Source organism: Durio zibethinus, chromosome 5, assembly GCF_047325235.1.
Source record: "Durio zibethinus cultivar Kanyao isolate XHJ-2024 chromosome 5, ASM4732523v1, whole genome shotgun sequence".
NCBI lineage: Eukaryota > Viridiplantae > Streptophyta > Magnoliopsida > Malvales > Malvaceae > Durio > Durio zibethinus.
In genome coordinates, this window is record NC_143166.1 from 19,691,750 (window position 1) to 19,763,838 (window position 72,089).

Here is a 72,089-nt window from a genome sequence, read left to right on the forward strand (position 1 = left end):
ATATCCTATTTTTTTTAGACTCTTTTGGCAATTCCTTGAATTAATTGGATTTTTTTTGTAGGTTCTAATAACTAGAAAAGAAGAACCAAAGGCACCATTTTCCTTTGCAAATGGATGTTACTATAAAAGTTTTCAAACGTGTCTCTAGACTACCTAACAATGATGGGGATGCTAAAGGAGCTGGAGCTATATTTTGTTCAATTCGATTGTTGGTAGCATTTACACAAGCAATCAAATTAATTAGAAAGCAAGGCTCTTTAATTAAGTCATTATAAGATAGCACAGGTCTTTCTATAAAAATATTGTCATAAGGTATGTTTTGGACATTTGAAAATATTATTTCACTTTATAAGAACTCTTTAAGTTCTTTTCTACTCATCTATGCATTTAGGTTTCATTTGATAAAGAGGACTTTAAGTAGGGTCTAAGATAGAATAAATTAAGATTGATTAATAAATCATCTTTATTTTGTAATTCTAATGCTCTCATCTTTTTTTATGTAACACTATTTATGTGGGATTATACAATCTTTTTAGGTTTTCATAAGGTTGTTTAGTCCTATTCATATAAGATAATTTATCCAACTAATTGATTTATCATTTTTTTCACTGATAAATATAGCATTAAATAAGAAATTATCTTATCCATTCCTACCTGAGGCATGAAATTAACCTTAAATCAATAAAGTCATGGCTAAATTCTGGATGCCTCAGTGCATTACATGGATAAAATATTGAAATTCAATGATTCTTTATTCATTATATCATGTGTGCACACCTAAGTCCATGTATGTGCATACTTCATTTTTCTATGTCTAAGGAATTTATGTGCTTTAGGTATGTGTTTGTTTTGGCTAGAGAATTTTGTTGGAAAGATTATTGTCCAAATCAACAAATGTGTCACTTTCTAAATATTAATAAAAATTTAGGGAACAAGCTATTTTTCTAATTACATGTCTTCTTCTACCTGTCTTGCATTGGCTGAGTTGTAGTTTTCCCTTTTCAATTACAAAAAAAGGCTACATAATTATTAATTTGAAAGATCATTTTTCTCCAACAAGTCATTTTGGAATATTATGCTTAATAATGAGGATGTTCCATCATCTTCTTAAACCTTTACAAGACCAGGGACTCTTAGTGCTCTATTCTTTGAGGGTTTTAGAAAAGATCAAAGAGATGGAATCAGTAAAAAATCCCTTCTCGAGAGCTGTAGTTACTTCAATGTGAAAGAATAGTCCATAGAAAAAGGGAGATTGCCTCTTGTCTTTTGCTTATTGTCACTTCTTCAAGTCTTACTCACAAGAAAGGTATAAAGAAAGACACCAATAATAACAAGATATCTTTTAATCTAAAATTAGTTGTATGAAAATTCTCAATGACTTGATAAAAAAAGGACATGTTTTAAGTTGTTGAGTTATTTTTTATGGCTTAGTCCAACATATAAGTTGAAAATTCAACTAAGGGATTTTTAATGCTTTCCTAATTTTCCATTTTTACTTTAAAATCAAGTGGGAGCTGAGTTCATAAGTACTTGCATACTAATTTTTTATGAGACAGCCACAGCCACTTGCATACTAATTTTTTATGAGACAACTGCAGCCATTGTGAACCAAAAGACATAAGGTTTTGAAACTCTTATTAGCCTGGCTGCCTTTACTAGCCTTGTTGTCATGATTATCAGGCTCCATTGTTCACCTTTCAGGGGCATATCTCAATCCAGTAGTCACCATTGCCTTTGTTACACTCAAACACTTTGAAACATTTACAACTAAATTTCTAGCTTTTCCTTTTTTTTTTTTAGGTTCTTATAAAAACTTATATTATTTCTTTTAAATAACATTTTTACGTTTTAATTTTGGGCAAGTACTAGTATACATTAAAGCACAAGTAATGCGATCATTATGTGCTAGATTTACACTAAAAAGAGTATTTCATCTAATGATGAAAGGATGAGTGATAATTCTTTACGGGATTTGGTCAAGCTTTTGCTTTAAAATTTATTATTAGCTTTAAGCTCATGTTTGTGGTTACTACTGTTGCCATCGACACCAGAGTTGTAAGTTCCTTTTCCATCTATTTTTTTCAATTGTGAAATCAGCCAATCAAATAGAACAGAAAAAAACTATAAACAATTGAAAAACCTTTTAATGCACTAGCAGCTTCAACATGTAACTCCACATAAGAACCATATTGGAAAAGATATTTCAATCAATAATTTTCATTTAAAAACTATATGATTCAATCTTTTATATACATATATTATATGTTCATCAATTGATACATCTAACTTTCACAATGCATAAGATAAAATTATATCATAATTTTAATCATGATCATTGGAAGTTTAGCACTATACCAATAGACCAAGCTACTATTGGTATTTTTACTTTTAAACTTGAAGAGACAAGAGTCAATGAAAATGGTTAGCACCCTAAAAAGCTATACAATGAAAAAAATAAAACTAGAAGATAATAACAAAAACAAAGTTTTTCACATCCCTAGAATCATAGGTCAAGGTAGAGAAATCTAAGATATTACACTGATCTTCACTTTCATTTTTCACATTATTCAATTTTATATCATTTCAAAGGTGGTTATTATTCTTTCATTGGCTGAGTTATGGTTTTTCCTTTTTAATTACAAAAAAAAAGCTAGATAGTTATTAATTTAGAAGTCTGTTTCTTTTTCAACAAGTGATTTTGGAATTGTGCTAAATACTTAAATGATGTCTCTTACCTTGACTTTCACCATGTGAAGAATGAAAATAAACTTTTCTTAGTGCCTACTGCCATCATTGTTAGATTAAGGCTCTACCTTGATGGTGCACAAAGTTTTATGGATCTACAACTTTTCTTTATATCAAAAACTTTATGTTCATGACTTAAACAAACCTACAGCATGGCTATCTTCACTACTATCTTTCATTTCAATAGCTCGCAGCATAGCATAAGCTTGCATACTAGTTTTAGTTAAAATTTATCATTTAATTTCATTAAGGCTGAAGTTTACTTTGTGATAAAGAGTTTTGAAGTTTAAATTTCATATTCTATAAAAAATTGATGGGTTTAAGAAAAATCTTGTTATTTAAACATATTTTGATTAATTTAAGTCTTAATTATTTTAGATGGATTTGCTTCTTAAGTCCATTATGGAATTGTTTTTTGAGCCTTAGAGTTCAAATCTTGGGGCTTGAGTGAAACCTCAAAAGTCAATCCGAATCAAATTCGAGTCAAACTGCACTAATCTCGATCAAATCCTAAAAAGTTAAACTCAGTCCACCCTAGTCAGATCCAAAATCCTCGTACTCTAATTAAACCCTTAAATTTTCAAACCCTAAATTAATAAAATCTTAAACCTTACATTTTGAATCCTATTTAAACCTCCATTTTCAAACCTTATTTCTAAACCTAAAATATATTTTTAAAAAATCATAATTTAAAAAAAAAAAGAATGAAAAGAACCAAAAAATTAGAAAAAAGAAAGATGAATTTTGAAATTCATTACATAAATTAACAAATAAATTCTCTTTAAGGAATAAAAAAATAAAAAAAATAAAAAAAATGATTGTGGGGAGCTACAATTTGGTAGCATTCTACCTCAAATACTCACCATCCAATACACCCAAAATCCTTTGATCCTATCCTTTAAAAATCTCTAGTAGTATAAATTCTAACTACAATATAACCCTAGCCACATGTAACAATAGTAAAAGCATATATGTGTGTGTGTGTGTGATGAAATGGATAATGATGAAAAAAAAAGAGATTAGACTAAAAAAGAACAAAGTATGAGACCAGAAAAAAAAAAAAAGTTGAAAGAGAATTCAGTGATAATTTTCATTCATGACCTTGAAATGCTTATTTTAAATATTTATAGTTCAACCCTTAAATTACTTATACGACTATGCATAACTAATCGACAACTTTCTTATATCTAAATGACTCAGCATAACTAATTGACAACTTTCTTGTCTTTAAATTACTTGACAATGTTCTTATACTTCATGTGATAGCTCCTTTAACCTCACTTACCATTCTGTTGTGAACTTCCTTCATGGTCCAAGCCTTTTTACTAGTCAGCCTAACTTTATCAATTCTATAACTAGATGATAACATCACAATATATTGAAAAAAAAAAAAGAAAAAGAAGTTTTTTCTCTTAGGATTTTAATTTAAGAGGGTTTTAAAAAGTCCTGATATTCTAAAATCAATGGAAATAAAGGTCATGGAAGGGGATAAACATAGTAAGAGGTCAAGACATTTGATCTAAAGAGGAAATAAGGTTTTGAGGTTGAAACTATCATTTTTTTTAGATGAAATTATCATCTTTAAGAAAAAGTTGATGAAAAATAGAAAATAAGAGGCTAAGAAGAGCTTGAGTGTAAATTTTGGGGTAAAAATGATATCACCAACAATGGTGAATGGTGAATTTAGGTTTTTTAAGTTCATTATTTAAAACTAGCTAAGTGTAAAAATATTATTCTATAAAAATTGTTCATGAACTGGATGATTTTAAACATTTTTAGGATTTTTTTTGTCATTGAAATGTCAAATTATAAAGCTACCCACATTTGGGGAAACCGATGCAAACAACATAAATAAAACTTCGTGCTTTCATCCTTTAAAACTTTAACTATACTTATTGTAGTTTCTTTAATTTTGTAATTCATTAGTTTTTTCTTTTACTTTTTTTTTATTTTTATTATTCCTAATATTAATCAATTAGTTTAGTTTAGTTTCAAATCTACATTAACTAGATTGTAGCCCCTTGCTACATCGAAGGATTATTTTTACAAAGATACTCATTTTTTTATTGTGTTAATTTTATATTCTTTCTTTAATTTTTTTCACTTATGCTTCTTTGTTTTGTCTTTTTATATTCTTTTTCACTTTTTCTCATCTTTAATTCTTTCCTATTGCTTTATTTCTTTTACATGATTTCTTTTTCTAGCCATTTTTTTTTTCAAGATTTTATCTCTCTTTCTGTCTTAATATTTTCCAACTCAATAAATTCGCTTTCTTTTTTATAGATGATTCTTCTCTAATTTTTTTTTATTTTAACTTAGGTTTCTAGACTATTCTTCTTTTTCTTTTTAATTTTTAATTTAATGGCAAATGATGTTTGTGCATCAAACTTTAGATAAAGAAAACAACCAACCATTAACAAACATTTAAATGAAAATAATTAATAAAATATTATAAAAGTATTAAAATTAATATATATATATATATAGTATTTCGTATATCATGATTATAGTTTTTGTTAAATTTTTATATTATATTTTGAGTGTTGTATTTTTATTAATAATTTGATAAAGTGTATAATTTTCAATTTAGTGTAGTTTATAAACATTTTTGTAAAAATACTTAAAACAAAATAAAAATAATTTAATTTTTTGTTATATATTTTTATATTTATCAAATTATATTTTTTAAAATTTAATTCTATTATAGTAATTTAATATGTAATTAAGTTTTATGTAATTAATTTAATATGTAATTTAATAGAGGTATTGTAGTAATTTTCATAAAATGCCACATGTCAAATTTCCATAAAGCAATGGCAAGGGTACTTTAGTAATTTAATAGGTAGTTAATTTTATATTATGTTAAAATTTAATATGTAATTTAATAGAAATATTTTAGTAAATTTAAAACATAATGTCACATGTCAAATTTTTATGAAGTAATGGCAAAGGTATTTAGTAATTTAGTATATAGTAAATGTTATATTATATTAAAATTTAATACGCAATTTAATATGGGTATTATAGTAATTTTAAAACAAAATGTCACATGTCAACTTCCTATAAAGTAATCACTAAAGTATTTTATTAATTATGATATAAGTAGCTTTATAGTAATTTAACCAATTATGGTAGGAGGGGCATATTCACGATTATGGTAGAATGGCATTTTTGTAATTATGATAGAAGTGATATTTGCATAATTATGGTAGAAAGGGAATTATAATAATTTTAGCCAATTATAGTAAGCAAGTATTTTCTTAATTATGATAGAATGGACATTATAATAATTTTACCTAATTATAGGAGGATAGGTATTATAATAATTTTGATTACATTTCAACTCCTTATCAAACAATTAGAAGGCATTATAGTAATTTTCTTAAGGATTTCTTTCAATATATTATTTAATATTTTAAATATATTATTTAATATTTTAAATTTTAATTATTTTCACTTTTATTTTGTATTTGGTATCATTGTTTTGCATTAGAACTACTTAGCTTGCAAATTCTTCAACAAATTTTCAATATTTATACAAAATTTGTAGCATATTTTTACAAAGTTTAGTTTTTTTAATATTTGTACAAATTTTGTAACAATTTTGTAAAATATTAATTTATTTTCTTATCAGTGAAGTAAAGAATTTTGTTTATTTATTTTTATATATTTTGTTATATTTTAAAAGAAAATATAAAAAATGATAATATTTTTATGATCGTATTTTTAAAATGATCACCTAATTATTAAAATTTTCAATTTAACCATTAAAGTTTGAGTAAGTATTTTTTGTCACCTAACTGTTAATCTTTAATGGTGTGTTGATGTGATAATATCACGTCAATTGTTAGGTATCACATGGCATTACCACATCACCTAAATATGTCATGTGGCATTATTGACATGGCATTATAAATTTTGGAGAAAAATAAATTTTGTTAATGTGATAATACCATGTGGCACCTAACATATCACGTCAGTACAAAGTTAATGACTAACGGTTGCGTAAAAAAAAATATTTACTCAAATTTTAGTGACTAAATAAAAAATTTTAATAGTTTAGTGACATTTTAAAAGCATGATCATAATTAAGTGTGTAGACACCGAATTTTATCTGAAACATTTTTAACATGGTAAATTCGAACTCATTTGTAAAAATGAGCCGAAACCATTAAATAAAACAATTACAGAGGACCATTTACAACCCATAAAGAGCCTACAAATTAGCTCATTTGGAGGCCCAAAATCCACTTTGATCAAATCCGGTCAAATGTGATCAATAAAGTTAAAAATAGTCAAATAAAGTCAAAATTACATAAAACTTAGTAAAAATGAATGAAAGTGGGGTCAATCCTCAAAATTCACAACCTAATTGGAATCAACATAGTTTAAAATTAAATTTGGTGGTTTTTAAAACGTTAAAAATTTTTATTGCACTAGGAAAAATACAAAATTACCAAAATACCCTTTAAAGGTTATTTTTGTAATTTAGCCTTCTCGAGCTTGAATTTTTATGAAACTTTTTAGATTTTAATTTTATAATATTTTTATGATTTTTGGTGCATTTGAAATCATAGCAGTACCCCAAAAATGTGAAATTACTAAAATATAAGGGTAGTTTTTGGCCTTTCTGAGCTCTGATTTTTATGAAACTTTTTACATCTTAATTTCATAATATTTCATGATTTTTGGTGCATTTAAAATTATAGCAATACCCCTAAAAGTATGAAATTACCAAAATACCCTATAAGGGTATTTTGTAATTTGACCTTTTCGACTAGGATTTCTATGAAACTTTTCAGATCCCGATTTTATAATATTTCATGATTTTTGATATTTTAAAACCCCAAAAAATGAGCATGGGAACATTGATTTCTAAGAAAATGGCCTAAATACTTAAAACCTTGTACTAAAGGTAAAATAGTCTTTTCATAGGTTTAGAGGCTATAAAAATCTAATTTTTGCAATGAATAATGTGAACCATTAGATCTTTTATTAAATCTTGATCCAATGCATAAAGGTTACTCCTTGAAAAAAATGGAAGAAACTTTGGCCCTTAGATGAGATTAGATCCAAGGGTCTATACTCATCAAGAAAAGAGATATTTTTGAGGGTCTAATTCTTTGAGAAACAAGGGTAAGTCTACCAAGAAAAACAAGAAGGGAGGACAAGGCTTGAAATAGAAGGTATGTTTAAAAAAAAAAGAAGAGAACACATACGAAAAAGATTAGGCAAAAGAAAGGGGTAGCTTGATAAAAAAAAAAGGATGCAACCTTGGAAAACTAGAAAAAGGTAGGCATCTTTACTGCTTTTTGGTAGTTTACATGCATGAAATCTATCATGAAAAGTTTCAAGATTATTTTTTCAAATTTTTAGACCTTTTTTTAGAGAAAAAGAAACCATTTTTTTTTTTATAAAAACTTGCAAGTTTTTCAAAGCAAAGAAGAAAAAAGATAAAGAGGCTATAGGGGTTTACAAAAAACTGATTTTAGAATAAAAAGTCCAATCTTGTTTCGATTCATAGCTAAAGGAGTTTTAAAGCTAGTTTTTTATCCGTGTTTTTCGGTTTAAATGGCTAAAGGAGCTCTTTTTATTTTTAAAAATTAAGAGTTGCTCAAAGTTAAAAAGGGAGAGTTTGCAAATTCAAAAAAGAAAAAAGTCTACTCTTAGACTAGTTTTATGTTTGTTGTGTTGAATGCCCAAAGTTTGATATTTTTTTTATCATTTCATGTTTTTTTTTGTTTTTTTATTTTTTTTGCACTTATGGTTTCTGCATGAAGGTTTAAAACTTTAACTTTTACATGTCTATTATCTCTTTTTTCTTTTAATGCAAATTGTTTTAAGGGGAAAGGAATGAGGATTGCATCAAAAGTCCAATTTTTTTCTTGCTTTGTTTATCATCCTCAAGTAGTAATAATTTTGACTATTGTGTTATCATCTTACCCATTAGTTTTCCTTTAGCTTCCTAAGTTCTATCTCACATCTTGCATCATTTGTTAGCTATCTAGGATTTAACTGGGAGGCTCCACAATGTCATTGGAGCTGAAGAGGCTCAAACCATGTTGCTTTCTCCTCATAGGTAGTCATGGTTCTTTTGTCTATTTTGATAAAGCTTTTAATTCATTTTTTCCTTTTTGATCTTTTTCATTTTGTTGCTTGCCCATTTTTTTTATCTTGGTAAGCTTTCTTGTCTCATGTGTAATAAGGAATTTTTTTTTTTAATTTGAAGGTTGTTTATTATATTTCCCTTATCATTTTCCCTTCCTTAAGTCTCATATTTTTGTAGTTAAACTTTCCCAAAAATTTAAGAGCCAAAAGGCACCTTGTTTATAAATAAAAATGCAACTTTTTTTTATATCAGTTTCTAGATTTTCTTTTTTACTGTTCTTACTTTTTTTCCTTTGCTTTTCAATGTTGTTTGGACTAGATAAGGATGGTATTTGGTTGCCATTAGGTTTAAACATCACCAATAATGCTCCTCATTGCTTGAATCTAATATTTTATATATTTTCTTGCATTTATATTTATCATTTATACTTGTTGCCTTTTAATTCTCTCTTGATGTTCTATTTGGGTTCAAATTCCATGTTCTTTTATTCCTTTTTGGTTGCTATTTTTTATTGTTTTAATTTCATGTTCTTTTAAGTTCAATTGTTCATTTAAAATTTCCTTTAATTCTCAAGTTCATTTGCCTTAAATTTCATGATGTTTAGTTCTTGTGCATACATTAGTTTTTTTCTTTGCTCATGTCCTTTTTAATATAGGTTAAGCTATCTTTACTTGCTTGCTCTTTAATTTTCTTGTAATTTAAATTTTACATGCAATATATGTTTCAAGCACTTTAATTTTTTTATGTCATTTAAATTTGTTTTTTTTTTTTAAAGAAGCAGAAAAAGAAAGGATATTAATAATAATGATAATAATAATATTAATAATAATATTGATGAAAATCCTTGAAGACAAGATTTAAAAAAAATTCGAGTAGCGATTTTCTAAAATATCTATGTGAAAATATTTTCTAAAAATTACTACCATAGTAATGGAGTATTTAGGAAAATATTTAATACAAAAGATTTTCATTCATTTAGTTTATTAAAATTTTGATAGAATAATATAATTACTCTTTTAGGAATAAAAAAAATAATAATACATGAATATTATGATCAACTTTATTTTTCAATAATTTTAATTCACAAAATGATAATAAGAATATAAAAATTAAGATTAGAATGAAGAGTTAAATAAGAAAGGAATTAGTATATGAAATCTCCGATGATGGGATTCTAAAGAAATCTGAGTAAAAATTCCTATGAAATCCTTAGGTACGAAAATTTTTCTAAACTATTGCCAAAGTATCGAGATGTTTAAGAAAATATTTAATAAAAGATTTTGTTTATTTTGTTCCTTTCAAAAATTTTAATGATAATTGTGAAATAAGTAAAGAAGATTAAATATAATTAAAATGAATAATATAATGTATAACATAATAATAAGAAATATATATTTTTCGTGTGCATATTCTACTTTATTGTTTGTATTACATATTAATAAATGAAATAAAAATTTTCAATGGTGGGACTCCGGGAAGTTCAAGTAGTGATTTTTGAGAATTCTCTAGGTGAGAAAAGTCTTCTAAAAATTGTCAAAATATTAAAATATTTAGAAGTTTCTTTTCAATATTAAACCTTTTTATCTTAATTATTTTCTTTGAATAGTTTTACTTAATAAAAAAGAGTGTTTTTAGGAAATAAATATATTTGTAGATAATTATATTGTTATATGACTTTTAATAATTAAAAAAATGAACAAAACATCTCTGAGGATGAGATCCTAAAGAAATTCGAGTAGTGATTCTTTAGAAACTTTTAGGTAAGAAAATTTATCTAAAACCCATTGTATTAGAGCATTTAGATTAATTTTTGATAAAGATTTCTCATTTTTTTAAAGTGGCATAGAAATGAGTTTTACAAAATATTATTTGTTTTTAAAATTATAGATATAATATTTTATGTTTTTTTAACATAAATATTAAAAATAAATATGAACTAACTGAGGATAGGATTTTTTAGAATTTCAAGTAACAATTCTTAAAATTCTTTAAATGAGATGGTTTATTTTAATATTGCCAGAGTATTGAAATATTTTAAGAAATTTTTTAATATAAGGTTCTTATTTATTCAAGCTTACTAAAAATTAAAAATATGTTTTTAAAGAAAATTAAGGAAATTAAATCTTTAAATACCAAAATTAAGACTATTTTAATCAATATTAAAAGATAACACAAAATTAATTGGTATTGTATTGAACGTGAACTGTAAGACTGCTAATCCTTCCTCACACATAACTGATTCTTGAATACAAACTATTTTTTCGTAGACCAAAAAATTATCTTTTTAATAAATTTTAATTAATTTTAAAATTTTTTTAAAAGAATAAATTTTAATAGGTGGCCAATCACACCTAGCCAAAAAAGATTAGTAGCGACTCCATCTTTTGTTTTCAAATTCGTCTAGCGATTCCTAAAACTATTATGACAGCTTGGTGACTCTACGAGGGAAATCATTATTTAGAGAGTCAGGCCAAAAGTTAATAATGTGTTATCTTTAGTTTTGCTTTAGTGGTCTTAATTGGTATTTGATCCTAATTTCCTTAATCTTAATTTTTTTTTTAAATAATAATAATATTAATAATAAAGAAAATAAAAAAATTGCATTTCATTTCAACCATGTCATTTGTTATTTGCTCTTTATTTTATGTCTTGTATGTATCATTATTGTTATTATAAAGCACCTGGAATAAGGATTATAACGCTTTGTTCCCTTATTCACACACGACACATTCACATCATGCATGAACTCTATACTCGGGCTCCAATCCTCTTAGGATGGAGTAAAGTACTTATGCTCTCGTGAGGTGATAACATCTGCAATGAAAAATGAAATACTCTTACTCCTGTTCAAATTGAACCCTTTTTGTTTGTAACCTGTAATGGGTGAGGATCGAGAGGCTGTACTAGTCTTGTGTGGACGTTAATGAGGAATAATTTGAAAACCTTTAGATGTATAAATCCTTAGTCGACATCATGAACCTTACGGGACCAACTTTAGGTAAAACCCTGATAACCTTTTTTCTAAAAATTTCCCTAAATTAGGAAACTCCAATACAATCTACATTTAGGACAATAATGGCGCACGTAAAATTAAAATTTTAAAAATGAAGAAATAAAAAAAAAAGCATTTTTTGAAAGAAAAATGAAATTTTTTTTAACATATAGTTAATTCATTTTGTGGTTATCCGAATTTTGCGTTTTCAAAAATGTTTTAATATAAAATGAAGAAATTTTTTAGCATTATCCAACAAAAAAAAGAAAAAAAAAACCAACAAACAAAACTTTTCAAAAATAAAGGTTTTTCTTAAATTTTTTGTTTATTGGCCAAATAAAAATTAATAAAAAAAATGAAAAATCTTCTAATCCAATTATTCTGTGTGATAAAAAAAATGTATGTTCTTAAATTTTTTCCTTTTAAAAAAAAAAGAATTTTAAATTTGAATGTTGTTTTGTCTTTCACATTTTCATTTTGATCTTTTACATACATTTTTCATCATGTTAAAATAATAATAATAATAATAATTGGATAGTATATATGCCCCATCCTATGTATCCTAATAGATAGTATATGCATCCTATCCGATACACATCATAGTAAGATAATACATGCATTGCATTCCTTCCACATCAATGGATAGTACATGCATCCCATCCACAATAATGAATAGTACATGCATCCCATTTTATGCACATGTTGATAAATGATACCTACCTCCCATGCGCATCTTAATAGGTAATGCACACATTCCATTTTATTACATATTTTAAGGTAGTATCAATTTCATTAAGTTGACATAACACAAATATTCCATGTAGACATATTTCGTGCACTTGATATGTTCATACATTCCATACAAGTATGTTGTATTAATTATAGGTATATATCTCATGACTCATATAATATGTTATAGCATTTCATGCATATGGATTCATGAATGGTGGAGTTTTATAGAACACGCATTGTATTTCATATCCCACCATCACTACAACATAACATTACATTCATTGCATACATATTCATGGATGAGGAAACTTTTACCATTATATATAAAATCCATTCTCTTAAGCATATTTGCATTTCATGACATTGTTTTTAAGCATGCTCTATGTGTCACATAAGTTAGAAATTATTTCTATAGCATTCATTTAATAAAGGCAATAGTATAGAATTTTTGGTCTAAGTCTTGGAATAAAATGACTATCATGGTGGGAATCAGAATGGCAAAAATAGGAGATCAATTGGAAGCAAGAATTAGTACATTGGAGTTGAATCAAGAGAAAATTTAGCTTGAGCTTCGAGAGATGAAACAACAGATAGCTCAATTGATGGAAATGGTTAAAGGTAGTCATGGGATTGAGTTTGTTATTCCTTAAGGATCGTTGTCACTTTCGATTCCATTAAATCAAGACCAACTGGATCCTATTAGTTTCGATACTTTTTTCCAAGCATATTAAGGCATTAGGTGATTCAAACAGTGATCAAAGTTTGGGCGAGCTCAAGAAATGAATGAATGAATTGGCCACACAAATGATTGAACTCAAAAGTTTGATTTTCAAGATGGGGTCACTTGGCTTCAAACAATGCTCACCAACCATCCTGAGGTTCAACCTGCACTTAAATTCTTCTTATGACTATTTTTGATCTCCTTTCCAAGTACCGATTAGCCCCTCAAACTTCATGCAACCTTTGAGAATTCCACATTTGAATTCATGTCCACCACCTCACATTTCACAACCACTTGTTCAATATGTTATCCCATCACCACTTTCCCAATCCAATTTCTGACCTAAAGTTTTCGAATTCACTCTAAGACCAACTATACCACTGTTTTTCCAACAAAGTAAACCAACCATAAATAGAAAAACTCTCGCAACACCAAAAGAAAAGCCTTTATCGACCTAATACTCATGTCCTACACAAAGTTATACCTATTACTTCAAAAAAAACTACCTTATTGTCTTTGTCTCTATTAAACCCTTTAAACCCCCTTTTCCTAAATGGTATGACCCTAATGCTCAATGTGAATACCATCTTGGCATCATGGGCCATTCTTTGGAGGATTGCATATCTTTGAAACATAAGGTACATGGATTGATGAAAGTCAGATATTTGGGTTTTGATGTTGAAATGAAGCTAATTATTTACATGAATCCTTCATCAATCCATGTTGAGATTATAAGTAGTGTTGCAAGCGATAGTCAAACTAGCCAAGATGATGAATAAAAAGAAGAAGCTTTAGGGCAAAGGGTTATCCATACTAAAAATTCAAGTCAACTTCTTTTAGATTTCTTAGGTAAGGTAGAGAGGAGTAAGAGCTAGTCTAGCACTTTTTGACCCTAGTCTTAGGATGGTTCATGATATGTAAAGTTGAAACTTTTAGGAATGAAGGAAAACTTTTAAATTTTTTATGAATGGATGTCTCTATTTACATTTTGTTTTGGTATGCCTAAAGGAGTCTTGAAAAAGAATGATTGTTGCAAATATGCTTTCACCAAACTTTTGAGGTGAAATAATATCTTTAATAACCCGATTTGAATATATGAAGGAATTTGGGCTCAATTAATAATAATAAAATTTGACTTACACATCATGTATCTTTTGTTTGAATTCATTATTTTTCATGCTAGCTAAAGACATTGAATGATAATTTTGAAAATACTTTCGTCAAACCTTCAAAGCTATGCATTTTTTACTTTTGATCATTAATAAAAGGTTTAAGGATAGCGCATCCTAGTAAATAGGATAAGTTAAATCTACACACTTACAATACTTAAGCTTTACTAAAATCCTGGAAAATAAAAATGCAAGTCAGATGGATAGAACGGAAAGGGCTTAAGAAGAGATTAGGAAAATAGTTATGAGAATACAACAGAATATGGATAGACAGTTGGCAAAATTAAGACACAAGTTAGCAAGTTTGACAAAATGAAAAAGAATTGTTGAAACACACGGGGCAAGGGAAGAAACAACAAGCACCATTATGTCCACCTGGGTTTACACATCCATATGTTTAAGACCTTCATATGTCACAAGCACCTTTAACAACTCATTAACCTTATATTGATACTTCTACCAAGTTACCTTCAGTTCAGATAAATATCAATCTCGGGCCTACTCTTTATGACTTTATTGATGTGCCTAATTTAGATAATCCAAAAAAATGAGAGCAAATAAAGAGGGTGTTGAATCCATCAAGAGATACATTGATGAAGGATAAATATGATTTATTGGAAGAGAGACTAACGGTAAGTGAAAGCCATGATATCTATGGGAGTGTTATTGCCAATGAGCTTAGTCTAGTGCCTAATCTTGTCATTCTATCAAAATTTAAAGTCCCAGATTTTGATAAGTATGATGGAACAAAATGTCCTTCAACACACATTACCATGTACTACCGAAAGATGATAGGCTACACTCATAATGATAAGTTGTTGATCCATTACTTTCAAGATAGTCTCATAAGGTCTACAACAAGGTGATATGCCCAACTAGACTGAAGTAAGATTTGCTTTTAGAATGATTTGGCTAGGGCCTTCATAACGTAATATAAGTATGTTGAAAACATGGCACCAAATAGGTTATTCCTACAGAATATGAAAAAAAGGCAACCAAAACTTTCAAGGAATATGCACATAAATGATGAGATGTGGTAGCCCAAGTACAACCACTTTTGTAAAAAAAAAACCAGACTATTTTATTTATCAATTCCCTGAATACTCCCTATTATAAAAGAATGATTAGGAATATCTCTAAAGACTTTGTTGACATGGTGATTACCAGCAAAATGATAGAAAATGTAGTAAAAAATGGTAAGATTAAACTGAATGATGCAACTAATGTTGAAAAGGGAAATACATAAAAAAAGAATAAAGGGAAGGTGTAAGTAGTCACATTTAAGAGGTATCTACCTAAGAACTTTGTCCCATGCAATTCTTATCATTTTTATTATCCCCATTTCCCGATCATAAGTAGTATTTATCAAAGCCCATATCTTTGCCAACCAAGCCAGTATCTAGGTTTTTTAGCAAATCGCCATCCCCAAACGACCATTCACAATCTTGTCCCTACATTTAAGCCTACCATTCGACCAACCAAAAATCTAAAAAGAAAAAAAAAATGACCAAGAGAAACTTTAAATCTTTATTTTTCACCTTTTGCCTTTGCCAATAAAAGTTCGATACCTTACTCCTGCGTTTTTGAAAATAACACCTATTCCATTAGCAATGAGTTATGATCCTAATGGCAAATATGATTATCATATAAGAACCAGTGGCTATTCAATTGAAAAAAGCATACAGCTAAAAGAAAGGATTGAGGATCTTATCAAGTGTGGTATTTTGGCCTTATAACTGATGGAAAATAGAAATTGACTCTGTCCAGTTGTAAAAGGTGAAAAGTTGAAATGCGAAAGAAGGTTTCGAGTGCTGAAAGATCAAGATAGGACAATTTTTTTTTTGAACCTTTAACTTTTTATGTATGACACATATATGTTATCCTTATGAATTATTTAAATTAACCTTGTTAAACTTTATTTTGGAAGAAATTAATGCTTTTGATTTTTTTAATGAAATTTTATTTCTATGCATTTGTTTGAATAGTAGTCCCACAAAATTAATTTTCAAAATCATAAAATGAAAGCGCTTCGTAAAAAAAAAATCAATAAAAACAAAAAAATGATTCGCAATAAAGTCCCATATAAGCAGTTTTCAAGATAATTTTTTAAAGGGAAATGTATGATTTTTTTATTGCAAGAATCTCAAAGTAATTGGTGATTACTATAAAAAAAAAAAAAACCTCATCCAGTACCAACAAACTTTTTCTTGACCACTCCTATGTTTCATTCCTTTTGAATAATTTTTACTCACTAGTTATAATCCTTTAGGGGACATCAATTTTCACTTATGAGCCTTGCTATTATTTGATATATTGAAACCTTAATCTTTTCTTAGATAATGAACAAAAAAGGCCAATTTTGAAAATTCATTTTGAATTTTGAAAACCAAGTAAGATACTCTTTTAAATTTTTAATTGGTAATTCAATTTATGTCAAATTTTGCCAATATGATTTAACCATTCAAATTCTTTCGATGACATAGACATGAAAAATGCCTAAACTTTCTTTCTCAAGTAACCATTGTTTTATGTCTTAAGGCACATTGACTAAAAGAAGCAATATTTCTTTCCTCAGTTTACCAAAATGCCAGACTATTTGGAACCAAAATGAGCCTTTTTATGAACTGTGCAATCAAATTTTGGACACTCATATGACCTGTTTTTATTGTCATAAGAACCTTGAGTAGGAAAACAAGATAGGGCATCAGTCACGCAAAAATGACCGATGGTTGTAACCAAAAAAATAAAAAAGACAAAAAATGATGAAAATGAAAACAAAAACAAAGAAGAGCTTTTTATCTATTTCTTCAAATATATTGCTCTTCTAATTAAGTGATCGTGTTTGAAATGATAAATGACCATCTTTCTCTATCCTTCACTTATAAAAAAATTATCCACTTGTTACCTATTTGAGCCTATTAAATTTATTGTTCCCAAAATAAACCTCAACCAAGGATTGTTTTTTACATTATGAGGTAAAATAAGGATATCTTCAAAAGCTCAACTTTAAAGAAAGTGTCTAATATTGAGAACATCTAACCTACACCTCGAAGATAAGAGTTTAAGGTAAAAAGTGAATGAGGTTTTAGTTGGAATCCCAAGAATTCAAGAAAGTAGATTGTTAAAGATGAAATCAAATATCTAATAAAAAAATAAGAAAAATAAGCAAAAAAAGAAATAAATACACCTTGGAGATGAGAGTCTGAGGTAAAAAGTGAATGAAGCTTTAGGAAAATAGAATTCAAGAAAGTTGATTGCTAAAGATGAAGTCAAATGTTCAAAAAAAAAAGAAAAAAAGAGTAAAGAAAGAAAGACATATGCCTCGAAGATGAAAGTTTGGGGCAAAAAGTGAATAAAGCTTCAATAAAATAAATTTCAAGAAGTTGATTGTTAAAGATGAAATCAAATATTCCAAAAAAAAAAAGAAAAAAAAAGGGAAAATAAAAAAAAAAGAAAAAAATGTATTTCAAAAATAAGAGTTTGGGGCACTAAGTGAATGAAACTTCAAGAAAATAGAATTGAAGAAAGTAGAATGCTAAAATTGAAGACTAATGTTTCCAAAACAAAAAAGGAAAAGAAGAAAAAGAGCAAAGAAAGAAAGTTATACACCTCAAAGATGAGACCCTAAGGCAAAAAATGAATGAGGCTTCAGTTAGAATCCCAAGGAAAAAGGAAATAGAATTAAAGAAAGTAGAATGCTAAAATTGAAGTCTAATGTTTCCAAAAGAAAAAGAATGAAAAAAAAGAAAGAACAAAGAAAGACAAACACATGGCTTTTTGTCTAGAGAATGCTCTGTAAGATCCTTGGCCTAATTACCTTGAATAATATATTTTGAGCCTATTTATCCATTCTTTTAGAACCTTAAACCTTGGCCTACATTACATACATTGAAAAATCTATTTTGATCAAATATAGACACTTGAATTGAAGAGCTATGTCTTTGAAAATTTGTATATACCAGTTATTTGGCAAGATTTTACCAAGTTTTTCATTGTTAGAAAATATAGCTCTAAAGCGAAAACCCAAAAAGGATAGTTTAGAGTTATAGCTACTCTTGAGATCCCAAAAGAATTTTAGAGTTTCAAAGTTTTATCCAGAATAAAAAGTCATGATGAAAAACCTTTTAAAGAATCAATACCCATTAAAAACTTTGTATTTCACCAAAGCGTGAAAATAAAAAACTAGCCTTTTTCTCTACCTAAATCTTTCTTGAAAAATATTGATTAGTTTTGATGCATGTTAAAATATCATGTTTTCAATAAAAGAAAAGTATTTTAGAAAAATTATATCTTTTGTGAGCCCAAGAGAAATCCTTGTGATCCTCATCAGGTCTTCCTTGAAATATGCCAACCAATGAAAAATATTGAGTTGTCAATCACCCTATTCACAAACATTCCAAATAGTAATCATCAAGCTTTCTTTGAAATATGCCCACCAGTGAAAAAATTGAATTGCCAATCATGCCATCCATAAGCATTTCAAATAGTAATTATCAATTTACAAGATATTCGAAAGTTATGTATTTTTAATTTTTCTCATTGATTATGAAAACACTTTATGTGGGACAATTTTGTGATTACTTTGGAAAGTTAGGAGATTAGTTAAGCATTTTTGTATAGAATATTGAGATTATTGTTAGTGAAGAATGCACATTGAAAACTTGAACAAAGATTTTTTGAAAAAATAAAATAAAAAGAGTCTTTGCATTCGCATTAATTGCAAAAGACATTTGATCGACATGCTGAAAAATTATGTTTGCATCACTCGCATTCATACTTACGTGTACACCATGAGAAAGACATTTGTATTTACATTTATGTCACAAAAAATGACATTGGCATTTGCATTGCATACATCTGCATTTCAAGAAAGACATTCATATTTGCATCATTTGCATTTGCACTTGTATGTGCATCATGGAAAAGACATTTGCATTTGCACCATAAGAAGAAATTTGCATTTGCACCTTGGCATCTGCATCCTAAGAAAAGGTATTTGTAGGGACATTTACATGAAAGAAACATTGTCATTTGCATTAGGAAAAGTCAAATGTATTTGCATCATGAAAAAATCACATGTATTTACATCAAGCATTCGCAATCTTGCATTTGCATTGACATTTACGTTTGCATCGACATTTCCATTAGTATCATTTGACGAGAATAGATATTTGTATCATGATTGCATTTATCAACTTTGTAAATATTAAGAAAAAAAAGAAAAAAAGGTGCAAAAAAAAAGATAAAAAACAAGTCTATCATGAAAATATGATAAAGAAAAAAAATAGTTTGACAGGAGATCAAAATATCTAGAAGGTTTGAAAAGTTGAAAGAAAAATGATGTGCAAAAAATAGAGGGATTATTGAAAAAATGAAAAAGAAGAGATATGATACAAGATAAGACTTAAGTCCAATTAAGCTAGCACCCAAATATATTTCTAAGACCTCTAGTCACAATCTTTAAAACCTCTAGGCAAAACATTTTAAATTTTCAAAGTTTCAACACCTCTATTACGATGAGCATTCAAAGATTTTTGAAATTTGCAAGACTCTGGGCATAATCTCTAAGACTTTCAGGTATAATTTCTAAGACCTCTGAGTAAAACATTTTAAAATTTTAAAGTTTCAATGCCTCTATTACAAGTAGCATTCAAAGATTTTTGAGATTTGTAAGACCTTTGGGCATAATCTCTAAGACCTCTAAGCAAAACATTTTAAATTTTTAAAGTTTCAACGCCTTTATTACATAGAGCCTACAAAGATTTTTGAGATTTGTAAGACTTCTGGGCATAATCTCTAAGACCTCAAGGCATAATTTCTAAGACCTCCGGGTAAAACATTTTAAAATTTCAAAGTTTCAATGCCTCTAATGTATGAGGAGCATTCAAAGATTTTAAGATTTTTAAGACCTTTGGGCACAATCCTTAAGACCTATAGGCAAGATTCATTAGTCTTTTGAGTTGATCTATTTTAATTTTGAGATCTGTAAGTCCTCTAAGTAAGATTCATAAATCTTCAAAGCTGAATCTATTTTAATTTCGAGATTTGTAAGACCTCTAGGTATGATCTCTTGTTTTATTTTCAAAAGTTATTAAGTTTCTGCTTAAATTTGTTTACAAATGGTCAAGTTTATTAATTTACAAAAAAAAAAGAAAAAACAAAACAAAACACAACACAACAAAAACAAAACAAAACAAAAAGCAAAACACAAGAAACAAAAAAAATCAAGAAAACTCAAAAGAAAAAACAATAAAAAACCAAAAAATAAAGAAAAAAAGGAGGGGAACAAAGGTTCTCTCACTCACTTGGAAGTATCATTCAGACAAAATTATCGTTTATGTCTTTGTATTATTTCTGATTCTCAGAAATATGTAAATAAAGGCAGCTATAGACACTAAATTTTGTCTGAAATATTTTTAACATGGCTAACCTATGCTCATTTACAAAAATTGGCCAGAACCATTAATATAATATAATTATAGAAGACCATTTACAACCCATAAAAAGCGTAAAATTAGCTCACTTGGAAGTCCAAAGTCAACTCTGATCAAATTCGATCAAATGTGGCCAATAAAGTTAAAATTAGTCAAATAAAGTTAAATTTGCACAAAACTTTGTAAAAATGAATGAAACTTGGGTGAATCCTCAAAATTCACAACCTAATTGAAATGAATATGGTTTGAAATTAAATTTGGTGCTTTTTAAAACACTATAAATTTTTATTACACTATAAGAAGTATAAAATTACTAAAATACCATTTAGAGGGTATTTTTGTAATTTGGCATTCCCAAGCTCAAATTTTCATGAAACATTCCAATCTTAATTTCATAATATTTCATGATTTTTAGTGCATTTGAAGCCAAAAGCAATATTTAAGAAAAGTGTAAAATTACTAAAATACCCCTATAAAGGTATTTTTGTAATTTGGCCTTCTTGAACTCAAATTTTTATAAAAAATTTCAGGTCTTAATTTCATAATATTTCATGATTTTGATGTATTTGAAATCATAGTAATACCCCTAAAAGTGTGAAATTACCAAAATACACTTATAAGGGTATTTTCATAATTCGACCTTTCTAAGCTTGAATTTTTATGAAACTTTACATATATTAATTTTATAATATTTCATGATTTTTTGAGTTTTAAAACCTTAAAAATGAGCATAGGAACATTTCTAAGAAAATGGCCTAAATATAAAAAATTTTGTACTAAAGGTAAAATGGTTTTTCCATAGGTTTAAAGGCTATAAAATTCTAATTTTTACAGTGAATAATATGGACCATTAGATCTCCTATTGAATCTTGATCCAATAGTTAAAGGTTACTCTTTGAGAAAAAAGGAAAAAACTTTAGCCCTTGGATGAGTTTGGATCCAAGGGCTTATACTCACCAAGAAAAAAAATATTTTGAAGGGTCTGATTTTTTGAGGAAAAAAGGGAAGTATGTAAAAAAAAAAAAAAGGGAGGACAACGCTTGAAAGAGAAGGGATCTTTAAAATAAAAAAAGAGAACACACACGAAAAAGATTGGGCAGAAGAAAAGGGGTAGCTCAATTAGAAAAGAAGGAAGCAACCTTAGAAAACTAAAAAAAAGGTAGTATCTTTACTCATTTTTAGTAGTTTACATGCATGAAATTTGTCATGAAGAGTTTCAAAATTATTTTTTTTAATTTTTAGACTTTTTTTTAAGAAAAAAAAACCATTTTTTTGATAAAAACTTAAAAACTCTTCAAAGTAAAGAAGAAAAAAGATAAAAAAGGCAATAGGGGGTTTGCAAAAAATTGGTTTTGGAGTAAAAAAGTTCCAATCTTGTTTTGGTTCACAGCTAAAGGAGTTTTAAAGCTAGTCTTTTTATCCATGTTTTTTGGTTTGAATGGCTGAAGGAGTTCATTTTATTTTTAAGTATTAGAAGTTGCTCAAAGTAAAAAAGAAAGAGTTTGCAAGTTCCAAAAAGAAAAAATCATGATGTTAGACTAGTTTCATGTTTTGCTATGATGAATGCCCAAAGATTGTTGTTTTCTTTATCATTTCCTTTTTTTTTATTTCTTTTTGCACTTATGGTTTCTACATAGAGGTTTAAAACTTCAACTTTTGCATGTCTATTATCTCTTTTCTTTGAATGCAAACTATTTTAAGGGGAAAAGAATGAGGATTGCATCAAAAGTCTAGTTTTTTTCTTGCTTTGTTTATCATCCTCAAGTAGTAACAATTTTGACTATTGTGTTATCATCTTACTCATTAGTTTTCCTTTAGCTTTTTAAGTTCTATCGTATATCTTGCATCATTTGTTAGCTATCTAGGATTTAACTGAAAGGTCCCACAATGCCATTGAAGCTAGAAAAGCTCGAACTATGCACCCTTCTCCTTATAAGTAGTCATGGTTCTTTTATCTATTTTGATAAAGTTTTTAATTCATTTTTGCTTTTTGGTCTTTTTCATTTTGTTGCTTGCCCATTTATGATCTTGTTAAGCTTTCTTGTTTCACATGTAATAAGGAAATTTTCTTTTAATTTGAGGGTTGTTTATTATATTTCACTTATCATTTTCCCTTTCTTAAGTCTTATATTTTTGTAGTTAAACTTTCCCAAAAATTTGAGAGCCAAAAGACACCTTGTTTATAAATAAAAATGTAACTTTTTTTTTATGTCAGTTTCCAAATTTTCTTCTTTGCTATTCTTGCTTCTTTTTCTTTGCTTTTCAATGTTGTTTGGACTAGATAATTATGGTATTTGGATGCCATTAGGTTTAGACATCACCTATGGGGCTCTTTATTACCTGAATATAATATTTTATATATTTTCTTGGATTTATTTTTATCATTTATACCTACTGCCTTTTAATTCTCTCTTGATGTTTTATTTAGGTTGAAATTCATGCTTTTTAGTTCCTTTTTGGTTGCTGTATTTTATTGTTTTAATTTCATGTTCATTTAAGTTCAAGTGCTCATTTAAAATTTCCTTTAACTCTCAAGTTCATTTGCCTTAAATTTCATGGTGTTTAGCTCTTGTGCATACATTAGTTTTTTTTCTTTGCTCATGTCATTTTTAATATAGGTTCAGTTATCTTGACTTGCTTGCTCTTTAATTTTCTCATAATTTAAATTTTATGTGCAATTTATATTTCAAGCACTTTAGTTTTTTTATGTTATTTAAATTTGTTTCTTTTAAAAAAAAGAAAAAAAAGAAAGGATATTGATAATAATGATATAATAATATTAACAATAATAATGATGAAAATCCCTGAGGATGAGATTTTAAAGAAATCCGAGTAGCAATTCTCTAAAATCTCCAGGTGAAAATATTTTTTTAAAAAATGCTACCAAAGTAATGGAGTACTTAGGAAAATATTTAATACAAAATATTTTCATTTGTTTAGTTTCTTAAAATTTTGATAGAATAATATAATTACTCTTTTAGGAATAGAATAATAATAATAATAAATGGATATTATGATCAACTTTATCTTTCAATAATTTTAATTCACAAAATGATAATAAGAATCAAGAAATTAAAATTAGAATGAAAGGTCAAAAAAAAAAGGAACTAGTAAATGAAATCTCAAAAGATGGGATTCTAAAGAAATTCGAGTAAAGATTCCTATAAATCCCTAGGTAAGAAAAGTTTTCTAAAATACCGTCAAAGTATTGAGGTGTCTAAGAAAATGTTCAATAAAAGATTTTATTTATTTTGTTCCTTTTAAAAATTTTAATGATAATTGCAAAATAATTAAAGAAGATTAAAATATAATTAAAATGAATAATAAAATGTATAATATAATAAAAAGGTAATATATATTTTTCATGTGCATATTCTATTTTACTGTTTGCATTACATATTAATAAATGAAATAAAAATTTTCAATGATGAGACTCCAAGAAGTCAAACTAGTGATTCTAAATAATTCCCTAGGTGAGAAAAGCCTAAAATTACCAAAGTATTGACATATTTAGAAGTTTTTTTTCAATATGAAAATTTTCCAGCTTAATTATTTTCTTTGAACAGTTTTTCTTAATAAATAAGAGTGTTTTTAGGAAATAAATATATTTGTAGATAATTATATTATTACAAGACTTTTAATAATTTAAAAAAATAGATGAAAAATCTCTGAGGATGAGAGCCTAACAAAATTCGAGTAGTGATTCTTTAAGAATCTTTGGTAAGAAAATTTATCTAAAATGCTGCAATATATTGGAGCATTTAAATTAATTTTCAATAAAGATTTCTCATTTTTTTTTTAAAATGGCATAGAAATGAATTTTAAAAAATATTATTTGTTTTAAAATTTTAGATATCATATTTTATGTTTTTTTAACATAAATATTGGAAATAAATATGAACTACCGATGATAGGATTTTTGAGAATTTCAAGTAGTGATTCTTAAAAATTCCTTGGTGAGATAGTTTCTTTTAATATTGCCATAGTATTGGAATATTTTTAGGAATTTTTCAATATAAAGTTCTTATTTATTCAAGCTTATTAAAAATTAAAAATATGTTTTTAAAGAAAATTAATGAAACTAAATCTTTAAATTCCAAAATTAAGACTATTTTAGTCGATGTCAAAAGAGAACATATAATTAATTGGTATCATTTTAAATAGGCACTGTGAGAGTGCTAATCTTTCCCTACATGTAACCAACTCTCGAACCCAAACTGTTTTTAGTAGACCTAAAAATTATATTTTTAATAAATTTGAATTAATTTTAAAATTTTTATTAAAATGATAAGTTTAATAGGTGGTCAATCACACCTAGCCAAAAAAGATTGGTGGTGAATTCATCTTTTGTTTTCAAATTTGTCTAGCAATCTCCAAATTTGTTACGACAAAGAGATTAATGGTTTAATTTATCGTATACAAAATTAGAAAATTAAACTGAGATGGAATATAAAATGAACAAACTTATTATTGAATTTTTGACAAAATTTTACTATTTTCTATGAAATTTTGTCATTTATGATGAAATGATATCATTACTTTCCAACAAAAATTTTTGTCAGTAACTATGACTTTTTTGATTAAATTTTTTGACAAATTAATTAAATTTAGTACATATAAAAATTAGTTACTGATGAAAAAAAATAAATTTTGACAAAAAGGTATTATTATCTTAAGAATATCTTACTAGATTTGGTCAAAAACTCATGTAGTCACTACCACAATTTTAAGCTAAAACCAAAGCTAATTTGGATGCGAGTGAGAACTTAATCCCACTAAACCAAGGTCTTTGAAAGTGATGCGTTCGTCCCGTATTTCTTAATGGCACCTCCTGGGCTCTAAATAGTGACTTGCACAAGAAAGAGAGAAAAAACTATTCTTTACCTCTAGAAACTAAAGTTATGAAACCTAATAGGTTAGCCTCTTACATATAGAGGTGAAAGCAAGGACCTCATTTAACATATTAGTCAAAATTGATCCATCCCAATATGGGTACAAATACATAATTAAATCAAGATCAATCTTAACTATAATGATATTACTAACTTTCGTATATTACAATATGGTACCATAATAATTATTCATTAATTGACATTAATTAATATAATTTGGCATATAATTACTTTCTTAGTGCACCGATATGAGATAAATATAACAATCTCTCACTTGTACAACACAAATCGTTAAACTCAAATTCAGATTAATAGAATGGCCATAAACAAAAAATGTTAATATGAGTATATACCCAAATCATCATATGACAAAATGAGCATTTATAAAGCCTTAAAATACATTATACTAATAAGGTACAAATATGTGGATTTACATGCTCTTTATAGCCTAATAGTATTTATAAGTGTCAAAATGTAATATATCGACAAGATACATGTATGTACGTAAACTTATAAATACTTTAATAACAGCAATAACAACAAGCATTTATGAGCCCTAAAATGCATCATGCCAACAAGGTATGCATAAACATTTTAGAAGTAATAATATAATAGTGTGAAATGGAAATGATAAGAAAATGGAATCAATATCCATTTCCATTATGTCTTGCATCTAAGCTAAATGATACATTGTTTCAAAAGAAGCATATGAGACCAATCTAGAATGTCTCATTTAATTGAGTGACATATTCAATAGAATGTGTGCAAACATAATACATATATGGTACTGGAATCCATTCGTAATAGTTACAATTGATTTCGTAAGACAGAGCTCCCACTAACTTAATACACCAAAAGGCTCTATAAGCCATGTATAAGTGCCATGTTATCAAGACATTTTACCAACCAAAATTAGTTAGTTTATAAACTAGAATAAGCTTTATAGACTATGTGCTCTATAGTTTTGTTCATCAATGGATTCAATTACTTTCTCTCTCTAATAAACTAAATGATAATATCTATTTATTTAAAGTGTGAGGAACTTCTAGTATTTGAAAGAAAGCAACAGCTATAGATTTACCACAAAACGTCCGTAGTGACTTTGGAATGAGAACCATAAAATCCAGCCTTGAGATGAGATTCTATAACTAAACAATCTAACATGTAGCTTTATATTATGTTACATGCGTAGCCTCCATTATTGATGATGCTATAAGTGTTCATTTCACACTTTCTTAGAAACAACTTCTCTAGCCAATACTATTGAAATTGGCTTTCAAAAGCATGCAAAATTAGGATCAAATATCCAACTCAATCTAGAATGTTGGATTGTTAATGTCTAAATATCAAATTTCTTAAATATTTTTGAAGTGCACCAACAACATATACAACATCAGTATGTGTACATACTTGAGCATATATTAGACTAGCCACAATTGAGGCATATTTAATATTTGACATGAGCTCTTCCATTACCATTATAAAGACTTTGAGATTTAATAGTATGTCACATTTTCATAACAAATGCCTTACTAGGAAATAACAATGCATATTAAACCTACTTAACACACACTAAATGTAGGTTTTGAGAGCAAACGAATAGACCTCTAAATTTGTCACAAAGAATCTCAATCCCTATACTAGAATGGAAGCCTTACTTAGATTCTTCACCCTAAGTAACATGACAACATGTTTATCTCTTAAATAATAGGTAGTGTCTACTACTGCTAATATGATATCATCATTGTAAAGCAACTAGAATATGTAGCTACTCCTACTAACCTCTAAACTCATGCACTAATCACTAATGTTTTCCTTAAAGTGATAATCTCAACAGACTTTAAAAATTACAAAATGGATGCCTTTTAAGTCCACAAAAGGATTTCTTGAATTAATACATTGTATGTTCCATCATAGAAAACCAAAAAACCTTTAGGTTATTCCGTTTAGATGTCTTAATGTCTAATAGATGTAGCCTAAAGCAAATAAGCCACCAATGCCATAAAGATTGTAAAAAAATCAATGGTAGAAATAGAATAAAAAGATCTTTTGCAATCAATTCCTTCTTTTTGTTTAAAGCCCCAGGCCATAAGATAGCTTTAAAGCTTTCTACGTGGCTTGTAGAGTACCTTTTAATCTTATATGTCCAGTAACAACCAATTGGACTAGTTGAAGATTTACACTTTACTACGATATTTAAACATATTATTCAAATAACATAAGATTGTAATCACATATAAACATTAAGTTTCAATGGTAAAATGTCAATGTTTAAGATAGATCATAAATGTTTAAGTTATCAATAAAAAATACTAAAAAACAATGGTTAATCAAATTTTTATAACCCTTTTAAGATTGCATGATGAAACTAACAAATAGTTTATATCAATCATAAAATTAAATTAAAAAAAATAATGGTCAATCGAAGAGGACTAATAGAATAAAATTAGAAAAATAAATATGATACAAATAGAGTTAATTACAATTTTGGTACCTGAATTTTGAGAAAATGTACAAATTAGTACCTATCGAAATAAAATGTATAGTTTACACCATGAACTAATGTGCAGTTTGCATCCTCAACTTTCAAACTATGTACCATATTAACACAAACTCTAATTTTGCTAATCATATCAATTTATATATGTGACATTTCTCATATTATCAAGTAATATGTTTATTGTAGACACTAATTTTGTCTGAGCATGTTTTGGTCAAATTTGATGTGTCAAATCAAGACTCGGGTCCTTTGGCTTACCATGTTCCATCAATAACACCTAACCTATGCCAATTATAGAGGACCCTGCTCCACCTCAATAAACTCATATGATTTTGATGTGCCTAGAGGCTAAAAGCGAAATCCATTCATGGTCTGTGGAAGTAACACCATTCGAAGATGGGTGGCTCACCTTACCTAGAGAAGTCATGTTTAACTGGGGCTTACACACATTCACTCATTTACGCTGTCCCTTCTTAGCTTACTCTAGCCTAAGCTTTTTGCTCTTTTAACATAACTTTCAATGCTTCACCAAGTTTTCACTAACATAATATGCATGCTTAAGTAGGGTTAGGTGGAACCATTGTTGTCTGATGGGAACTTCCCTCATATTGCTATCAATGTCTTCATGTCACATGACCTCTTAATATTACACCACTAAATCCTTAATCTTTTGCTTGTTGTGCAGTGATGGTACCAATATCCACTAATCGTTATTTCCAAATACAATTACTGGTTGACATCTTTTTTAATTCTTCAATATGATAAGCAAATTTTAGTTTTGAGCTTTACAAACATTCCAAGTTTTTGAGTAAGCTAATTCTAGGATTAACGATTAAAAAAAGAATAATGAAAGTTAAAGAAAAGTCAAAAGTCAGCCCTAAAGTCAACTTAGTCAAATTTGTTCAAACACGAAATTTTAAGGTAAAAAAAACTGAGGAAGAAGTTTTGAAATCATTCAAGACCGGACCATTAGATAATATTTGTAAAAAAAAAAAAAGCTTTGAAAAAAATACTTTATCAAAATTCTGATCAAACGTAGGTCAAACTTGGTAAAACTCAGCTCAACCCTTGAGAATCAAGTTAAATAGGACTAATTAAGGTTTAGACTCAATAAAATTATGATTTGGGATCTTAAAAATCAATTTGACTTTAAATGAGTTATAAAAGTCCAAAAAAGCCCTTTAAGGGGTATTCTTGTAAATTTAGTCAAAATGAAGTTGAATTTTGGTTGCGAGCACAAATTTAGGTTTAGAGACCCCATTTCACAAATTTTAGGCATAATAAAATCATAAGATCATCATTAGAAAAAAAATGAAAAACATAAAAAAGGGAAAAATCACTAAAGGAGGGCAAAACCATCATTTCACATGCCATAAACTCCCTCACATGCTAACAAAAAATGTACTAAAAATAAATTTGACCCTTATATTGGAGGTAGTTTTGATCCAAAGGTTCACCTTCAAAGAAGATGACAACTAAATTTAGAAGGAAAAGACAAACAATTTACCATAATTGGGTGAAATTTGATTTAAAGGCTATGAAGGGTAGTCTTGGTCTTTAAATGCCATGCATGGGAGCTAAAGAAAGGACTTTTCTAGCATATGAAAATATTTGGCCATTAAAGCTCTTGAAGAAAAATGTTCATCTTGGTGAAAAACCTTTCTTAATTTTTCATCTTTATAACATGTAGTTCTTAATTTTTCTTGATTTTCATTGAAGGAGAACAACCTCTCCCTTGGTTGATTTTCTCAAAATCCATACCTAATTCAACATGTAATCCTATCAAGCTAATGGTAATGTTTTAAGATGAAATAAAATCACACAACACCAAGATAAAAATGTAAGGAAGCTCTTGGCCATAGAGGATTCCTTGGTGGCCAAGAGTTCCATCTTTAATTTGTAATGATTTTCATGCTTTGGTTAATGATTTGGATAAGTTTATGATGCTTTGTGCTTGTGATGATCATGTTTATTTAGTTTGATTATGTGTTGGTTTACTTTGGATGAATAAAAATGTTAGTTTGTTTATTTTCATTTTCATAGCTTTTCAAATGTTTGATAGAAAGTTTCATTGAAAATAAATGGTAGTTCTCTAAGTGTTTGATGTGTACATAATGTTTGAGAGCCTTACCCAATGGAAAATTAACAAAACAAAAAAAATCATAAAAGGAACCTTAGGGAAGTTTTCAACCTAACTTTCACTAGGCTTGTCTAAAAGCTCTTTCCTCTCTCTTATAGTCTATTTATTTGGTATTTTAAAATAGATTTTCATGTTTTGTTATGATTGTTAGGTGTTTGAATAAATTTTTGAAGTTAGAAAGTGAGTGTTCTTGGTGTTTTCAAAATGTTTGATGAAATAAAGATGCAAATTTTCTTGAGTTTCTTAAGTGTTTGATGAAATGACCACACAATTATCACCAACATGGCCTAGAGGTCTCGATCTTGGCATTGCTTATTGCCTTGGCCTAATCCCTCTTTTCCCTCTCAGTAACCATTTGCTTGGTTTTAATGTTTATTCAGTGTTTGATAATTAGTTCATGTCATCTTAATCATCTTAGTTTAATTTCATGCATCATAGCTAATTAATCTTAAGCATTAGTTCAATATTATGTTTGAATTGTAGTGCCTTATTAACCATGCATAAATCTAAACCCTTAAATCAAGCTCTAAACCTAGATCCAACCTAAACTCTAAACCTAAGCCCTAACCCTAAACCCTAACCCTAACCTTAACCCTAACCCTAACCCTAACCCTAAATCCAAAGCATAAACCTTAATCCTAACAGAATGCTAAACCTAACCCTAACTCTAACCCAAAACCCTAAATCGAGACTCTAAAATCAAACCCTAAATCAAAACCCCAAAATCAAACCCAAATTCTAACCCTAGCCCAAACCCTAAAATCTAACCCTAAATCGAAACCTTAATCCAAATTTTAAATCTAATCCAAACCCTAATCCAAATCACATTCTCGTGTTTTTAAATTTTGCTTGTTTAATATTTTGTACATGCATTAGCTTCTTAATTGTTATTACATTTCATTTTTAATTACATTCATACATTTGCATTTGCATTTGTATTTTAATTGTCATGTATATAATCCATTTTGTTGCATTCATATATTTTATTTTATATTCACATTACTTATTTTGTTGCATTCAAATGAATTTTTAAATGATGGTTTAAAAAAAAGAAATGTTTTAAAAATAAAATACTATAATATTCTAAGTAAAAATAATTCTTGAGACTTTGCCTAGATATATGAGGGATTCTCAACAATTATCTTTAATGAAGTATATTATCTTTGTTTGCAATAGCTCATCATAGAAATCCCGAAGTAAAGAAATGTTTTTGAAATTTTGGTTAAATATAGGAAAATTTAGAAAATGTTTTGATACCAAAGGTTTTCATTTTAATCCAAAATAAAATATTTGCATTTCTAAGGAAATAAAAAAAAAGAAATTTTATGAAAATAAATAAAATTCAAGAAATTAAATATAAAGGTCAAGACCATTTTTATCAAGACTCAAAGATAATATGTGATTAATTGGTACTATTTTTAATAGAAATTATAGGGGTGGTAATCCTTCCTCACTTATTGTCGAACTCTTAAAACTATATATAATTTTAAAGACCAAAATTATCTTTTTGATAAACTTTAAACTTGTTTAGGATTTTATTAAAAAGATAAATTTTTCAGGTGGACAATCACACTTAACAAAAAAAATTGGTGGTGACTCCTTGTTTTTATTTTTAAAATTTATCTAAGCAATTGGGTTCTTGGACTTGCACATTATGACATATTGGCGACTCTACTAGGGACTTTTTTTAGAGAGTGAAGTAGAAAATTTATCACATGTTATCCAAAGTTTTTATTCAATGGTCCTATTTAATATTTAATTTTAATTCCTTAATTTCAATTTTCTTATTTTTTGAAAAAAAAGGAAGAAAAAACAACAAGAAAGGTAAAATTGAAAAATAAAAAATGTTTTACATTTCATACATTTTTTAATTATATTATTTATTTTAAGTTATTTTCATTTATCTTGATTTAATAAATTGTGGGACATTTGGGATAGGGATATTTTGGTAAAAAGCATCAAAAGGTTTGCTTTCATACACACTTACATATGCATTGCATTTATGAGCTCTGTATCTAGGCTTTACATTTTTTAAGAGGGGGTGAAGTTTCTATGCTATCATCAGGTGAATGCATTTGTAATAGCTAGCAAAATACTCCCATTGAGATTGAATCTTTTTAGTTTGTAACTTGTCATGGGTAAAGATTAAGGTACCTTACTAGTTTATAATGAATGATAATGTAAGGAACAATTTGGGATTAAAAAAATTATCCAAATTAGGACATGTGATGAACACTCTAATAAAACCTATATTTAGGGGTAATAATAATGCAAAGAAAACTAAAATTTTGAAAAGATAAAAAAAAAAAGAAAAAAATTCTTCCAATAAAATTTTCTTTTGACATACTTTTCAATTTGTCTAGTGGTTGTCCAAGATTTGCATCTTCGAAAAAAATATTTTTAAAAAAGATTTTTTTTTGTATTTTTCAATAAAGAAAAAATTAAGAAAAATTTTCCTTAATTTCTTTGTTTTATTAGCCAAATAAAAAACAGAATTGTGAAAAAGAAAAAAAATCTTATCATCCCTTGTATTTCATTTAATCATTTTTGCATTCATTTTCATCATGTTTTGTATTTGAAAATAATAAGGTTGTACATGTATTTCATTTCATGCATATTTGAATGGTAGTGTCAATTTCATTAAATTTGCATAGTATATACATTGCATTTTGTGTAAACATATCTTATCATTCATATAATATCTGGATGTATTTCATATAAGTGTGTTTCATCATTAATGAACATACGTTTCATTACTTATATAGTATGTTATTGTATTTCATTTATATACATTCACAAATGATATGATTCTAAACTTGCATTATACACATTCATACATTTCATGTAAACATTTCTCATCATTCATGAAATAAGATATTGCATTTTAGGTGTATGCATTCATAAGTAATATGGTTTACACCATACTTGCATTGTACATACATTGCATTTCATATGTCTTAACTTTAGATTTTATATGCACACATTCATAAATAATACAATGTACATGTATTTTATTCTAGGCAAGTATGTTTCATCATTTATTACATATGATAATTCTATATTTTTATAGAATTATCATTGCTTTTTAGGGCTTCTTATGATGAATTATTGCTTGATTCTTGAAAAACTATGGAAAAAATACTGTTAATTGTGCAAGTTTTCAATTTGTTGGTAAAAACATGAAAAAAGAGGGAAAAGAATGATTTAAAGATAAATTGGTAGCATTTTGATGCCAATTCAATCATTTGGTTGAACCTAATGCAATGCCTTGTCTAAAAGCATTTTAGGAGATCTTCCTTAACTCATTCCTTAGTTCTTTTCTTTGTATATTTGAGCTTAAATGAACTTCAATTCAATTCAAGTCTTATTCTTTATTTTTTTTTCATTATTATTTTTCCTTTCTTAGTGCATCAGAGCTTTTGTCACCTTTGTAGTAAAATGCATGAGCAAAGAGAAAAAAAAACTAGTAGCAGTTTTAATGAATGCTAGAGCAATTTTAGAGCTAAAATTTTTTTGTACTTTTTATGGTTGAGTTGGTATTTTAATGCTTCCTATTGGCTAGAAATTGAAAGGAAAATGTTGTAAATTTTGGTGCTCAAAATTTGAAGGAGAAAGCTTGGTGATTATTTAACGTATCATGATTTGTAAAAGAAGAAATGGCACCAAATTTTAAATCAAATGGAAGGCTAATGGGTACCAGTTGACTTAACACTTTGGAGGCTCCTCGTTGGTCATATTTATGATTTTTGGAGATTCAAAGATCAAAGGAAGAAGGCTTGAAGAGAAAAGAAAAGGAAGAGTGCAACAAGAAGCTTATAGAGGAAGAAGAGTGAATACGTTGGAAATATTTTCCAAGAGGGCATCCTAGTTGGCATTTTAGAATGATTTTATTGGTTGGAACACATCATCCTTGGCCTATAAATAGACCTTTGTGTTGAACTTAAAAAGAGAGTTCCAATTTCAATTTTTGCAATTTACTTTTCTTGTAACTTTTGTCTCTAAAAAGTTTCCTACTTGTTCATTTAGAAGGCTATTTGAAGAAAACATTCCTTTAATTTTCCAATAAAATTTACATTCTTACACTTCAAATTTCATGCAATTTAAATTCTTTGCAATGCAATTCCAATATCTTCTTGCACATTTACTTGTTCAATGCTGTTTGGCTATTTTCAATATTTCACTACCTTCAGTTTTACATTGAAACTTTATGATTTCTTATGATTTTTAGCTGAATATTTTTCTGTAAACTCTTAATTCATTGCACTTTCAATATGAAAATTTTTACATTCAAATTTGCACTATATATTTTTCTAAAAATCATCAAAATCTTGGTTGGAAATTTGGCTGTAAATGTGGCAACATGTGGTGATAGCATTTATGGTAGCTTTTCTCCATGCTAGGTGGTTGGTTGATTCTTGATCTCTTCTACACTTATTACTTTACCATTTTACTTCAAGTTTGATGTTTCCTTGCCTTTAATTTCATGCTTTTAATTGCTATTTGGATATTTTCTTTGTTCAATGTTTTTTTTTTTTTTTTTTTCTGTTTTAACTTTAAGCATGTTCTTAGTCCATTAAGCTGCTTTCTTTACATTTTAAGTTGATTTCTTTCCATGCTTTTAAAGTTTACATGTTTATAGTTTGCCTTAAGTTCATTTGATGTATTGAAGTGTAGATCTAGGTTTTAAGATTCAAAATTTTAAATTTCTATTTTGAGATCTAGTTTGGTTTTATGCGTTCTTCAATTTCCATGTGTTTAATTCATGCATTTTCATTATTCTGCACTTAGATTAGTTTAAATTGTTGTTCTTACATTCAATTGCACTTATGTCTCATGCACTTAGCTTAGATCCATTTAATTCCTTGCATTTTACATTCGATTCACTCCATAGAAGTAGTTATGATTTTGTGCTTTAAATTTCAAGTTCATTGTCTGTTCATGTATTTTAATTAAAAGATACAATATGTTTTTATTCATTTCATGCATTAGATTTCACGTTCCTTAGGTTTACTTTCATGTTCATTTGATGTTTGTTTAATTTCCTTTGCTTTACATGTTTATTGCCTTAGGTTAGTAGTAATGTAAATCAACTTTCAACCTTTAGATTGAGCTAAATACAATTAGAGTATATTGATAACTGGTACCTAGACTAGTTTTCCCAAAAGATCAATCTTCATGGGACGATCCTCTACTTATCACTTTAATACTTGAACGACTTGTGCACTTGTAGTTCCAATCAACATTCAATCACAAATAACATTATTTTCAATCAAATTTGCATTTTGCATACACTTTCATTTCATGTAAGTAGATCTCTTCATTCATATAACATGTTATGTGCATTTTCATGTTAGCTATTTCATCACTATGTAATAGGTCACTAAATTAAAAAATAATATGCGTCATTGCTCAGGAAAATATCCTTATATTTCAATGTTCATTCATCAATGCATTCTTAAGCATTTATTTAATCATTTCTTTTAGAACATCTCATTAATTTGTGAATAAAAAATGTTCCATTAAGGTAAAATAAGAATAAAAATATCTTAAAGTTTTTTGCAAAAAGGAGATCATGACAAAAATTTTTTATGGAGCCCAATAGTTTATATGATTGGGAATAAGTTTGAAATGCTAATATAAGAGAGAATTAAGCACTTGAAAGTAAAGAAATAAAAAAGGAAAAACAAATATTATGGACATAAAGGAGTAGTTGTTGATTATAGAGTGTATTTAGCCTTTATAACTTTATACATAATTTTATTTAAAAAATTTCTGAAATTGAATTGTTGATTTTTTCAAAAAAAAAAAAGGCAAAGTTTGGGACTTTGTAAATGACAACATATTGACTGGCTATATTGAATTTGTAAATATTGTTTCTCTTGTTGTTTAAATGCTTTCTAAGTCTTGTTTGAAAGCAATTAAAAAAATAGAAAAAGAGAAAAAATTGGTTTACAATTATTAGAGAATAAAGCCCCACATAATAAAAAAATGAAGATGTTTTCTTGAAAAAATTTATGGAAGAAAAGATGAAAAGTATTTTGAAAGAATTGGTGATCATTATTAGAAATGGACTCGTCCCAATAAATACCCTCACATTTTCTCTCGAGGCACTCCTATGCCATGAATCATTAAATGAGACAAGATCCTTAACTTTTCAAAGAGAATATATTTAAATTCCATGAATCGTACCTTCACTTGATCATACCATGACAAAAGGGTGATAATCTTTACATAGGCAATTAATAATGACATTTTTTTAAGGCTTTAGTCCCTAGTAATTTGATATGTGTTAAGATTAAACTAGATCTTTAAGTTCAAAAACCACTTACCCAAATCTCTTCAAATGACCTTAAACACACCAATCCTTCAATTCTCTACCAAAATTTGTTATTGCTCCTTGTTTTGGGGTGCATCGACTTAAAAAGCAAAATTACTCATTACTTTTAAGATAACTTAAGTTATGATCAACTCTTTTTATTTGTCAAGTGACGTGAATAATTTGATACCAAGGTCATTCCATATGATTTTTCCAGTCATATTGACCTTTATTAGGGATGGTTTGTTAAAATGATAGCATCTTTCACAAAATGTGATCTTGGCAAATGGATTAATAAAGGGCATGTAAATAAAAGGAAAAAATATAGAGAAAGAAAAATGTGTAAATAAAAAGAAAAGGAAAAAGAGATAAAAAAAACTTGCTTGTGACATCATGAACTTGAGACATTTAAATCTAAACAAAAAAAAATCCAAATAAATTTGAAAAAAACCAAGAAAAGGAAACCAAAAAATTCAAAATGAAAAGAAAAAGTTAGAAAACCAAAAAAAAAAAAAAAACCAAAAAAAGAAACTTTTAAAAACACTTTTCTTTAAACTAATTTTCCTAAAAAGAATTGCTCTTCAAATTAACTATGCTTAAAATGACAATTGATCGCCTTTCATTATCTTTTAACAAATATAAAAATTATTCTTTTACTACCTTTTTGAACATGATGAATTTTTTTAAAATAAATTGTGACCAAGGATCACCTTTCATATGCAAAAAGAGGGACATGTTCAAGAATCATGCATAGTGAAGTTTGATTCCAAATATAAAGAAGGAACCCTATTGTCAAAAGGCAAATATCTAATAAAATGATCTAAAAAGTTTGAACTTACTCCAATAAAAGTGGACATGTGTAAAGGAAATTTAAAAAAAAAAAAGAAAAAAGCAAAAAAAAAGCAACAGGAAAAGGAATAAGGTGATGGAATGACAAGTGTGGGGAAATAAACGGACAAATGAGATCTTTTATATGAGATGAAATGATCATTGGTTTGATTACCTTTAAACACATATTTTAGGTTTATCTATCCTTTTTTCGTAAACTCCAAACCTTAACTTATGTTATGTCTTTAGAAAAGCCCATTTGGATCAAGTATGGATGTTTAAACTAAGGAGCTTTTCTTTGAGAAATCACCATAAACTTATGAATCTTTTATCTTATTTGTCCAATTTTTCATTTGAACATCAACCTTTTTTGGAAAAGGGTTGAATTCTTAAATGCATGTTGGAAAATGAAAAAAGAAAAGAAAAGAAAAAAATGTGGTTCTATGGTGAAAACCATAAAAAAAAAAGACAATGTAGAGCAAAACTTAAAACCTTTGAAGTCAATCATAATACCTAGCAAAGTAAAAAAGGTCAACATGAAGCAACCTAAACCTTTGAGAGAGTTAAGAATATCAATGTCCCAAAAGTTTTAAGTTCTATTAAAGGGAATTGATATTTTGAGCTTTTTCTTTCACTACAAAATAATCTTCCAAAATCTTGATCCTATCACAATTGTTCTTGACATATCTAAAAATGCCACATTTGGAGACTAATGAGAGTATCAAACATATTTGGTTTTCAAAGAATTCATACTATTTAGAAAAAATAATTGTTTTTATTTGTGTACCTATATGGAAGACTATACACATTTTTTGTACCCTCAAATTTGTGAAACCTTCTTGAAAAAATCGAGATCTTGACATGTTAAACTATTCAATCCATTTGAAAAGGAAAATATAACACTTGATATTTTTTATAAAGATCACCAATTTTAAGAGACTCATAGGTCATTTGTTTTAGAACAATTTATTTATCAGGATTTTTAATTATGTAGGGTAATTTTGTCATCTTGAAAAAGATTTAAATGCTTAGTTAAGTATGATTATTTTGATGAAAATAAAATTATGAATGGTGAGAATTGGTTAGATAAGTTTTGATTCATGAAAGAAAAACTATTTTTATTTAAAAAAAAAAGAAAGAGAAGAAAAAGAGCGTTATTTTTCACATGTGCATCATATTTGAATTTTTCAATGAGACTTTTGCATTTAAGGGGCATTTACATCATTTGCATCATTAAAAAAAATTAGCATTTGCATTTGTGTCGTGAAATAAAGTTGTAATTGCAAGGGAATTTGCATTAGTGAAAAGAAATTTAAAGGGATTTATTTGGCATTTGTATGGGACATTTGCATTAAACATTTGTACATAGGAAAGGTAAGGATTTTCAAAGTTGCATTATGTATTTGCATTATGAAAAAGGCATCTTCATTAACAAATTCGGTATTTGCATTAAGGTATTTACATCATGGAAAGACATTGATAAAGATTTTTAACATATGCATACATAAGGTTGCATTTGCACCTCATTGGAGAATAAACATTGGCATTGTATGGCTTGCACTTATTCATCATAGTTATTCAATTGATAAGAAATTTTATTTTTTGAATTTTGAAGTTGAAATAAGCATTGTAACGGTTTTGGGGATTGTTCAACGAAAATTTTAAAATTTCAAATAGAGGGAGTTGCCACCAATCTTTTTTTTTTTACTAGGTTTGATTGGCCACTTAAAAAGTTTATATTTTTAATCAAAATTTAAAATTAATTAAAAGCTATTAAAAATATAATTTTTGGTCAACGAGAATAAAAATCGGGTTTGAAAGTATAATTATGCATGGGAAAAGATTAGTACCTCCATAGTACCCTTTTAAAAATGGTACTAATTAATCATATGTTATCCTTTAATTTTGACAAAAATGATCTTGAATTTGAAATTTAAAAATAATTTCCTTGGCTGCCTTCATTTGTAGTAAGTTTTTTTTTTAGAAAAATAAATTAAAAACTTATTATTGAAATTTTTTTTAAAAATATCCTAGTATGTTGGTAACATTGAAAGAAATTTTCTTACCTAAAAATTTTTTAAGCATCACTTCTTGGATTATCTTAAAATCTCATCCTTAGAGGCTCAAGTTTACTTTTCAAAAGTCCAATTATATGTATGCAACGCAAATAATAAAAAATTGGCATATATTGTTTTATTTACTCTTTCTTTTTTTCAGAAAAATTTGTTTATTGCTTTTTATTTTTATTTTTATTTTTTATAGAGGAAAAGATAAATTTTTAATGCATTGAAATTTTTTTATAAATACTCTAATACACTAGTAGCATTTAAAAAAAATCTTTTCACTTAGAGATTTCTTATACATCACTACTTGAATTATCTTAAAATCTCATCATCGAAGACTCATGCTTATTTTTCAAAAAAGAATCTATGCAAACAATATTAATACATTATTATAGTTTAATTCTTTTTTTAAAATAATTCATTTTTTCATTTCTTATTTTTTTTTAATTTTAAAAATAAGTAAATAAAAATTTTTTGTATTGAATATATTTCTAAATACTCCAATACTTTGGTAGCATTTTAAAAAGCATTCTCATTTAGAGATTTTTAAAAGATCACTACTTGCATTTCTTTAATATCTCACTCTCAAAGGTTCCCATCCATTTTTTTATAATTTAGTGATATAGATGCAATTCAAATAATGAAACATAATATTCATCAGATATGCATCTTTAATATGTATATCTACCTTTTATTTTATTTTATTTATTTTTAAATTATTTATCCTTTTTTATAAAAGGTTTCTCTATTAGTTTTTCTTTTTTTTTTTCACATTTTATGCATTTTTTTTTATAGAAAAAAGATTTTGTTATTGAAAATTTTTTTATAAATACCTCAATACGTTGGTAGTATTTAAAAAAATTTTCTAACTTAAAAATTTCATAGAAATCACTACACAAATTTTCTTAAAATCTCATCATTAGAAAAATTTTTATTTGTTTATTTTTTTGAATTGTTAATGTTTCTAAGAGTTATGCAATAATATAATTATCCATAAATAAATTTATTTCCTACAAAATGCATATTTTTATAAAAATTTTATATATTTTTTAAATCACTAACTTATAGTAACAAGCATTAAAACAAATATATGTAAGACATAATTGAATAAAGAAACATACCCAAATTAAGCATTTGAAACTTAAGCTCGAAATAGCTTAAGTAATGGCATCTATATCAATAGCACAAAAAGGATCCACACGGGTTAGTCCTCCTTTAGGTCATGGTTTGGGTCATTGATGTTGGGTACAGGCTAGATCCTAGGCAGAATGTTAATCCAGTATCTTTTTTTTTTTTTTACTTTGGATTTTTTTATTCATTCCATCTTTTTTCCTAGCAAAAAAAAAAAGTCTTTTGCTACGAAAACACTAAGCTATCAACCACCAAACTTAAGCCCAAATCTCAGTCGACCATCGTCGCATCTCACTGCCAGCCGTCGCTCAGCGACTGTGGTTGGCTCTTAAATTTCACTCAAACATTCTTCTCAATCTCTTACATACTTCTATCAGACTAGATTATACAAAAAATATATAGATTTTCATATATCTAAAGCCAAAACTATTAGTTTCCACATCCAAAATGTCCCTTATCCGTTATCTGATTCAATTGATTTTTTGGTATGATGTTTATTTCCTTCCATCCTTTTTTTTTACCAATTCAAATAATCCAAAAGCCCACCATGAGCCATCGTTCTAGCTAATGCTGCCTTCACCATTCACCACTTCTTTGTTGTAATGTCGAAAACAACTTTTCCTTCACAAGTCTGAACCTATTTCTCTCAAAATTATCCCTAAATCCTAAAAAGAAGCATAAACCAAACCCTCCCCTTTTTGTTATCTTGCTTTTTTTCTTTTTAATTTTTGATTTATGTCACAACTCCTTGTTGGGGATGTCTTTGTTATTTTTTATTGGATTTTTTTGGTTTTTTAATAAAAGTAAAGGGTGGTGTTTGACCTTTTGGTGGTTGGGGGAGGTTGGCTAGTAGCGTGGGTAGTTTGTTGGAAAAATATGGTGTTTTTATTAAGGTGTTAGGATTTTTATGATGTAGTGAGTTTGTAAATTGGAAACTATGGTGGTTGTGGTGATGGGCTAAAGGAAATGGTAGTGCAGTCTCAAGTTTGGTTTCGGCTATGAGGGAATATGGGGGCTAGGGGCTCATGGTTTTATTAGGTAGTTCTAGTAAGAGTAACATAGTAGTAGTGGTTTTTGTTAATGGACTGGTGGACTATTGGTGATGAAATGGTAGTGGTGGTGAAAATGGTACAATAGGGCTATTAATGGCGATGAAAGCAATGAAAGTGGGAATTGTTTGGCTAAAATGGGTCATAATAGTGGCTTTCGGCTAGGTTGGTCATGATACAAAAGGCCCAATGAGGGTGGTTGCTTGGGTGGTATGCAATGAGTTTTTTATTTCATCTCCCCATAAGGCGTTTAGGATTTTTGTTGCTCTCACTCTCACGTCTATCTCTTTCCCTCATGTTATAAACTTGGTGAACTTTGAATGGTTGTAGCAGTACCTTGGATAGGGGAGCTTATCGCCATTGTTTTGAGTAGATGAGTTTGTTGCTATCTAAGGTTTGAAGCTATTGATCAACTGGTGTTTGAAGTCAAAAGGGTAAAGGAATAGGTTGAAAATGGAAAGCTAAAAAACGCTTAGATTTAAAGTAGCAATGAGAAAGGGGAGAAAGGTTGCCACTTTTTTTAGATGTGTTTGATTAATTAATGTTAAAAGCTAAAGGGGCAAAATAAGAGGGAAAATTGAGAGATCTAAATGGAATTGGTGATTTAGGGAAGGAAATGAATATGAGAAAGTTGGCCACTCGACCATCAACCTTTGATTGTTTTATTTTTAATTAATAATAATTTTTTTTTAATTTTTAATTTTAAAATTCTAATAAAATGAAACTGAACTTTGAAAATGGATTTAGGCTTACAATTGGACTTTTGGGCCTTTTAATTGTGCTTTTAAACCTTAACTTAAAATTTACCTAATAATGAAATTAAATTAGGCCTGAACCAATGCAAAAATATCTAAAAATAATTAATCTAAAATAAAGCCCAATCAAGCTTGATCAAATAAATCCAATTAAAATGCTTAAGTTGGCCTAAATCAAAATGTTCAAATCAAATCTAAATATCGAATAAATTTGAATCAATCTAGACAAAATTAGTTGTTTATAATAAGAGAATTTTTCATAAAAAGAAAATTTTGGTCGAAGGAACTTTCAAATAAGACTTTGATCCTTAAATCAAAAATTTTGAAAAGAATATTTTGAATAATAGATGAGAAACTGTGTTATGATTAGATTTGATTGAAAAGATTTTTTTAGCCAAGATAGATTTTGAGAAAATGTTAAAGTTGTTAATTTTCACTAATGATCTTTGAAAAGTTTTAAGCTACTCATTTGTGAATCTTTAACCCTTTTACATATCTTTGAAACTTGTGGATCTTTGACTTTTGTGAATTTTTGAACTCTTGGGAATCTTTGAAACTTACAAATCTCTAAAACTTGCAAATTTTTGAATGTGTGAATTTTGACACTTGTGAACCTTTTAACTTTTGCAAATCTATAAAACCTGTGAATCTTTCAAACTTATTAATCTTTGAAATTTGCAAATCTTTGACTCTTGCAAATTTATGAACTTTTGCTAATATCTAAAACTTGTGAATCTTTGAAACTTCAAAATCTTTGAAAATTGCATATCTTTGAACTTTTGTGAATGTTTGAATTTATGTGAATTTTAGAAAATTTGTAGAAATCTAGGAATTTTTGGGAACCTTAAAACACTTCTGAATCTCTAACTCCATTTTTGAATCTTTGAACCATTGGTGAATCTTTGAAGTAATTTGTGTAAATCTTTTGAACTAAAGCCTTTAAACCTCAAGTTGTGAATTTTTTACTCTAATATGAATCTAGAGACCTCTAGTTATGAATCTTTGACTCTGATGTGAATCTTTGACTCAATGTGAATCCTAAGTTTTCTAATTCACTTTTGAATGTAATAAGAATCTTGAGCCCTTTTAGATGAGAATCATGGGATCCAGTTGTGAATTTTTTACTCTGATGTGAATCTAGAGTTTCCCAGGTGTGAATCTTTGACTTTGTTGTAAATCCAAATTAATCTTTAATGCTAATGCGAATCTTGAGTCTTTTAGTTATGAACCCTTGCTTTATATGTAAATTTTTGAATCTTCCTAAATGTAAATCCCTAGTATTTGATATAATTTGGAATTTAGTTGATAGCAGTAAAATTTATAATGATTTACAAGTCCATTTTAGTTCAAAAATTATGAAAATTGCTTAAATTTTGAGCATTTAATGTGAGATTTCTTGATTTTTAGGTTTCAAGCATATGGGACGTGAAAGATAGATAAATGCCATGCAATTCCATGTAAGATTAGGTTAATCATAATCCTTGTAATATTCGGCCAATGCAACTAGGAAAAGTTAGCCAAATCCTATTAGTACTATAACTCTTATATCCATTCGGCAATCCTACTTAAATCAGGAATCCTACATGCACTTGGTAATTGAATACCTCTACTTAGACAAAGGCTCATACAAGCATTCTACCAAAAAGAAATCTTATAAAAAGAGGACTCTTAAATCAATCTTGAAAAGTTTTTATGCAAGAAGAACATTATCCAAGAGAGTTTATATAAAAGTAGAACTCTTTGAGGTTTATCTTAAGAGTTTGTGCTAAATGCAACAATATGGTCTTAGATAACCATGCTTAGTTGAAACCCTCCATCAAGATTGCAATATGGAAATGGTGTGACACATAGATGACTAAGCTTAAATCTAAAAAGCCCCACTCGACCAAGACATTCCACCAAGGAAGAAACCTTGTTAGGCCACAACACCTTAAAATCAAGATAAAGTTAATCTTCTAGAGTTTGAATTGTAAAAGGACCTATAATCTTTATCCCCATCCTAGTCGAGCCTACCTCTATATATAGGAAGGCTTTCTATAATTGCAAATCATTCAATGCTCACCCTACTTTTATTTTTATTTCTTTCTTGTAGTTTTAATCTTCTTAAGTTTTTTTTCTTAGTTTTTTTTGTATCTTAGCTAAGGCGACAAATTAGCCATAACAAAGTGTTTTCTCAATTATTTTTAATAAAAGTTCTTTTGAATTCTTATTCAAGATCCCTTTTTTTTCTTTCACTAGTAATCTTTACATTCTTTTCAATTTTCCTAAGCAATCTTTCTTTTATGCTTTCTTTATTTTTGGTAATCTTTTCTTCAAAGCAATTCGATTTACATTGAAGATTTGTTCAATTTTTTCTTTTATGCTTTCTTCAACTTTCGGCCCACATTCATTCAATCTTTTCAAAGCTTTTGTTTACTTTAGATCTAGTTATATTTGGCCACATTTAAGAACTTCTAAGTGACAATTATATAGTTAGATCTTGGCCTATATTACAATTTATGCTTGTATTGTTTTCGTTGCAATCAAGCAATCTTTCCATATGTTTAGATATAAGGCTAGTAGATAGTCAACATTGGTATTTGACTACACCTAACAATTACATTATATAATTCTCATAGGAATGATACTTTACTTATTCATTTATTACTTGATAGCGATCTATGCACTTGCAGGCACTATAAAAAGAAGCAATCAAGTTTTTGGTGTCATTGCTAGGGATTATATAGGTGTTCAAGAATCAATATCAATAAAGATTTCTACTATTTTGTAGTTTAAAAACTTTTACTTTTATTTGTTTGATCTATATTAATCTTTTCTTTGTTTATATGTATAGATCTCACAGTGTTAATTTAGCTCCACTTGACAAGAAAATTGAAACAACATTTAGGCTTTTATGAAGTTAGCAAACAACACCTCCAACTCCAATTCAATGGTAAATGCAACAAATGAAGGACACAAAACATTAAAGGACTATCTGTTCGTAACCCTAATGGAATTCAACCATCCAAAAAAAGGTTGACGATCCAAGCTACTAATTTCAAGATAAAGCTTTTAATTATTCAAATGGTCCAAACATTATTCAGTTTGGAGGGCTACCAAGTGATGATTCAATCTCTCTAACTTTTTAGAATTATGTGATACTTTTAAATATAATAGTGGTTCTGATGAAGCAATTAGATTAAGACTTTTTCCTTTCTCTCTTCGACACAATATGAAGAGTTGGTTGTCTTCACTTCTATTGTATCACCACATGAGATGATTTAGTGCAAAAGTTCTTTACAAAATTTTTTCCACTTACCAAAATAGCCAAATGAGGAATGAAATTACAATAACCATGCAATTAAGTGGTGAAACCTTGTATGACGTATGGGAGAGATACCAGGAGTTATTGCATAAATGTCCACACCATAGTCTCTCACAATGGCTACAAATTCAAATCTTTTACAATGGATTGACACCATCTATAAGAACTATAATAGATTCAACCATTAAAAGAGCAATAATGGGTAAGTCAATGTAAGAGGCATATGAGTTGATAAAAGAACTGGCTGTAAACAACTACCAATAGAGTAGTGAAAAAAAGGTACATAAAAAAACTATTGGTGTTTTTAAGCTTGACACTTTCACTTCATCACGTCTTAATTAGCAAGCTTAACCAAAATGATTGATGCCCTAGGAACCTAATCCCTAATTACCCTTGTGCAAGCCATCCAAAGCCTATTGTAACCTTTGACATATGTGAAGGACCACATTCTACTGATAGATGCCAATTCGAGATAAAATTGGTCTAATATGCCTTACAAGCCAAGCCTGCCTATAATCCATATGCCCAACAAGCCAAGCCTACCTATAATCCATATAATAATACTTACAACCTAGGTTGGAGAAATCACCCAAACTTCTATTGGAACCAAAACTAAGCCAACCACCAAAACATTACCCAAAACCCAAACTTTTGCCCAAACCAACAATCATGCAACCCACCCTAAAAAAAAAGACAAGCTTTGAAAAGATGCTAACCTTATTGATACAAACCCAAAACATAACTAATTAAAGCCAAGCTGCATCTTTTAAGAATTTAGAAATACAAATAAGATAACAATCTCATGCCATAACCAATCACCTACTGGGATCCTTACCTAGTAATACCTAATCTAATATAAAGAAACAAGTTAAGAAAACATGCAATACCGTGTATGCTTATGGTGATGAAGGGGTATACTTTTTTTATAATGATGATCATCTTATGGATGAGCCTATAGTAGTCAATTTGCCAAGCTTTGTGAAACAATTTGAGGTGGAATACATTGAAAAGAATTTAGTGATGGAGGATGAAAAGTTACTTTGATTTGGTCAAGAGGTTCTTATAAGCTTTGATAACATAGCATTAGAAGCCTCGAAAAACTATTAAGCTTCATGAAGAGATGAACAAGAATTTTGAGATAGAGGAGGACCTTGAATAGTGCATTCAAAAGAAAGATCCAAAAGAGGAATACTTGAATTCGATTAGAGAGGATGAAAAGCTTAACTAAGTTGAAAGAGCATTAATTGAGATCATACAACCTGAAGAGGAATAAGTGCAAGAAAATATCAAGAGGTAAAAAGAATAAGGATGACTTCAAGGATGTCAACCCAACAGAAGAAATTTGAAGTAGCATAATCTAAACCTAAACCAAAATGGAAATAGCTACTTTGAGAGTTGAAAAATGTTACACTTACTAATTAATGTAGCCCTACACTTCAACAAATTCTTCCAACAAAGCAAGCTAATCTAGAGAGTTTTACTATATCTTGTTTTATTGGTCATCTATATTTTCATGAAGCTTTATATGATTTAGGGTCATGTATAAATCTTATTAGCTCAAAGATTTGGAATAAACCAAGAGGGGGGTGAATTGGTTTTAATGAAATTTTCAAAAACAATATTCAATAAGTACAAATTTTGCTAAACAATTAAACACAATAATTGAAAGTAAATAAAAGATAGGGATAGAGAATATAACACCATGATTTATAAAGGTTCGATCTTTTTTTAGGCACCTACGTCCTCTCCCTTAGTCTCTATTGCCAAAGAGTTCAATCCACTATATGAAGAAGATTACAATCAAGCTTCTTAAAGCTTTACATGATCTCAACTCAACACACTCTTAAGGGTTATCCTCCCTCTTAAGCTTATAAACTCACAATACAAAATTTTGAAGTGTTTTGCAAACTCTAACAACCTCACAAAGGTTGGGTGTATGCTAATTTTAAGTACATAAAAGTTTGGACAAGTAAATAAAGAAGAATTGATATGAATTCTACATCTTTTTTTACTTAGAACAGCTTTGAATACTTGAGCAAATTGGTAGGTGATAGCAATAAGTTTTCTTGGCTCTTGTTACTCTCGGTCTGCAGTGGAATGCTTGATTTATAGGTAGAAAGAAGTTGAAAGCTGTTGGATAGCATTTAATACTTCAAACCTATAAAAATTTTAGACAAAAAATAGTTGTTGGAAGTTTTAGCCTTTAGGGGATCGATCCCTTGTTTTAAGGGATCGATTGGTTCATGTTGGAGAAGGCTTGATTTTGTGCCTAAATTGCCTTACCCGATTGATCCCTTCATCCAAGGGATTGATTGGTTCTTTAAGTGATCGATCCCCTATATGGGAGGATTGATCCTTTTTCTGGATTTTTAGATTTAGAGAGCTTTCTGTTTGAGCAACTGATCGATCCCTTGAAGAAGGGATCGATCTTTTTTTTGGAAAATTACACGATGAACGTATTCTGTTTGAACAACTGATCGATCCTTTTTTTGGAAAATTATATGACAAACACTTTTTGTATGAAAAAGTGATCGATCCCTTGAATGATGGGATCGATCTGGTCATTTTGAAACCCTTACCAATTGATCCCTACAAGGAAAAAATCTATTGGTTTTTGCCAAAACATGAGGAATTTTTTATTTTGAAAGAAGACAGGATCAATCCCTTTTGCTAGGGGATCGATCTGGTAAAGAGGGGATCAATCCCTTCCCTTAGAGGATCGATCCCTTCTATCAAAACTTGCACTTTTCAGGTTTTATTCTGAGAATTTGACTTGTTTTGGTTCTCAAATGTATTTTGACAAGATAGAAGGGTGGAAAATATTCAATTTAAGTTTATAAAAGATGAATTCAAGTTAGGCAAATTTTTGTTTTGTCAAATCAAAACTCTTGATCAATTCAAGGCCAACAATCTCCCACTTTTTGATATGACAAAACCAAATGAAAATTTTGCATGAAAAACATTTTTCCTTTTGAAAAATAAACTCTCCCTGAATAATATAGCTCTCCCTGAATTTAACTATAAGTTTTAAGCCAACTAAACAAAATCAATATCACCAAACCAATATCATCAGAATCATCAAAGCAAGCAATTTTTTTTCATTCATACCAATATTTCTCCCTCTTTTTGACATAGCAAAAAGGATAAGATAAAGCAAAACTACAAAATAATCAATTCAAGGCCACTCATATCAGACATTAAATAACATAGCAAAAGCACATGCCATATGAGAATGAAAAATGAATTTCATTGATATAAATATCAAGTACCAACATTTATAAAACATAATGCAAAGATAGATTTTCAAAATACAATGATGTAGGAAAACATAAGTAATAGCACTAGTGTAGTTCATTGAGGTGGAGGTGAAGAATGGGGAGACTGATAAGGATGAGAAGAGTGAGAAAAGGGCTGCCCCATGTGTGGAGGTGTAAAGCGCATTTGTTTAATGTCAGCGTGAAGGTGGCAAACCTATGCTAACAATTCATTTTGCATTCCCTCCATAGTTTCTAATCTGGTGTTCATACTGCCAACCATGGAATGTAAGCTGTTCATCTTAAGCAAGAGCATCTCTAAGGCTCCTTGAGTGTTTAATGGTGAGGTAAAGGGTTCATCTTGTGGTTTAGGCATATCTAAAGGTTTTTGCTCTTCCTTGTCCTCTTGTGCAGCTCTAACATCACCCTTTTTAACCCATTGTCCAACTGCATTCTGAATATAACCTATGCTATGCAATGTAGAAGCCCCGAGAATACTAAATGGGTTATTGAATATCATCTACTTGTCTTCTTTGTTATTCACCTCCAAATGCCTCAAAAGGTTGCTTATTGCATACCCATATACCAAAGTAGAATCTTTATTCTGAACTATTTTCATCATATCATGAAAAATGAAGTGCACCAAATTTGGTTTCTGTCTATTCTTATTTTATACATCCACCAATAATTTTTTTTCCTAATGGTAGAGTATTGTGTCCCAAAAGGTGCTAAAACATGAGTAACAATGAGGTACAGTAACCTATCATGCATGGATAACCTAGAGGCTTGAGTGGGAGAAACTTGTAGATTGTGATCGCTAAAGATTTCTTGAGCAAGTTGCACTTCGTCACATCTAGTGTTTGTTTCCCCCTCATTATCTAACTTAAAAGCTTTAGCTAGCACTTGTTGGGTAAATAATATTTCCCTTCCCATCACATAAGTTCTGAATCTATCAAGGTAATACCTATTTGATCATTCAATCTGAACACAGCTAGCATTACTATAAAAAACTCTTACTAAATTCTCAAATAATATACCTTTCTGGCATAAATAATATAGCTAACCAAATTCTTCAAAAACATGCAGATAGGGGAAAACTATGGATTGAATGAATGCTAACGAGATTACCCTCTCAGGCTTTACTTCATGGTCTGTAAAATGCATCTTATATCAGTCCTTGGCATTTGGATTATTGAAATTTTGATTGAAAGATGGCTTCAGTGTTGAGCTTGAAGCCTCCCTTGAAAGATTTCTTCTACCGATGGTGACTTTGGTTTTTAGGGCCATTTTGAGGGTTCTAAAGAGTAATTTCGACAAGAGATAAAGTAGGAGTGAAAAAATTTACAAGAGATGTTGGTAGGAAAGATCAATTTTAGGTAAGAAATGAGTGGAAGTGTTTAGGGTTTGGAGATGAGTTTGGAAGGAAGATGAACCGAAGAGGAAAGCTAAAATGATAGGTCAAACTGAAGGAGACCTGACTTTATCACGCCCAAAAGGCATGACCCGATCGATCAGTTATGGTTCTTTGCATGGAACTGATCGATCGTTTTTGAAGGGGATTAATCAGTTTTGCTCATTTTAGACTTCTTGTAGCTACTAGTTGAATACCTGATTAATCCTATCCCAAGGGGATCAATTGATTTTGCATGGGTTCATCTAAAATTGGCTACTGCATATACATCCAATCAATCCTGTCCAAAAAGGATCGATCGATTCCCTATGTTTTCCCTTTAATTTGGCTATGGGGTGAAAAACCAATCGATCCATTCCAAAAGGGATCGATTGGTTTTTGTTGTAGCATTTTCTTTAATTAATAGATTTAAAAACCATGCAATATGATCATTCAAGCATACAATCATGCACAAATCATAGAAAAATTTAGATAAACACACATTTGATCAATCAAGAATGCACTATTCATCATAACATCAAGAAATTCACTTCAAGGAACATTCATCATGCCAAGTTCACCTTTAATTGCATAAAATCTATCCTTATCAAGAGGTTTTATGAAGATATCAGCTAGTTGATGCAAGGTATCAACATATTCAAGCACAATATCACCCTTTTGAACATGATCTCTAATAAAGTGATGCCTAATTTCAATATGTTTGATTCTAGAGTGTTGAATTGGATTTTTAGTAAGATTGATGGCACTAATATTGTCACATTTAATGGGAATATGATCCATTGTTATTCCAAAATCCTCCAATTATTGCTTAATGCAAAAAACCTGAGCACAACAAATTTCAGTTGCCATATATTCGGCTTCGGTTATAGATTGAGCAATACTATTTTGTTTCTTGAAAAACCATGATATGAGCATATTTCCAAACAATTGACAAGTACCAAAAGTACTTTTTTTATCAATTTTACACCCACCAAAATCCGCATCGGAATAGGCATGTAAAGTAAAAGATGAACCTTTAGGATACCATAATCCTAAATTAGAGGTGTCCTTAAAGTACCTAAAGATTTTTTTGATAATAGATAAATGTGATTCTTTAGGTGAAGATTGAATTCTAGCATATAAACATACACTAAACATAATATCGGGTCTACTAGTAGTAAGATATAGCAATGAACCAATCATAGACCTATAAAGTTTAAAGTCAACATATTTACCTCTTTTATCTTTGTCAAGTTTTGTTAAAGTGCTCATTGGTGTTAAACAAGGCTTTGATTCTTCCAATCCAAACCTTATGAGCAAATCCTTAATGTATTTTGCTTGATTGATGAATGTGCCATCTTTTGTTTGTTTTACTTATAGTCCCAAGAAGAATATGAGTTCTCCCTCATGCTCATTTCAAATTCACCTTGCATAATCTTAGCAAATTCTTGACAAATAATTTCATTAGTAGCACCAAATATAATATCATCAACATAAATTTGCACTATGAAAATGTCTTTTATTTTTGTTTTAATAAAAAGTGTAGTATCAACCTTCCCTATATTAAAACCATTTTTTACCAAAAAATTTGACAATATTTCATACCAAGCTCTAGGAGCTTGTTTTAAACCATGTAATGCTTTTGTTAATTTATAAACATGGTTTGGAAATTTTGGATTTTCAAAATTGGGAGGTTGCTTACATACACTTCTTCATTTATAAAACCATTAAGAAATGCACTATTGACATCCATTTGAAAAAGCTTGAAATCTTTAAAACATGCAAATGCAAGTAACATCCTTATGGCCTCTAACCTTGCAACCGAGGCATAGGTTTCATCATAATCAATTCCTTCTTCTTGACTATACCCTTGAGCTACCACTCTAGCTTTGTTTCTAATAACATTCCTATGCTCATCCATTTTATTTCTAAAAACCTATTTTGTGCCTATAGTAGGATGATCACTAGGCCTAGGTACAATATTCCATACTTGGCTTCTTTCAAATTGGTTTAATTCCTCTTGCATTGCTAATATCCAATGATCATCTCTTAAGGCTTCATCTATATTTTTCGGTTCAAAATGAGATAGAAAAATAACATAATTACACATATTATAAAAGGATCTAGTTTCTACCCCTTGAGTTGGATCACCAATGATTTTATTATCTTTAACATACCTTCTTTCTCTAAGATGATTTGGCTCTCTCTTTATGTGTTGTGGCTCTTCCATGAACTCATCATCTTTCTTTTAATTGTTTTCTTCAATATCTTGAGGTGCATCATTGATCCATTCTCGAAGTATAGCTACATCATCATCATCAAAAAGCATCTTTCTCGGAAGTGGGTTAAACTCATCAAAGATACCATGTATAGATTTTCAACCGCTAATATTTATTTATTAAACACTCTATAAGCTTTTGAATTCAAAGAATATCCTAGAAAAATCCCTTCATCACTTTTTGCATCAAATTTACCAAGATCATCTTTTCCATTATTCAAAATAAAGCATTTGCAACCAAAAGGATGAAAATAGCTTATGTTAGGGCTTTTTCCTTTAAAAAGCTCATAGGGGGTTTTCTTTAAAATTGGCCTAATCATAGCTCTATTTATAATATAACAAGAAGTATTTATAGCTTCTACCCAAAAATATCTAGGTAAATTATTTTCACAAAGCATGGTTCTAGCCATTTCTTCTAAAGTTCTATTTCTCCTTTCCACTACCCCATTTTGTTGAGGAGTTCTAGGAGCAGAAAAATTGTGGCTAATACCATTTTCACTACAAAATACATTCAAGCCAAGATTTTCAAATTCCTTTCCATGATTACTTCTAATACTAGTAATTGAATAACCTTTTTCATTTTATATTTGTTTGCTAAAAGTGATAAATTTTTCCAAAGCCTCATTCTTTGAATGCAAGAAGAAAACCCATGTGAATATAGTAAAATCATCAACAATAACAAACCCATATTATTTTTCACTAAGACTTATTGTTCTAGTAGGGCCAAAAAGATCAATATGAAGTAGTTGAAGAGGTCTAGTAGTTAAAATGCAATTCTTAGGTTTGAAAGAAGTTCTTTTATGTTTTCCTTGAGCACATACATCACAAACCTTGTCATTTTCATATTTCAACTTTGGCAAACCAACAACCAAATCATTTTGAGAAAGTTTTAAAATTACATGCATACTTGCATGTCCAAGCCTTTTATGCCAAATCTAACTCTCATTTTTTTTTTGAGCCATAAAACAAACATTTTTAAAATATAGGTCATTTAGATGCACTACATAAATATTTCCTTGATGATGTCCAATAAAAACAAGTTTGTTAGTTTTGATATCAATTACTTAACAGCACATGGATTCAAACACAACCCTAAATCCTTTATCACACAATTGACTAATGCTAAGTAAATTATGCTTGAGACCTTTTACAAGTAAAACATTTTCAATAGTAGTAGAGGAATTGTTACCAATAGAGCCAATCCCTTCAATTTGGCCTTTTAAGTTGTCACCAAATGTAACATCTCATCCATTTTTAACTTTCAAGTCCTTGAAAAGAGTTTTATCCTCGGTCATGTGTTTTGAGCATCCACTATCAAGGTACCATGGATTGTTCTTGCTTGAATTGGCTTTGTAGCAATGTTCATCCACCTACAAAAACATAATTAAAATTTTGTTTTGTGTACCCAAATTTTTTTGGTTCCTTGAGTTTTAATACCAATAATTTTTGTGCATTTTGAAATCCACTTCATTTTAGTAATCTCATCTTAAGATGTGCTAACTCTTTTTGGAATCCACACTCTCCTAATGAGCTTACCTCTATAAGTGATTTTCTTCAAGGAAGAATATTGTATTGAATGACCCAATTTATGACAATGTGCACATATGCTGGATGAATTATTTAGCTTAAGAAGGAAATTCTTTAAATGAGTTTCTTTGTTACCACCATTATAACCTAGTCCATATTTGTCAAAGAAAGCTCTTTGTGTTTCAAGCATGTCATTGAGCTTTTGATGTCCCGTATAAAATCTAGAAAATGAATTATACAATTTTTCATTTTTCTTATTCAAGTCATTGACATTCAACTTCAAGAGTTCAACTTCCTTTTCTAAATCTTCTTTTGCTTTAGTCAATGATTCATTTTCTAATTTCAATTTACAAATCATTTTCCTATATTTCATGCTCATGTTCTCAAATTCTATAGCTAACTCATCATAGGCATCTTGTAGTTCATCAAATGTGTATGAATTTAAATCACATGAACTAGAGGTTACCTTGGACTCATCAAGAGCCATGGACATAGATTGGCTACTTCTCTTTCATTTAATTCATCATTAGGGAAGTCACTATCATTCCATGTTGCTATCATAACTTTCTTCTTTGGCTTTGTCATGTTTTGCTTTTTCCATAAAGGACAATCAAGTTTAATGTGACCTGATTTGTTACATTCATAGCAAATAATTTGGTTCCTTTCTCTTCTGTTTAATTCCTTTTTAGTCATCTCCCTTTATGGTCTTCTTTTGCTGGAAAACTTGTTCATCCTCATGAACTTCTTAAATTTTTTTGCAAACATGGCCATTTTTTCATCTTCATCATCTTCCTCCTGTCCAAAATTTTTTTCATCTTCTTGAAAAGTAGATTTGAGAGTAATGCACCTTTTTTGATTGGTTCTTGTCCCCTTTTGATCTTTATTTCATAAATGAGGAGAGAGCCCATTAGTTCATCTAAAGAGAGTGTGTGAGGGTTTTTGGACTCTTCAATGGTTGTCACTTTGGCTTCCCAGCTCTTTGGTAGACTATTGGGAATTTTCTTCACCATCTCCATATTTGAGTAAGTCTTCCCAAGAACTTTTAAATCATTAATGATGTCGATAAAGTGATTTGATATCTCACTAATGGTTTCATCTGGTTTCATCTTGAATAGATCATAATCATGAGTGAGCATGCCAATTTTTGTCTTCTTCACTTGATTGGTACCTTCATAAGTAACAGCTAGCTTATCCTAAATTTTCTTTGTATTTTCACACAAGAAAACTTTATTGTACTCACTTGGTCCCAATACACAAAAGAGTGTATGCATTACTTTGGCATTGAGTTAAGCCATATTCATGTCATTTACCTCCCATTCACTCTCTAGCTTGATCACCTTTCTACCATCCACCACCTTTATTGGAATTTGAGGACCATTTATAATGACCCTCTAAAGTTCATAATCATTAGCTTGAATGAACAACCCCATCCTAGTCTTTCAATAAGAGTAGTTGTCACCAGCAAAGAGAGGATGTCTAACAATTGAATGCATTTCACTTCCAAGAGATGTTGCAATTGTTTCATTTGTTATGAGACACACTTCTTATTGGCCAGTATAGTTATTGTAGCTTGAGGATGGTTCTTCCACACTGATTATCATATTTCTTTGACCTATTTTTAGGATCACTCAAGAGTTGTTAAACTTATAAAAAAGAGTACTAGCTCTGATACCAATTGTTAGCTCAAAGATTTAGAATAAACCAAAAGGGGGTAAATTGGTTTTAATGAAGTTTTCAAAAATAATATTCAATAAGCATAAATTTTGCTAAACAATTAAACACAATAATTGAAAGTAAATAAAAGCTAGGGATAAAGAATATAACACTGCGATTTATAGAGGTTTGGTCTTTCCTTAGGTACCTACATCTTCTCCTTTAGCCTCTCTTGCCATGGAGTTCAATCCACTATATAAAGAAGATTACAATCAAGCTTTTTAAAGCTTTACAAGAACTCAACTCAACACACTCTTAAGGGTTATCCTCCCTCTTAAGCTTACAAACTCACAATACAAAAGTTTGAAGTGTTTTGCAAACTTTAAGAACCTCACAAAGGTTGGGTGTTTGCTAATTTTAAGTACACAATGGTTAGGACAAGTAAATAGAGAAGAATTGATGTGAATTCTGTATTTTTTTTACTTAAAACAACTTTGAATGCTTGAGCAAATTAGTAGGTGATAGCAATAAGTTTTCTTGGCTCTTGTTACTCTTAGTCTACAATACAATGCATGATTTATAGGTAGGAAGAAGTTAAGAGCCATTGGATAGCATTTAATACTTCAAACTTGTAAAAATTTCAAACAAAAAATAATCGTTAGGAGTTTTTAACCTTCAAGGGATTGATCCCTTGTCTTAGGGGATCAATTGGTTCATGTTGGAGAAAGCTTAATTTTGTGCCTAAATTGCCTTACCCGATCAATCCCTTCATCAAAGGGATCGATTGGTTCGTTAGGTGATCGATCCCCTATGTGGGGGGATCGATCCCTTTTCTAGATTTTCAAATTTGGAAAGCTTTTTGTTTGAGCAACCGATCGATCCTTGAAGAGGGGATCGATCCCTTTTTTAAAAAATTGTACGATGAACACTTTTTATATGAAAAAGTGATCGATCCCTTGAATGAAGGGATCGATCTGGTCATTTTAAAACCTAAATTGATCGATCCCTACAAGGAGGAGATCGATTGGTTTTTGCCAAAACATAAGGAATTTTTTATTTTGGAAAAAGGCAGGATCGATCCCATTTGCTAGGGGATCGATCTGGTAAGGAGAGGATCGATCCCTTCCCTTATGGATTGATCCATTCTATCAAAAGTTGCACATTTCAAGTTTTATTCTGAGAATTTGACTTGTTTTGGTTCTTAAATGTATTTTGGCAAGATATAAGGGTGGAAAAATGTTCAATTTAAGTTTAGAAAAGATTGATTCAAGTTAGGCAAATTTTTGTTTTATCAAATCAAAACTCTTGATCAATTCAAGGCCAACAAATCTAATGGCCATGAATGTTTTTTATAGCTAAAAGTTGGTGCATTAAGGCCTCCAACTTTTAGTATTAAATTTCTTGATAGGTTTGTAAAGAAACCACAAAAAGTATTAGAAAATGTCCTTGTAAAAATGGGTAAATGTGTTTTCCCTATTGATTTTATGTACTAGACATGAAAGATAGTGAACTACCTCTACCGTTAGACAGACCATTTCTTATGACCTCTAGAGTCTTGGTAGATGTTTATAATTACGACGTTACTCTAATATTCAAAGACAAGAATTACCTTTAAAATTGGGCAAGGTATTTCTTTTCAAAGTGATTTTTCATATTGTTCTCTTATAAAGCTTTGAAATTCGAGCTTCTTTAAATTTATCATATGAAATTTTAATGCAAAACAGTAGTTAGAAGTTCGTTCAATTTGCAATGTTCATTTAGTTACGATTTTCATAATTTTCCTTCTAGTTTTGGTTTAGGCTGAATTTTGTGATTTTTAGATCTTAATTTTCATTTTAAATATGATTTCATTTAGTATAATTACTGCATTTTTTTCATTTGACATCATTCATGTACTTATTATTCTTGATCATTTTTTTCATTTACTCATCTTTATATTATGCTTTATTCACTTTTATTTTATAGTTAATTTTCACACTTATTTTTTGATAAAGCCAACTTTAGAAGAATATGGGGATAATAGGTACTTAGCTTAGGAATGTCTTTAACTAATCCATGTGGGATCGACTTTTAAACTTTTATAGTCTCTATTATTATTTGAACGGCTTGTGCACTTGCAAAGCTTTGTCCAATCACTAATTAAGGTTTAAAGTTAATAAAATTATGATTTGGGATCTTAAATGTAAAATTTGACATTAAATGAGCAATAAGAGTCTAAAAACTTCTTTCTAGGGCATTCTTATAAATTTGGTCAAAATGAGGTCAGATTTTGGATGTGAGCATAAATTTAGGTTTAGACCCCATTTCATAAATTCTTTGCACCATAAAATCAAAAGATCATCATTAGAACACAAAATGAATGAAAAGAAAACACAAAAGAAGGTAAAATCATTAAATGAGGGAAAAACCATCATTTCACATGCCATCAATGAACACTTCCACATGTTGACAAAAAAAATTATTGGAAAGGAAGTTAACCTTTAGATTTGAGGTTGTTTTAATCCCAAAGCTCACCTTAAAGGAAGATACAACTATGTTTAGAGGAAAAATACAAACAATTTACCATTATTTGATGAGATTTTGATCTAAAGGTTATAAAGGCTAATCTTAGTCTAAATGCTATACATAGGAGCTAAAGAGAGGACATTTCTAGTACTTGAAAAAATTCAACCATTAAAGCTCTCGATGAGGAAAAATTTTATTTTTGTTGAAAAAGCTTTCTAATGTAGTTACTCATCATGCATTTTTCATTTTCATAACATGTAACTCTTAATTGTTCTTGATTTTCTTTGAAGGGCAACAACATTTCCCATAGTTGATTCTCTCTAAATCCATAATTGATTCATCATCTTATCCTATCAAGGTAATGGTAGTGTTTTGAACCAAAATAAAATCACACAACACCAAGATACAAGGTAAGGAAGCTTTTTGCCATGGAGGATTCCTTAGTGGCCAAGACTTACATCTTTAATTTGAGATGGTTTCATGCTTTGTTTAATGATTTGGATAAGTTTTATAATGATTTGTGCTTATGATGATCTTGTTTATTTAGTTTGATTATGTGTTGGTTTATTTTTTATGAATAAAAATGTTAGTTTGTTTATTTTCATTTACATAGTTTTTTAAGTGTTTGATAAAAGTTTCATTAAAAAAAAAATGGTAGTTCTCTAAGTGTTTGATGTGCATCTATTGTGTAAGACACTTACCTAATGGAAAATTACCAAAAAAGAAAAACATAAGAGGTGCCTTAAGGAAGCTCCTAGTTTAGATCTTCCTATGCTTGGTCGAGAACTCGTTCATCCCTCCTATAGCTTATTCCTTTGGTTTTTTTAAAATAGATTTCATGGTTTGTTATGTTTGTTAGTTGTTTGAATAAATTTTTTATTAGAAAGTTAGTGTTCTTGGTGTTTTCAAGGTGTTTGATGAAATAAAAATGTAAGTTTTCGTAAATTTCTTAAATGTTTATGGCTACACAATACTTACCAACATGGCCTAGGGGTCTCGACCTCGGCATTGCTCATTACTTTGGCCGAATCCCTTCTTTCCCTTTTGTTCACCATTTGCTTGGTTTTAGTGTTTATTAGGTGTTTGATAATTTGTTCATGTCATCTCAATCATATTAGTTTAAGTTCATACATCATAGTTGATTAATCTCATGCACTTAGTTTAATATCTTGTTTGAATTGTCATGCATTACTAATCATACCCAAACCTAAACCCTTAACCCAAACCTTAAACCTAGACCTCAAATCTAAACCCTAAACCCTAAACCCTAAACCTAAACTCTAAATCTAAACCCTAACCATAAACCTAAACCTTAGATCTAAACCCTAACCATAAACCTAAACCATAACTCTAACCCTAAGCCCCAAATTGAGACTCCAAAACCAAACCCTAAATCATAACTCTAAATTGAGACCTCAAAAGCAAACCCTAAATCTAACCCTAGCCCAAACCTTAAAATCTAACCCTAATCTAAACCTTAAAATGCAACCTAAACCAAAACCCTAATTCAAACCTTAAATTCTAAGCCAAACCCTAATTAAAATTGCATTCTCATGCATTTGCATTTTACTTGTTTAGTATTTTGTGCATGCATTTACAATCTTAATTGTCATTTACATGCCATTTTTAATTACATTCATACATTTATATTTGGTATTTACATTTTAATTGTCATGTATATAATCCATTTTGTTGCATTCATATCAATTTTTAAATGATGGTTTCAAAAAATAAAAAAGAAACTTTTAGAAATAAAATAAAATAATATTCCAAGCAAAAATACTTCTTGAGACATTGCTTAGATATTAGAGGGATTTTCAACAATTATTTTTATAAAGAATATTATCTTTGTTTTTCACGAATTATTATGGAAATTTCAACGTAAAAAAATATTTTCAAAATTTTGCCTAAATATAAAGGAGTTTAAAAAATGTTTTGATACCAAGGTTTGTATTTTAATCCAAAATAAAATGATTTGCATTTTCAAGTAAATAAAAAAATGAGATTTTACAAAAATAAATAAAATTCAAAGAATTAACTTTAAATATTAAAGTCAAGATTATTTTTTATCAAAGCTCAAGGATAACATGAGATTAATTGATACTATTTTTAGCGGACGCTATGAGGTGCTAATCTTTCTCTAAGCATAACTGAACTCCTGAAACTATCTCTAATTTCCGATATCAAAATTATTTCTTTGATAAACTTTAAAATAGTTTTAGGGTTTTATTAAAAAGATTAACTTTTTAGGTGATCAATTATACTTAACAAAAAAAAATTGGTGGCGACTCTGTGTTTTGATTTTTAAAATTCGTTTAAGCAATCGGGTTTTCAGACCTACAAGTTATGACATTTATCACACATATTATCAACATTTTTTAATATATTTTTTACTTGAACATTGAAAATTGTCTAAGATCGTTCAATTAATTTTTTTTGTCATGTGACATTAATACGAAGGTTTTTACAAAATATTTAATACATTTATTTAATAAATAAAATGCAAATAATAAAATTACACTAGTTAAATACCATATAAACAAGTTAAGTTAACAATATTAGAATTTGATTTAAAATAATATATTATTTGAAAATTCAAAATGCAAATTATACATTTTTTTATGTATCAATCTGTGCATTTTTTTAATATTTAAATATTAAAAATGTAATTAACTCAAACAAAAATTATAGTGCATCTTCAATCCCATCCATATTAGCTAATTGACCATAAGTACCAAACAACATGATTCAAGCTAAACAAATTTATGCAAGTAAAACATGAAGATGTCAAATAAACTCACCATTAAATGAAACTTAGAGGACATGGCAAAAACAATTAAATGTAATCCTTTATAAATGAAACCATATAAGATAACATGGGAAATCCTCATCTATAATTAAGCTATACCTATTGCATTCAATATGTAGATCTTTTCTTTTTTATAGGACTCGATTCTCCGAACAATTGAATCCTTTTTTATATAAGCCATTTTCCTCTCTAAACAATCAATGTCTTCCTCTATAAGCCATTGTTAGTAATTTAGAATGTGGTGCATTCTAAATTGGATAGAAAGATTTAATTATTAATGAAAAAAATTAATTTTTGTATTAATTTTATTCATATTTTAAATAATTATATTTGAATATAAATAATTATCATATGACAAATAGTAGTAATTATTTGAATATAAATAGATTTTGATTCATAAAGATCATGATTATACAAAAGGTTATAACTATTTGAATAGAAGTTTATGTCTATTCATTCATTATAAATAAATCTTTCAGTATAACTATTTTCACCATTTCTGCTTGGAAAGTTTTGAGATTGTGTTGTATCCTAAAGGCATAATTGCCTTTAAGAAAGTGTTATTCACACCTCAAAGCCAAAATTCTTTTCTATTATTTCTATTCTCTTTTTTTTTTAACAATTAAAAGACAATTATGAAATTCATATTTTGATGAGGAAGATACAAGGAAAAGAAATTGACAAAGTTGGCAAAATCAACTATTGAAACAAGCATGGAAAGCTTCAATTATCCAAATAGTGTATTAGTGAAATAAAATACAAGCTAAGTTTTTGTTATTATTTTTCTAGTTTTTATATTCTACTAATAGAATTGATGATTAATAATTCATAAAAGGCATTGAATCTCATTAAATTTTGCTTAATCTATTGACTATTCTTTTAATCTTTTGATTTTGAATTAAATTATTGAATTTATGATTCATGATTTTATGGTATGCTATATGTGGATTTTCTTGATCATGGCATTGAATAATCATGAGCATAGAATGGACATGGAGAATTTGCTAGCTTTGGTTTTGAATCTTTTATAGCCTTGTTATATTTTAGTAAAACCATGGTTATCAAATCAAAATGTTAAAATTCTTAAGAATTATTTAAAGGTATAAAAGAAATTATGAATTTATAAATTTTTTCGAAAAAAAAGTACGTATATTTGTTTTTATCATGAAATCATATTTTATGGTCCATTCCTTGATTGCATTTTATTGATAAGAGAATAATACATAATTCATGTTATTTGATTTATATAATATTATTTCAATAAGAAATAAACATATTATCTAAGATAACTTCAATTCAATTGGAAAAGTTATATAATTATTTGTAACTAGTTAAAATGCTTTCTATTTGTTTGGTGAAAAATTTTCATGTATTTTATAATTTGGACACAAAATTTAAAATATTGTGTGGTTGTACATGAAATTTTGACTATTTTTAATGACATGAACTATGGTGGATATGGTTTTAGTGTCCATGATCAAATAATTTTTAAATATCCAAGAGTTAGAATAAAAGTCTCAAAATGAGACTATAGAAAGTATGAGTTTACTAGTTTTGAGGGTGATTATATTTGGTATCATATTTATTGATACATACTCTCATATCGAGTTGAAATAAAAGTTTTAGAACTTTTATGAAAAGGAAATATTGAGATATAGAATATTTACTAGCTATCTTTCACTAAAGGTGGATTTGGAGACCTTCTATTTAAAAAAAAAACCACCAAATAGTGAAAAGATAAATGTAATGGCAACTTGATTAAATATATATGATATATTGATAATTGAATGAGACATTCTTTAATAAAAGAATGCATATTTGCACATGGTGGGTTTGATAAGAATCAAAAGAAATAAAAATTGCCTTCATAATGTTGTAAGATTTTAGTATAATTTCATGAGTAAATTATACAAGTTAATAAGTTTAGTACACTTATTAAAGTAAAATCATAAAAAGGTCCTTAAAAATCTTAAAATAACTAAAACGGTTTGGTTTATTCATTGAGTTTATCCAATTGTACTAGAAGTATAATTGTATTAAGGAGTATAAAAGTATGGAAACAAAATTGTTGAAATTTATGAGTATAGAGTTATGGCCACAACCAAAACCAACTATTTCTTAAAATGACAAGAATTAGGCAACAATGTCTAGAGCATATAAATGATATACAAAATGAAAATTTTGGATATATTAGCCTAAATTGATTATATTAGATATTCAATCTCAAGTGGGGATTATTACCATTAAAGAAAATTGAATTCAAGATATTTGGTTAGTAGTACTACAAGTAGAATGGATTTACTCTTACTATTAGACACCAATAATGGAAACCCAACTCTGAATTTGTAACCTCTAATTACAAAGTTTAATGAGCAAAAACAAGTTATTGTTATGTGTCTGTACAACATTGGTAAAATCCATTCAAATTTCAAAAACTAGTGTAATCCATTGCTTGAGGAGAATGAGTTTTTATACTCTTAATAGAGTTTTAAATATCTAAAGCAATGGAGATATAATGGAAACTCTACCTATATAAACATAGAAATGGTGCCTTGTAAATGTTTATGAATAGGATAAACACATGGCCTTAATAGTGCTAAATAAACCTCTAACAAAAGAATAAATAAGTGTTATGTGTGCTATATCTTTAATTCTAACACTAGGAGTCAAGGTTTAATCTGCGAACACCATTAACTTTGATAGAATTCTAAGATATACATGCTAATTGAAGATTTAAATCAAGAGATATCTTCTTGTATTCATAATATTTATTTGCGTGAAAGATTAAAGATTAACCACCAACATTCCAAACTAGTGGGACATTGTTGGTAGTTTAGAATGTGGTGTATCCTACATTGGATAGAAAGATTTAATTATTGATAAATAAAATTAATTTTTGTATCAATTTTATTCATATTTTAAATAATTTATTTGAATATAAACAATTATCATATGATAAATGGTCATAACTATTTGAATATAAATATATTTTTTATTGTAAAGGTCATAATTATACAAAAGGTCATAATCATTTAAGTAGAAGTTTATGTTTGTTCATTTATTATAAATAGATATTTAGTTAAATCATTTTTACTACTTCTATTTGAAGAGTTTTGAGACTTTATTGTATCCTAAATACATAATTGCATTGTATGCTAAAGGTATAATTGCCACTAAAAGAGTATTCTTCACATTTTAAATTTAAAATTCTTTTCTATTATTTATGTTCTACTATTTATTTTTTCTAATAGGCATTACTCTTTCTAAGTTATTCAATCTCTTATTCCATAAGCCATTGAAGAATGTTAGTGGGAACAACGAAAAAAAAAAAAGGAATATGCCAACATATATAATCCTTCCCTCCACAAAATATTCTTCTCTCCAAGTAATTAAATCTCTTTTTTTGTAAGACATTTCCTAATTGAATCTCTTCTTCCATAAGACATTTCCTTTTTCAAGCAATCCAATCTCTTCATCCACGAGCCAAAAAAAGTGAAGAAATTAGGCTTAGGTTTAGTTTGATATTATTGTTGTGATTAAAAAAACACCATTTGAAAAAGGTATGTTCTAATAGTGTTCTATTTGAGAAAATAACAAGTTCAAATCAAGAATAAGAACATACAAATATATTTGTTTTAGCCTAACTCAAAATAGCCTACTCTAAACCCAATCTACTGACAAATAAATTTTTACAACTGTGAGACTTTTGGAGTAAGAGAAGTCATCAAAAACTCCTTACTCAAAACTTAACCCAAAATCTAGTTACACCATTTTAATAGCCTACTCACTTAGCTATTCTCTTTGTGCCTAACTATCTGGGATTACTAAACTAAAATAAAGCATCTTTTTTAAAAGGGTGAAACCCCTTATAACTTTACAAAACTTTCAATGTAGGATACAAGATAAACTAAACTCTTATAATTTCACTTAACTTTCGATGTGGGATTATGAGATTCAAGGCAAATCCCAACAAATCCTCCTTTAACTTGAATCTCCAAATACTTCAACAAAATTTATAAAGCAAACATGCTTGCTTTTCTTCTTTTCTTTCATCATAGGAATCCTAGCAATTGAACCTCCATCAAGCATGTACAAGTGATTTTTGGCCCTATTCCTTTGTAAATTCACACTACCATTTTTGTAAACTTTCAACTAATCATTACTACCATAGTATGTGTACCCTTTAAAAGCTAACTCACCCAAAGCAATCAAATTATAGCTACATCTTGGTATATACCTTACACGACGAAGTGTCCTAACAACACCATAGTGAGATCTAAGGTGAACACTCCTAATGCCTTGAATTTGCACATTTTCATTGTTGGAAACCATAATATCCCTATATTTCTCATTCTTTTCCAACTCCACAAAGCAACTTCTATCATTGCAAACATGGATTATAGCAGCTGACTCTAAAACCCAACCTTTATCACCTTTCAAAGTTTGAGTTTTATCCACATAAGTCATCAAAAAGACATTATCATCATCAGATACAATAGCAGTAGTATCATTTTTTCCTTCATTTGATTTCTATTGTCATGTGCCCTTTTGAAAGTAGACATATCCCTTCTTAGCTTCTCACAACACACTTAGATACGTCCATTTTCACCACAATAATAACATTCTATATCACTATAATCTCTTTCTCTCGACTTGGATCTTCTTCTTGATCCATCAATCCTCCTTTGAGTCCTCTTTTTGTCAAAACACATCGGTTCGAAGACTCGATCGCTAGATGTAAAAATTTTAAAAATTATGAAAAAACATGAGGAATCACCACCAATCTTTTTTTTAGGGTGTGATTGGCCACCCAAAAATTTATCTTTTTAATAAAATAGTAAAATAGATTTAGAATTTATTAAAAAGATGATTTTGGTCTACAAAAACAAGATCAAGTTCAGGAGTTGGTTACGAGTAAGGAATGATTAACACCTCCACATAACCTATAGAATTGGTACCAATTAATTATGCACTATTTATAATTCTGGATAAAAATGGTTTTTGTAATGAAATTTAATTATAATTCCCTTAGTTTTTAAGAAATAAAATTAGTTTACAAAATCTTTATTTAGGAACATTATGAAAATCTTCAAAATAAATAAATACCTTCAAAGTCTCTAACATAAAGGTAGAATTAATTTTGATGACTCTCCAACATCTAGGTAGAACACCAACAATTATATTTCACGGAATGCTATTTTAATTTTATTTGTTCAAAACTAAAATTTTTTAAGAAAACTTTTTATGCAGTAAAATAAAAATAAATAATAATATAATTAATATTAAACATCCATAACTAGAGCAAACATATATATAAGCATTATAAATGAGTGCATTAATCTATAAAACGAAACATATGCTAATGATGATCAAATGTGAATTTAGAAATCGGATCTTCAAATATAAAGAGACTAACTAGACTCTCCAATTTCTAGCTAGAATTTTGGTTTGACTTTTTATATTTAAAAATCCCATCCTATTATTTTTATTATTTTATATTTTTATATTTGTTGTCTTAACAAAACAAATTTATTTTAAGTTGTAGATATGTATGAAAATTCTTAATGAAATAAAATTTTCTAAATACCTCAACATCTGACAGTATTTAGGAATAGATTATTATATAAACGATTTTTATGTAAATTTTTTAAAAATTTCCTAAATACCTTAACATCTAGTCGGTATTCAAGAATTTAATCAAGTACTTACATTATATTTATGATTAGATATATTAAATTATAATAAGTTAAATTAAAATTAAAATCTTAGCCTTTTAATATGTTTTGTCAAAAATAAATTTATTTTCAACAACTTCAAAATAATTAAACATGCATGCAAAATAAATAAATAAATAGGCAAGAAACTAAATAAATTAAAATGGATTTACCATAGTTTAGGTTATAAACCTAATTCAATGGAAGGGCTTAAAGCAAGTAGGCTGGTGGATTAGCCTGGATCACAGTGCGGGTTGGAACCTGCTAAAAAAGGGTAGGTTTGATGGTGAACTGGGCTAGGCAACTAGTCAGGTTAAGTTATATTTGTGGGCATGAGTTAGATGATCCGGTTCACAGGTTAGATTAACCCATTTTTTTTTTTTTTGTAAACTATAAAACAACTTTTTTTCTAATTCATTTATACTTATTTTCTAAAAAGACAAAACCCTTTTCTCTTTTTAGAAAACCAAACCTAATTCCTAAAGCTTTAACCACTACACAGATGTCGCGTTGTCACTATTTGTATTTTACCATTCTAACCACCGGAGCTTCTTGTATGCTGTTGCTAAACCATTGACCTTTTTGCAACGTCGTTCTCTTTGTGACGTTACTGCTTCTAGTGGCACTAATAGCTTTTATTTATTTATTTATTTTATCTTTTCATCTTTTTTTTAAGTTGTGACTAATTTTATCTTTTTTAGGTTAGCTTAGCACTGGTGGTTCCTCTCTATGAGGAGGATAGTGTTTTCTGGTTTTGATTTTTTTTTATTTTTGGTTAGGTTTCTTCATTATTTTTTTGGTGATTTTTGATTGGAAAATAAGTTTATGGCAATGATGGATAGGTTTTCTAATTCAAAGGATGTTGGGTTGGTCTTAGGGATGAATGGGTTATGATTCATTAGAGCTTGCAGGGGCGTGGTTGTGTGGGTACAAGTGAATGGTGAGGTTGGTAAGGGTGGTAGCTAAAGGGCTAGTGACATTTATGTTTTTGGGGGTTATGGGATGAAAGGATAGAGAATGGGAGACTGAAAGCTTTTTTTGTATTGGAGGGTTTTGGGTGTCTTAAGACTTTGGTGAAGGGTGGCTGTTGTGAAGGGTCATAGAAGAGGCTGGGTGAAATGGGGACTGTTCGAGGCTAATTCTTGCTAGGTTTAATGAAGTGTTGATGGAAAGGCCTAGGTGGAACGAATGGGCTAGGGATGGTTTTAGGTAAGTGTCAACTGATGTTTTGGAATGGGGTTGATAAAGATGGGCTTGGTGAAGGGACAATGTTGATAGATGCTTGTGCAAAGGTTATGAAGTACATTTTATGGTCGAAGAAGATGGTGATGGTCGAATGGCATTAGTCTAGTGTGGCTGAAGAGGTATGGTGCATGGGAGGCTAGGTATGGCTTAGGTCTAAGGGCACGCAAAAGGTGCTATGCTAGCAAAGGTGTTGAAGAGGGGCTGTGAAGGCACACTGGTGCTAGGCAGAGGTAAGGGTCTTGCGTGACTTGGTGATTGAGTCTAGGGTTAGGCTGGGTAAAGATTAGGTTCTAGTATTTATTTGGATTGGAACTGAGGTTGGGTGAAATGGGATTGGTGCTTGGAAATGGTTTGGAGTGAGCTGAAGGGTGTTGAAAAGGGGCTAGCAAGGTCTTGGTAAGGTTTTGAAAATGGTGGCTATGGTGTATAGGATACTGGTGCTAAGTTGAAGGCAAGGGTTTTAGAGGATAGAGCTAGGTTAAGGGTTCATGTGGGGTGCTATATGTTAGGGTATAAGAGGCATTAGGGAAACCCGAAGAAAGGGTTGCCTAGGGCCTTATGGCTTGAGAGGATTATTGTGGAAGAAGGCTTTAGGTGGAAAAATGGGTGCTCAATCCCCCTTCCTCTAGCGTTTGGTCTCTTGGTTTTTAATCTATCAAAATTTTCTTTGTTTTGCAAGAAAAACTAGCTTTGGCTGCTTGTGGCATGGTGCAGGCAGGGTGTTGGTAAAGGTCAATCCTGGATTGGTGCACTAGGTAGTGAAGGGTGCACTGTGCAAAGCCTTAGACATTTGGCTTGTTGTGATAGTGGCTACCAGCCACTTTGTTTGCTATTTTTTTTTCTTTCTTTTTTTATAATTTAATTTCTTTTTTATGTAATTTAACTTTTGTAATTAATTTTTATTATACATATTTTTATAATTTGACTAATTAATTAATTATATATATTTTTTAATTTTTAAATTAATTAAATTAATTAAATTAATCTTAAATAATATAATTAAATTAAATTAAAAATAATTAATTCGGAACAAGTGCAAACAAATTCATTTTAATGTTTAAACTGACTAAAAAAAGTGCGAATCGAGCTCGAAAAAATTCGTTTAGATCGACTTAAATAAAAATAATTTCAAATCTATGAATGCTCCTCATATATTAGAAGCATTGAAACTTTGAAAATATAAAATACTTTACTCGAAAGTCTTATAGATTATACCCGGAGGTTTTAAAAATTATGTTCAAAAGTCTTAAAGGTTGTGCCCAGAGGTCTTAAAGATCTTAAAATCTATGAATGCTCCTCATATATTAGAGGCATTCAAACTTTGAAAATTTAAAATACTTTGTCTGGAGGTCTTAGAGATTATGCCTAAAGGTTTTAGAGATTATGCTTGAAGGTTTTATAAATTTCAAAAACTTTGAATGCTTCTCATAATAGAGATGTTGAAACTTTAAAAATTTAAAATGTTTTACCTAGAGGTCTTGAAAATTATGCCCAGAGGTCATACAAATCTCAAAATCTTTGAATGCTTCTCATAATAGAGGCATTGAAACGTTGAAAATTTAAAATGTTTGACCAAAAGTATTGTAAATTATGCTCGAAGGTTTTAGAGATTATGCCCTAAGGTCTTAAAAATCTCAAAATTTTTGAATGATCCACATAATAGAGGCCTCGAAACTTTAAAATTTTAAAATGTTTTACTCAAAAGTCTTAAAAATTATGCTCGAGGTCTTAGAGATTATGGCCAAAGGTTTCACAAATCTCAAAATCTTTGAATGTTACTCATAATAGAGGCATTGAAACTTTAAAAATTTAAAATGTGTTGCTCAAAGGTCTTAAGGATAGTGCTCGAAGGTCTTAAAAATATATTTGGGTGCTAGCTGAATTGGACTTAAGTTTTATCTCATATCATATCTCTTTTTTCATTCATTTTTCTCAACAACCCCTTTGCTTTTTGCAGATAATTTTTCTTTCAACTTTTCAAACCTTTTTTGACATTTTGATCTTTTGTCAATCTATTTTTTCTCATCTTTTCATGATAGACTTTTTTTTCTCTCTTTTGTTTGCCCTTTTTTTCCTTTTTTTTTCTAATATTTACAAAGTTGATAAATGCAATCATGATACAAATGTTTATTTCCATCAAATGATGCAAATGCAAATGTCAATGCAAATGCAAATATCAATGTGAATGCAAGAATGTAAATGCTTGATGCAAATATAGGTGACTTTTTCATAATGCAAATACCAATGTTTCTTTCATGTAAATGCCCCAACAAATACTTTTTCTAGGATGCAGATGCCATGATGCAAATGCAAATGCAAATGTCTTTCTTATAGTCCAAATGTGAATGCCTTGGTTAGGATACACATACAAGTGCAAATGTAAGTGATGCAAGTGTGAATGTCTTTTTTGTTTTTACAGCATGCAGATAAAATGTCTTTTGCAAGTGATGTGAATGCAAAGATTTTTTTTGTTTTTGCAACATGTTGGTCAAATGTCTTTCTAATGATGCATATATAATTGATGCAAATGCAAATTTTTTTGTTTTTTGTTTTTAAATCTTTGTTCAAGTTTTCAAGGTCTACTATTCACCAATAATGATCTCAGTATTCTATACAAAATGCTCAAATAATCTTCAAACTTTTTAAAAGTGATCATAAAATTGTCCTACATAAAGTATCTTCACAATCATTGAGAAAAGTTGAAAACATATGACTTTCGAATCTCTTGAAAATTGATGATTAGTATTTTGAATGCTTGTGGATGGGGTGATTGACAATTCAATTTTTTCACTGGTAGGCATATTTCAAGGAAGGCTTAATGAGGGTTGCAAGGATTACTCATGGGCTCACAAAAAAGATCATTTTTCTAAAACATTTTTCTTTTATTAAAAACATGGTACTTCAATATGCATCAAAACTAACCATTATTTTTCGAAAATAATTTAAAAAGAAAAAAATGTTGTTTTTTTATTTTCACCTTTTGGTGAAATGCAAAGTCTTTAATGGGTATTGATCCTCTAAAAGGTTTTGCATCGTGACTTTTTATTCTAGATAGAACCTTGAAACTTTAAAATTTTTTTATTGCCTTAATATTAGTTGTAGCTCTAAACTGGCCTTTTTGGATTTTTACCTTAGAGATATATTTTCTAACAATAAAAAACTTGACAAAACCTTGCCAATTCACAGGTATATACAAATTTTCAAGGACATAAACTCTTTAAATCAAGTGTCCACATTTAATTAGAATGCACTTTTTAATGTATGTAATGTAGGCTAAGGTTCAATGTTCTAAAAGAATGGATAAATAGACTCAAAATAAGTTATTTAGGGAATTAGGCCAAGGATCTTATGAAACATTCTTTGGATGAAAAGTCATATGTTTTTCTTTCTTTGCCCTTTTTTATTTTTTTTTCTGAAAACATCTGATTTCAACTTCAGCATTCTTCTTTCTTAAATTTTATCTTCTTTTTACTTGAGATTCTAACTATGGCTTCATTCACTTTTTGCCTCAAGCTCTTATCTTTGAGAAGCATGTTCTTTCTTTATTTGCTTCTTTTTTTGTTTTATTTTTTTTTTTGGAAACATCTAACATCAACTTCAGTTTTCTTCTTTCTTGAAGTTTTACTTAGGATTTTGACTAAAACTTTATTCATTTTTTGCCTTGAATTCCCATCTCTGAGGTACATGTCTTTCTTTTTTTTGCTCCATTTTTTTTTGGATTCTAATTGGAGCTTCATTCACCCTTTTTTTTTACCTCAAATTTTCATTTCCAAAGTACATATATTTCTCTCTTTTGCTCTTTTTTCTTTTATTTTTTTATTTTTTCCTTTCATT

General features: G+C 28.8%; 1 non-coding gene across 1 annotated transcript; it reads right to left on the bottom strand.

Moving 5' to 3' along the window:
* Nucleotides 1-45,884: 45,884 nt before the first annotated feature.
* LOC149518759 (small nucleolar RNA R71) lies at nt 45,885-45,990 on the bottom strand. Its single transcript, XR_016342508.1, has one exon. It is a non-coding gene; the product is annotated as a small nucleolar RNA R71 (small nucleolar RNA).
* Between the last annotated feature and the right edge of the window lie 26,099 nt (nt 45,991-72,089).